At 34.2% G+C, this 54,413-nt stretch overlaps 2 protein-coding genes across 2 annotated transcripts; one reads left to right on the top strand and one right to left on the bottom strand.

Moving 5' to 3' along the window:
• Positions 1 to 8,024: 8,024 nt before the first annotated feature.
• LOC100240835 (probable ribose-5-phosphate isomerase 4, chloroplastic) lies at positions 8,025 to 30,753 on the top strand. The gene is made up of 9 exons (XM_002270798.5): positions 8,025 to 8,272; positions 20,981 to 21,108; positions 21,612 to 21,681; positions 22,097 to 22,201; positions 22,374 to 22,469; positions 22,565 to 22,621; positions 22,904 to 23,021; positions 23,114 to 23,180; positions 30,382 to 30,753. The coding sequence occupies exons 1-9, from the start codon at positions 8,102 to 8,104 to the stop codon at positions 30,452 to 30,454; spliced, it is 885 nt and encodes a 294-aa protein (XP_002270834.1). The 5' UTR covers positions 8,025 to 8,101; the 3' UTR covers positions 30,455 to 30,753.
• Positions 30,754 to 33,758: 3,005 nt separating this feature from the next.
• Positions 33,759 to 34,130, bottom strand: LOC104880578 (ATP-dependent RNA helicase DOB1-like). Its single transcript, XM_010657575.1, has one exon. It carries the CDS (start codon positions 34,128 to 34,130, stop codon positions 33,759 to 33,761), a length of 372 nt encoding a protein of 123 aa, XP_010655877.1.
• Positions 34,131 to 54,413: the final 20,283 nt, after the last annotated feature.

The following is a 54,413-nucleotide window of genomic DNA, read 5'->3' as shown; positions in this document are numbered from 1 at the left end:
TAGGAGGGTTTATATAGACTTCCTTGTGGGTGTAAATGACTTGGGCTCGAGTCACTTCATCTAGTCCATGATCAACTTCCATAATTGAGTCAATAATACAATATTGTTTTACACTTCTTCAATTAATAGCTCCACCACTTATAGTGAACATAAACCCAAAGGTAGACTTGTGAGAGTCTCGATCAAACTAAAAGTTTGAATCCATGAACCCAATGGGTATTACGAGGACTCACTCAAGTTGTGGTCATGCAAGTTCTTCCTAAGCTGCACAAGAGACATCTTCTTCTGCCGACCCGACCTCTCGAGAGTGGTAGGATTCCATGGCCCTCATCCATCAGAGATTGGATTCTTAAGACCTTCAACTTCGAGAGATTATGGGATAGCTCAACTACATCATCTCCTGGATCCACACTTAGGGCGCTTCAAGCTCTGCCCCTTCGCTACCACTTGACGCTTAGTTGTTTATGTTAGTTATCTTAATGTACTTTTATTTTTATTTGGATTCTTTTAATATTGCATATCTATGTATCCAAAATCATGGTTTTATATATATATATGATGCTCACATTTCTCCTTATTTTTTATGTGTTCCCTCATATTGATAATTCAATTGCTTTGCCATTTTTGTAACAAAAAGAGGGATATCATTGAATATTTAATTCACTTAAAAGGGGGATATATATATAGGGGGAGATTGGGTGAGCTTAGACATAAAGAAACTCCTTAATTAAAGGGGAGTTAATATTTTTGAATTCTTTATTCATACATTTATTAAGGGAATTTAAATTGAAATATTAGAGGAAATTAAACGGAAACATTAGAGAAAACCAAATCAATTGATGAAAACATTACATAGATAGTTTAGAGAGATACCTAACATGGATGTTTCCTATAAGATATTGATGTTTGAATTGAATATCTCTCTAAAACTATTATGAGTAATAGAAACTTCTTTTCATGGTTTTCATTGCCTATTTTCTGGTTGGAGATAGACATTTAGGCATTATTGTTGATCTATTGTGTCTTATCAAACTTCTATTATGTTTGGTTGATTTGCATATATATATATTCCTCTTAAACTTTGCTCTGTACCTTGGTGTCATTACAAAAAATCTATTCATTTTTCATGCTTTCATATATATCAAGCAAAGTCTCCAACTATCATGTTATGTTGCTTTGATCATATTTTATCCTACACATTGTTTTACTTTTGGTATAGTTTTTCTGTATGCATGTAGGTTATAGGGTTGGAAGATAGGTACTACAAAGTGAGGCAAAACATTCCTTTAGTTTATTTTTAATTGAGCATTAATATGTATTATGTAAACTACTTTATGAGAGTTTGAGTGGGTTTATGTAATGATGTTTTGTCACAAAATTGCCAAAGGGGGAGATTTCCAGGATAGTAAGTCTTGTATAGTTGTTGGCAATTTTGCTCTTTCTTATGTTTGGTCATAGAAGTCCTTTTTAGATAGTGACTTACTCTCTATTGAAGATTAAGGGTTATTGTTTGCCCAACTAAGAAGTCACAAGTACATCTAAAGAGGTTTGACTTATGGCAAATTAGGCTTTGTTGAGGTATTAAGAGAATCGGTTTTTGTTTTGAACTTAAAATAATTTAAAATTGGATTTTTAAATTGAGCAGGATTGCTCAAGCAGCTTGGAGTGCTCAAGCAAGCCTCACCGCTTAAGCGCTCAAGGCACTCAAGTGGTCCATGAGTTGGCTCAAGCGATCATGCAATTTTTGTTAAGATTTTCACACAATTTAAATTAAGAAACCTTCCAAAACCGAGACTTTTTTGGTTTTTGCCTATAAATGCCTTCTTATTAACCCTTAAAGGGTTAAGAGATCGTAGAGATTTTTTGAGATTGGTTAGAAATCTCATATTATTCTCTAATGAGGGTTTATTAGAGAGAAAGCCTAAAGTACTACACCATTCCTTATCTCTCATTCAAGGATTGATTCTTTGAATCTTGGGTTGAAAACTATCGCCCCTTCAGAGTGATTGAAGGATCTACTAGGAAGCAATAGGAGGTTGTTGCATCACGGACTTGAATTAAGTTGTAGGTATTGAAAAGTAAGTCCTTAGGGAAAAACAGTTAAGTAAATATGTGTAACTTGATTTCGAATAGTGGATTTAGATTAGTGGTCTTAGACTTCGTGGTTTTTTATCTCCACAGTTGTGGGGGTTTTCCACGTAAAAATCTTGTGTCTCATTGCATATCTTTATTTTCTTTCTTACATTCTGATTGTTGATATTTTCTTGATTGATTGGTTAGTTTGTTATTGAGATTGTTAAGGTGGTTAAGATTGTTATCCCTAACATCTCTCAAGTTGTCTTTTGGATATTAAAAATTATATTATTTTATCTATAACTAATCATAGAGTTTCAATTAAACATAAAAATCATATTTTTATAAGTAAAGAATTTGTGTATAACTTTTTTTGGATATCCAGGATATACCTACTATTTCAAAGGGTAAAAGAAAATTTTGGGTATAACATATAAATATTTATTGAATTTTTTTTAATAATCCATTCACCTCTATCCCCCTTAGGTGTTCTTTATTGGACTTTAGGTGGTTTTTTAGATTATAAGATAAACAATAAAGTAAAGAATGATATAGATTAGAGAACACTAGAAAATGGTCCCACAATGCACAAGATTTTATGGATCCAAAAGTATAGAGTTATGTCATTCCCATTACTTCTAGTACACCAGTACCTCATCATAATGGGAGGTTTGTATCCCACAAATTTTGATGAAGCAATAAGCAATGTTGGTGCTTAAACTTGGCAAGTTGCTATGAAAGAATAGTTAGAATCCTTGTGTTTTACCATAGTCTAGGATCTTGTATGAGCACCTTAAAGGATAAAACTCGTAGGTGTGAGTTGGTTTACAAGATGAGGAAAATAATAGATGGAAAGTTTGAGAATTGTATAGTTTGAAACCTTGTTTCGGCTATAGGAAAGTTTTTTACTAGTAGTCATACTTAAACCCATTGTAGTACTCTTATCCATTATGATATATCTCATTTATGAGACATGACAATAGGATATCAAGATAAAGTTCTTAAATGATTATCTTGAAGTTAGCATCTATATGATGCAATTAGACAATTTCATAGCAAAGGGTCGCCTTATGTGTATAAGAAGGTGAAGGGAAGTGTATTGGTGCTTTAAGATATTATAGGTAGATGACAATCTACTCATTATGAATGATGTAGAGCTATTTTCATTAATCAAGATCAATTTGTCTACTTAATTTTAGATATCAAGAATAGGAAAAGTGTGTTATGTTAAGCCTCCTACATAAAAGAACATTTGGTTGAGTGCATGATGTAAGAATCTAAGAAAGGTTTGCTACCCTTTAGCTTTGGAGTTTTCTTTTCTCAAGATAGGTGTCCTTGGACATCTAAGAAGAGAAATCACATCAAGGCAGTACCTTATGCTTTTACAATACATAACCTTATGCATGTGATGTTATGTGTTAGATAAGATATTTGCTTTATTGTAGGTATGGTGAGTAGAAATCAATCAAATCTAAATCCAAAACACTATAACTACCAAGCATATACATAAGTATTTGATTAGAATAAGGGATTATGGGCTTATGTTCTAAAGTGTTGAGATAGTTCAAAGAGGTGACATAATGATTAGAAATGTACTTTCTATAAGCAACCTAGCAGATCCCTTCACCAAGACATTGACAGAGAGAGTTTTTTATGGTCACAAGGATAACATAGGTGTCAGATGAGTATCTAGTATGCTTTGATAACATTATGCTTTGAGGGCTAGTGCAAGAATGTTAGGATAGAGCCTTTAAAAGCATGACATGATATAACAGATTTGAAATTCATTATTCATTTAATGATATTTCAGTTTTACTTTTATCTATCTTTATTTCATACATTATACTTTACGAGCATTTTGGCCTAGTATTTCTTGCATTGTATATGACTAGGGTGCATTAGGAATTGTATGAAAGATCTAAGTCATGGGTTCCTTGTAAGTAGATGAATTGTTCACCATCGGTTTGTGAACTTAAGCAATCCATTTGAGACTATAGTGCATCATCTCCCAATTAGAGTGATGATTAGTCTAAGCTATTAAGATGAAGTTATCATGGTGAGTGTATTAGTGTGTTTGGTTACACATTAGATAAGATATATGATGAATCATGATATAAGGTTATTAGGTAGTCATGACTTCACCAAATTACTATATTGCATTGTTTTTCAACCTTGAGAGAATATTGAGTTTGTGTCAAAGTTAATAGTGGTTTTGACCTGCGAGTGAGATCCTAAAGCAATCATATATTCCCTATAGATTAGGTTACTATTGATGGAAGTTGATAGCCTCCACCTTCTATGAGATCTCTACCATCTCTATGCTTAGACTTAAGGAGGAGTCCTCGGGTTGAAGATTGTTGTGTTTACGAGATTTTCTATGGTTTTTAGAGTTTTCTATACCGATGGGGATTGATCTGAGAACATCCAGATCATAGGTATGATACTATTCTTTGGATCTATGGTATTTAATTGGTTTTAAATGTCATCTATTTCTACTACCACAAATTTAGAGAAGCCTAGGATAGGATTACATGCATCTTAATGGTTCAAGGCCTAGGAACAAAGTAATTTGGGATTCCCAACAAAGGTCATTGTTGATAAAGGCTAGTGGTAATAGATGTTTTCAATAGAAATACCATGAAATCTCATTACATTGAGACAATGTGTTCCCTTGGGTAATCCAAAGGACATATGATCTAGAAAAATATGACCATAGTATTTCCTTCAATGAAAATTTGACATATGCTCCTTGGAGTTGGAGTATATCAATTGATCACATAATAAGTGGATTTATATCTTAAGGATTGGAGAGGTAATCTTGATAGGTGATAACATTACCCTGTTATAAACACCAGTTCATAGGAAGTTCTCTCAGCTTTGAAAGGGAAGAAAAATATAGAGAAATATTAGGAGATCTTCAAAAGTTTCAAGCAAGTGAAGGTGAATATCCCTTTACTTGATATAGTGAAGTAGGTCATTCTTTATGCCAAGTATCTCAAAGACCTTTACAAAGTGAAGAGAATAATTTCAGTAAATAAGAAAGCATTCCTTACAAGCAAATTAGTGTTGTCATCGAATGTAATACTCCTATAAAGTATAAAGATTTGAGTTGCCTCACTATCTCCATCGTGATTAGAGAATTTTTTTGTGGAAAAATCTCTGCTGGACTTAGAAGCAAGTGTCCATCTCCTACCCTAATTTGTGTTTAAGCAATTAGACTTGAGAGAGTTGAAGAAAACAAACATTACTCTATCATTAGTTGATTGCTCAATGAAAAAACAAAAAGGATTAGTTAAAGATGTACTCATTCAAGTAGATAAGTTTACTATCTAGTGGATTTTGTGCTATTTGACATGGAACCAACCCAAAAGCATCTTTCTATTCCAATTATCTTAGGAAAGCCATTCCTAGCCACAACCAACACCCTTATAAATGATATGAATGGTAATTTTAGATTCTAATAATCTTTTTTTCTCTTTTGTAGAAACCATCTATTTATATGTGAGATCATTTCACGTGGCTTATGAACATATGGCAACCTCTCATAGGATTTAGTTTTAGAATCACATGAAGTTCAAATGGGTTGTAATTAAATTCATCATGTCAACAACTATATAATTGAAAAGTTTCTTATCAAAGCTTCTAGAATCTCCTTTCGTTTTTTCTTTATTATTATTATTATTATTATTAATGAGTTAAGACATTTGGAACGATTTTGTTGAAGCTATACATGATTCCTCAAAATGCTCCTTTTTATGGGATTGATTATTCCATAGGAATGATTTGATTGTTGTCAAGAAATCTTTTGAAGTAAAAGATACAACCTAAAATATCCTTCCTAAGTGATTACAGTAGCCTGAGAATGTTTAATTACATTTAGTCTACTTCTTTAAATCATAATTTCAAACTTTAATTATTCCCAATACATTTGATTATTCTTAGCCCTTCCTTCACAAAAGATTAATATTTCTCAGCCTTTCTTTCATGAAAGATTAATCTTCCTTAACATTTTCTTTCTAGTATGATTGATTGTCCACTTGCACTTTGATTGCTCTTCTTATCAAATTGTTATATATTCTTCATTTTGATCTTCCAATTTATGATCCAAGCTTTCCAAAGCCTTCAACATACCTAGGATAACTCTATAATTTTAATATTAAGATCTTTATAACTCAAAAAGATTAAATAGAATAATTTTGAGTTTTGACTTCAAATATGCCAACATAAAACTAAGTAAAAAAAGGACACTTTAAATCTCCCAACTAGCAAAAGTCCTAGTGCATATTTACAATCTCCCCCTTTGATAATTTGAAGATAAAACACAATAGAAAGGATATGCAATGAATTATAAAAGATCTTTAAGGGAATAGTAATGAATTATTAATATTCCATCATGCATAGTTGCACAAAAACACCAAAGCACACTAAACAAGGCAACAAAGCAATGCATGAATTCCCCAAAAATTTAGAGCTTATTTGGTAATTGTATTCAAAAATAATTTTTAAAAATAGTTTAAAAAAATGTTCTCCAATTTTTGTAGAACAAAAGGCTATTTGGAAAACTAAAATATTTTTAACTTGTTTTTAATATTTTTAAATATGTTTTAAAAATAATTTTTATATTTAATGTTTTATTTTAAATCATTCTATATGTATGTATAATTATTTCTTAAAACGTCCATTAGAAAACAAGTGAAAAAAAAAAAAACTAAAAAATGTTTTCTTAAAACACCATATTTTCTATTTTTAAGAATATAAAACAATTTTTGATTATCAAAAGTATTTTTTTTTTGTGTTTTTTTGGTTATGAATAATAGAAAATTATTCTAAAAATAGTTCCCAAATAAACACTTAGTTCTCCCCTAATCAAAGTTTCTTCCCCAAGGTACGTACACTCCACTCCTTTGTCCTAACTACTTAACATTTTCCCTTATTTATCATAAAAAATTAATAGGGAGAAAAAAAACATAAAGGAAAGAAAATTCAGAATATGTAGTACCAAGATAAAAAGGCAAGGCCAATAGTCAACTTAAGGAAAAAAAAAAAATCAAATAGTATACTTCAACAATTCCCTCAAATAACACATTAGAAAAGATTTTATATAATATATATAGCTTCAACAATTCACACTATCAATGATCACTTTGAAGGATGTAGGTTATTTTAAGCAATTGAAATTGAAAGACATGTCAAATAGACATCAAAAGATTTGAGCCAACATATGAAGCATTAAAACATTCAATTCAAATATGTATATGCAAAGAAATGTTTTGCAATAGACACACTCAACATTCATCTATTCAAATCACTTCATCTAAAGAAAAGTCTCTCAAGAACATTAACTTTTAAATTTAATTGTACACTTTTTCCGATTCCATCTTTTTACATGAAAGAAAAGACTATATTTTTTTTTTTTTGTTAATTTTTCTCCTAGAGCAAATTTAAAGTTTGATTAATAGTGATTTTATAAAATGTTTATAATATTTTTAATATTTAAAATTTTTTATTATTCAAGTGTTTTAAAGTATAGAAACGTTTTCTAAAATTACTATCAAACGCACTTTTTGAATGTTTTTTATGATGATTTTAGAAAACGTTTTTAACTTTCTTAATCCTTGAAAGAAAAATAAAAAAAATTAGAAACACTTCTTAAAATCATTATCAAACGGACTCTCACTCAATAATTTGTATAAGTATTCAAGTGAATTAAGGGTGCATTTGAGAATGATTTTAGAAAACATTTTTAATATTTTTAAGACTTGAATGATAAAAAAATTTAAGTGTTAGAAATATTAAAAACGTTTCTTAAAATCAGTATCAAACGGGCTCTAATTATAAGTAATTAGTGTTGATTCCTTCCTACGTAATACTCTCAATTTAATATGTGAAAAATCAATAAATGAATTAAAATTGTGAAAACTGAGGTTGAGAGGATGAGGAAGAGTACTCAGGTGAGGTGGGACCAGGGAGGCCACACAAGGCCTCTTTTTAAGTTTCCTTATCCAATACAGGGCCGTAGAGACGCACCATGGCCTCATCGGCGATTCCCTTCTCCCACCTAAACCTGCATTTGCCGCTCTCTCGCGCTTCTTTGGCGCGCGCCGACTGTCTGGCCACCACGCGATGTCGCTTTCCCTCTGTTACTCGCTCATGTCTTGCTGATGCTTCGTCTGCTCTACTTCAAGCTGCCAAACACACCGTGAGATCTCTAATTCTGAAGTTTTCATTTTATCTTCTGTTTGGTTCCCCAGAAAATGTAGGAAAGGGGAAGAACTTGAAGTATGTATTTTAGTTTTTTTTTCAATTATTATTTTGGCTTGTGAGGACTAAAACCTCACGCTGCTCGGCTCGCTTTGAGTTTGTTTCCATTTCGTTTTTCATAATTTTTCTTTACGTTTTTTTCTAGCCAACAAGCTAATGTTGATATACATGTAAAACTCTGAAGACTCTCAGAATTTTGATGTAAAACTGCCCTGGATTGTGTTTAACAGAGAGCATGAAGATTAAAGAGTATCCTTCTTCACATTGAGGTTAAAGATGAAAGACTACAAGATAGCCTTCTTCTGGAAATCATCGTCTAAATCTTCGAAAGCCTTATTTTTTTCCTTATCTTCTTTTGTTTCTCTCTCTCTCTTATCTAATATTTCCATGGACTCCAAATCCGTCACTTCCATCTTCTCGTTTATATTTGAATTTTATTAAACCAAATCATGCCCTCAGCGTTACAATAAGGAAGAAGGTAAGGTTTTATTGATGGAGCACAAATTCACTTTCACTAGGTTCCTCTCCAACTGCCTTTAGATTATTTGCATCAGTTGATCTCCACATTGTTGTTGCTAACATAGTGAATATTTGCTTTTGCTTCACATTGAAGCTACTGTCTCAGTCACCCGCACCCTCTGTACAAATGCACGTGGCCTGACAGTTGTTGAATGGGATGCTTAATGATCTCTTCGGCTCAACTAGAGGGTGGGGAAAGCATGTGTTGCATTTTCCATGGTAATAGGGCCATCCCAATTGCTGATACTAATGATGACCTGAAGCCTTTGGCTTGTCGAAATGCCTAGGAGCCAAGTGGACAAGAAGTGACCACTTCTTGGAGAAAGCAAATGGATTAACACCCTAGGCAAGTTGAGGGCCCTACAGTGGAGAAAGATCAAAAGATCTGTTTATAGTGAGAAAGAAGAAGATGTGAGCTCCTCCACTCCATCAACATCATTCCCCAGCTCCTCCACTGCTGTGAGCTCAACATTATGATATGTCAAGCTTCCTTGTCTCCTCAAGGTGGCAGAAGAAGATGCTCATTGATTTGAACTATTAGAGAGAAGTCCTTCCCCTTACCATAAACTTGGTGAGCAGAACCAGGGCATTGAATGGTTGTAGATTCTCCTAGACCGACTTGAGGTCATTTGGATTAGCCCTGTAAGATATCATGATGTCTCCAAAGGTAGCTCCTATGCCCTCCCATCAATCATGGGGCATCACAAGAGAAAGTTCCTCTTAGTCATAGCCTAGACTCAAGAAATGGTCAAAGAAGCCTAGGGTGCCTTAGACCTTGAGTTGCTTGGCATGAGATGAAGAGTAATAGTGGGTTCCTTCGATGTACCTGTCTTTGCCTCCCCTGCAAATCCTTTGACTTCACAGCTCGGTCTATTGCTGTCAAACTTTTGTGTATATAAAGATCATAATGTAGGGCAGTAGGGATTAGCCACACCTGATCATATTAATTACCTTCAAACCTAATGTAGGCTGTAGGTCATGATTACCTGTGAAATTATCATTCTTGGGAGTCGGGAGACTGGAGCAGTATAAGGTGACAAATAGATGATATTACTTCTACATGTGTCATATCCACTTTTATAAAAATAAAAATAAAAATACATGTGCCATATCCACATTGATAAGGTTTTTGGGATAGAAAAATCAAGCCTTTAACTGGGGTTGGCAAGGTGGTCTGCGACTTCAAAATGAGCTCTTCTTTTTGGTCAAAGAAAGTGAAGAGTTTCTTGGTGGCTGACAACAGTGAATTGTCCCATGAGGAGCAACAACAAACCTTGGGACTAGCTGGCACACTATGATCTCATCACCAATCATCCTTGATGCAGTGCTGGGTAGAATCAAGAGTAGGAAGTATAATTGCATGAATAATCAAATAGGAATGTTTAAAGAAATGCCCTCAGGCATACATAAATCATGATCAGATGCTGACCCATAGGTGAATTCTTGTTGCTGGTCAGTGAATTATGCCAGATGTAAAAATGCTTAAAGAGAGTGAGTTAAGGGGAAATCTGAAGCCTTGAGCAATGCTGATGGTGAATGGGAGGACATGGCTCTTGGTATACTATTTGGATGTCATTTCCAGCATCCTCATAGACAAGAATAGGGGTATTGCCCCTGTCCTTACCTTATGCTTCTTGGCCAGTGTAACTTTTCCTTTTTATATGGGTTTATGTCCTTAAAAATCATATTGAGTCTAGCTCTTGAAGTGGACATCTTTTCCAGCCTGCTCATTGTTACCAGTGACACAATTTCAGTTTCTTAGACGTGGTAAAAGATGCATGGAGGAAGTCATCAACCCCCCTCTCTCTAATATAGCTGAATGGACAAGGGATCATCCAAGACAGCATTAAGCTTTAAGTAGAATGCTTAAGTCCTCCATTGCAGGGGTAAATTCTATTCATTGCAGTGACCAAAGTGTGTGGTGTAGTGGTTGATCTTCTAAGTTGTGTTAGAGTTCTACCCCATGTAAAGGGTATCAACCAGTAGCTTTATCCAGTGAGTCAGATCGTATTCATAGGCAATACTTGTAAAAACCTGGAACCATGGACAAAAGCTTTGGGAAAAATCAGTGAAAATATCACATGTCGGGGAGGTCCAAAATGAAGCAAGGGTTAGAAAGATCAAACTATAGAAAAATCAGAAACAATCAATAAAAGTCGTTGATATATAGGTGATATATCAACATTGTGGAAAAAATCACTGCTTTTGACTGGTTTAGGCCAAAATTACATGAAATACCGACTATATGTCTTTGATAACTTGAAGATTTTTTGGGTGCATATGTGGGTAGATATATGAAGGTGACGATAGTGTTATCCTTGCCACGTAGGCGATGGTGGTGTTATCCTTGCCATGGAGGTGATGATGGTGAGGTTACTTGTTTGTGATAAAGATGATGGAGGGAGGAGAAGGTGGGTTGACAGTATTTGTGTTGTACCTTGTAGGAAGAATGGGAAAATGGGTTTTGCATGGGTCCTTTGTTATGTATCTTGCTATGGTAGGAGGAGATGCATGGGCTTTTCAAGGGAGATTTAGCATGGGGTTTTGGGAGGAGATATATGGGTTTTTGTGTGGAGTTGTAGTGAGTTTGGAGAACTTGCCAAGTGGGTGGTTGTGGAGAAGACATGGGGATGTTTTTTTTTTTTTTTTTTGATAAGTAAACAAGATATGTATTAGAAAAGGCTAAACGCCACAAAGCATACAGGGAGTATACAAGACGGCTAAAGCCTCAAAAAAGAGAAGGGACCAGAAAGAAACTACCTCCCCTTAAGTGGAAGCTATCCACTCCAAAAAACCTATGAGGGAGAAAGACTCCTCACCTAGATACACTTTGGCCCAATTCCACAAGTTACAGACAAAAGAATACTTTAATTTTTGAATATTCAACTCACCCCCCCTAAAGGCTAACCTATTCCTCTCCTTCCAAACCGTCCAAAAAATACATAACGGAATGGATTTCCAAATCTTTTTCCTTTTCTTCCCTACAAATGAGCCCCTCCAGGAGATTAAAGTCTCCTTTACAGTTTCTGGGAGGACCCACTTAACATCTATCAACCCAAAAATAATATCCCAAAGGGCTCTAGTCACTATACAGTGTAAAAGAATATGATTTACATTCTCTTCTTCACAACCACACAGAAAGCAGCAATTCGGGAGATGCACCCCTCTTAACTGGAGTCTATCCAGAGTAAGCACCTTCCCCCACGTAGCCTCCCAAGCAAAAAAACAGACTTTAGTTGGCACCCTATCCACCCATATTCTCCTTGCGGGAAATACTGTGACATTAGGCTTGTCCAACAGCCTGTAAGCTTCTTTGATTTTGAAAATACCATTTCTTTCCTGCCTCCACACAACTGAATCATCCTCCAAGGAGGGCCTGTAACCCCTCAAAGTATGAAGCAGCTCTCCAACCATATCCATCTCCCAATCATTGAAGTCCCTCACAAAAACAAGCTTCCAATCCCCTTGGCCCGAATCCTGATCCCACATCTCCTCAATCGTAGCATCCCTATGCACGGCAAGGACAAAGAGATGATTGAAGCATTGGGACAACGGAATGTCAGTGCACCATCTATCTTTCCAAAATTTGATTTTGGAACCCTTCCCAACTATAAATGCCAAATTTTCCCAGCACCAATCAGATTCCTTCATGATCTCCTTCCAGACCCCTACTCCAGCCGCCCCACGGACCTTCTTTGGCCTCCAGCCATAATCCTCTTGCCCATATTTTGTAGTGATCACTTGGTTCCAGAAATTATTCTTTTCACAAGCGAACCTCCAAATCCACTTTCCTAGCAAGGCTCTATTCAGAGTGGCTATTCTCCTTAATCCTAGCCCTCCCTTGTGTTTCTCTGTACAGACCGCATCCCATTTAACTAGATGAACTTTTCCCTCCAAGTTTCCTCCCCCCCATAGGAAATCTCTTTGGGTTTTTTCCACTCTTTTAGCAACAGACTTAGGCATTCGGAAAATAGACAGTTGGTAAATTGGCAAGCTAGCCAAGGTGCTTTTTATGAGAGTGATCCTCCCCCCTTTGGATAGGTACTGTCTTTTCCAAAGCGCAAGTCTCCTCCTGATCCTCTCTTCCACCCCATCCCACATAGAAGTAGCCCTATTGGGGACCCCTAAGGGGAGGCCCAAATAATGAGAGGGCAAAGACCCCACCCTGCCACCTAACTCAGCTGCCAACTCAAGAATATCCTCCACGTCTCCAACTGGAATGATCTCACTTTTGGCTAGATTAATCCGAAGACCGGAAGCCGCTTCAAACCAAAAGAGAATCCAGCTTAGGTGAGAAACTTGCTCTTTGCTCGCCTCACAAAACACAATTGTGTCATCAGCAAAAAATAGGTGGGAAATATTCAAGGATGTTCTACTGCCACCCCGAATACTGCACCCTGAAAGATAACCCCCCTCCACCGCTCTCCTGATAAGGACGTCCAGAACCTCCATTCCCATAACAAAGAGATAAGGGGAAAGGGGGTCCCCTTGACGAAGCCCTCTAGTGCTAGGGAAGAACCCAGCTGGCACTCCATTAACAAGAATGGAGAATTTAGCAGAGGAAACGCAACTCCACATCCATCCCATCCACTTGGGCCCAAAGCCCATTTTTTGGAGGACCTTCATTAAGAAATTCCAATTGATGCTATCGTAAGCTTTTTCTATATCCAATTTGCAAATAAGACCCTTTTCTTTCCTCTTCTGCCACGAATCAATCACCTCATTAGCAATTAAAGACGCATCCAGAATTTGAGAAGACATGGGGATGTGAAGGAGGGTTGCAGTAGGTTTGAAAATGTGTGTTGTGTACTGTTTGCCTATCTCTCTATGAGAGCAGATGCATGGGTCTCCCTTCCTTGTGGCATTAGAATGGAGATGAAAAAAATAGATTTCTTACTTCTCATCATTTCTCTATTACTGCAATCTTATGCAATGAAGAATTATCGTTAGAATGCTCTTAAGCCATTTGGTGGCACATCACATTCACATTTAATGCTCGATTAAAAAATTTTTAAAAATAGAAATTACATAAAAATAATAATAATAATTTAAAAATTAAAAATTTAAATTAGAAAAAGAAAAATAAAGAATTAAAATTGGAAAAGTAAAGAATTGATAGCTTTAAAATTAAAATCAAAGATAAGATTTGAAAGGATGCGTATGTGCAAGGGAGCAATATATTGTAATTTGTATAAATTGTTGATATTTAATGAAATCAAATATGTACTTTAGATTAGTATTGAGTGCTTCCTTTAAAAATTCATATTTTTTATCAATGCACACAAGATTATTGATGAATGTTATAAATTATATCATACATGTATTGATTTTTTCAATGGAAGAACTTGAATATGTGTATTATTGCTTCTTCTAGAGTTTTTTTTTAATTTTTCCCTATATTTCTATAAGTTTTGATAAATTTCCGTTCCATCGATATTTTTTGTCAATATTTTCATTGATATTTCCTGATATTTCCGTAAAATCCAATCACCAATATTTTTGTGAGAACTGATATTTATATCTTTGCCTAGTATTTTAAAAGGCTATCGAGGCATATGCTTGGAGGCAAGGGTATGGAAATTGGCCTTTGAGTCTATAGCCTCAATAGAGAGTAATCGAGGCTTAAGCCTAACTTGATTGAGGCTTATAGCCTTGAGGGTGTAGCCTTGAGGGTATTGAGGCTTAAGCCTCAAATATTCAAAAGGTTTTAATGGGTTTAGGGCCTTTATTAACTTTTTGTATACATTTGTTAAGAAGTTTAAACCTCAATATTTATTGGTTGTAGTGACCTGTGCTTTTATGGGGTTTTGGTATTCCTTGTATTCAAGATTAGGGTTAAACCTTTTAAACAATAAGTGCTTATTTGACTACCAATTAATCCTTTCAATGGAAATGAAAAGAAAAGATTGGGAAGGAGAAATAAAAGAATTGTTGCTCACTGTAGTGACCGAGCTTATATATAATCATTATTTTATTATTAATGGATAAAGGAAAAAAGATCACTCTAATTAATGGATAAAGAAGAAAAATGGATTGACATTAACATTGATGAAGAGGATAATAGAGGAATTTGATATAATTATGATTCATTAGAGGATCTTACTAGTGATAGTGATGGTAGTTCTGAAGATTATTTGATAAATGCATGAGAGAGAGTTGGATTTTAGAAGAACAAAAATGTAAAAAATAAAAAACGAAATTAGAAGCTATAGACAATGACAAACAATTAATTTAATTATTATATATTGTATGGTTTTCTTATTATTTATTTTTCATGTGATTTTATCAGTATTTTTTTTTTAATTTTTAAGTTTGTTTTCTTTCTATTATTATTAAAGTTGAGGCTTACGCCTTGTTCCATCTCGAGGCTTATGCTTTGCCTTATTTGGGCAAAATGCCTCAAGATCGCCTTTAGTCCTTTAAAACATTGTCCTTACTTGGGACATAAAAAGTAAGAATGGATTATAGAGCAAAAAGTTGTTTTTGAAATGATCAATGATCTGTTGGGTTTTTTAGGAGAATAGCAAAACTCAATGAATAAAAGTTAACTTTTATCAATGATTAAAAGTACTATGGCTCAGGATTCCATTAATCTCCTCACACTTGGCATTGTTTATCCCTTAATATACATTTGGGTATAATGATTACCTTAGCCCGTATGGAAGATATATTCATTAAACTCATTTAGCTTTCAATTTTCCAAAGAATATCTTCTCCTTTTGATACCCAATTTTTCATTATTCAAGATCGATGTGTTGCTCACCCTAACATTCTAGCCTTGCTAAATCACACCAATAATCACTAATCTCAATATTGGTGCTAAGAATTAGGAATATGCACATGTATCTAGCAAACTAGATCCTTAGGCATAAGAAAAGTGTTACTTCTAAATTTTCCAAGCAACCAAATAGACCAGATCTGAGCATAATTAATTCTTTATGTCTAGGAGACTTCCAGCCTCATGTTTGGAGTCCCAAGATCATCCTTACCCCAACCAATAATTTAATTGAGCACTAAAAGCATTAAAAACATCATAAAATTGATAAAAACAACCACTAGGGACCTAGAAAATTTGAATTTTTAAAAACTACGCTAAACTGGACAATTCAAGATTGAGTTCTTGCAGATTCAAGGAAGCAAAATAAAGTCTACGAATCAAAACCTAAAGTCCTGGATCAAGGATAATCAAGTTCCTAACACTACACATGTAAAGAATAAAGGAAAACTCAAAGAAATCTTCATAGATGTGCTGAATGAGAAAACCCGTATGTTGCCACTCTTCTTCTCTTATTGTGCCTGGTTCCTCTTTTCAAATGTGTCCAAAATCCTCCTTTTCAGCCATAGAAAGATGTTTAAATGGGTTCTCTCCAAACCCTAGACCAGTAGGAAGAGGTTTTGGGCCTTTTTAAGGGTGTTTGGCCTTTCTAAGGTTATGCCTGAAATCCCTTCCTTCATCTTCAACAGATTTTCCGATTTCTGCTCTGAAGTGTGATTTTTTCAGTAGTATATATGACCTCAGAATTTGATAAAAATGGGCAGATTTGTACTTCAATGAGTCTAGAATTTTTCAAGCTTTATTTCACCCAATTTGGACACCTTTGTCCCACTGAAATAATTGTAAACTCTAAATTAGTTGACATTAGGTCTTCGGAGTATTTATTTGATTTTCCACTTATCTTGCTACTTTGTTCTCTCTTCCGAATCATTGTGCAACCTTCTTGACTTCTCTGAGATCATCTCGATACTCAAAATTATTTTCCTAAGTCATTTGGGGTTGAGATCTTGAAGGGAAATACCTACATAGCATTACATAAAGCTTGAAAATTGTGAGAACTGCCTGCTTTGAAGGATAAGACAAACTTGGATAATTAAGGGCTATGATGTCTACTAAATTGCTTCAAAATGTGTGGATATATTAATAATAGCAAACAATTATGTTGTTCATCATGTAACACACCATCAAGAGCAGAGGAGAAAGAGACTTGCTTTATCTAGATGATTGGAGAAGTTGACTGTTGTAGTATTAAGGGCTTGTATCTTTAGACATGAATTCCTTGTAGCCGTTACCTTTTATAATCTCATTAACAAAAAAGGTCCTAACTAGTTGATGATTTTTTAATGCTGCAAAAAAAAAAAAAAAAAAAAAAAAGGAATAGAGGGAGGGTGCCATCTCTATCCGTCAAGTATTATTTGAGAATGAGGTGCCTAATTCAATATTGGCATCATCACCATGGAGTAGAAGGTACCCATTAACAAACAAAAGGCCTTGGTTGAGTGTTTGTCTAACTTGGCCCCATTATTAGTCATTAAGGATTAGGGTATGCTTAGGGTTTGACATGGTTGGGATTGTGCCATCATTGTAGCAGGAAGTTAGGAGATGATGAGTTTTGGAAGAGGGATCACTATGATAGTGGGTTTAGCTAGATTTACTAGATAATGGGCTTGCACTCAACTTTATGGAGGGTAGATACCTTGGCTCTATAAGAGGTCAATTCATAAGAATCTAAAAGGCTAATTGTAACAACTTGCTCCCAATTGTGTAGATATTGTCAACTTTGGGCCTAATAAACCTTACGACTTTAAAACACGTCTACAAGGTTAAGAGGAGTCTATACATATATAGCTTCGGGAACTTTTTCCTTTATCCGATGTGGGATATCACAATCGCCCTCTATGTAGAGACAATGTCCTCATTGTGCTTCTTGGAATTATGGGGCCAAACAAACACACACCCCTTGTGAGGCCAAACAAACTCCCACATTGGGGTCAAGGATCGACTTTGATCTCATTTGTAATGACCTAGTTCCTACCATGTAGATATTATCCGCTCTAGTCCCGTTGAGCCTAACGACTTTAAAATACATTTACAAAGTTAAGAGAAGCTCATATACATATATATATATATATATATATATATATATATATATATATATATATATATATATATATATCTTTATGAACTTTTTCCTCCATCCGATGTGTGATATTACACTAATAATTGACTTTCTAAAGGATCATTACCTTAGCTCTCTAGATAATGGTGCCTTGACAATTAGACTAATTAAAAATATCTCTTAATGGCTGGCTTAGTAATTAGGAAAAGAAGATAAATCCTTATTCATATCCTAAGGCAAGATGAATTGCAAGCAATCTAAACCCTCATTGACGGTTGGTATTAGGGTAAATAACAAATGCTACAAGGAAGGATATAATGTTCAAGCTCCTTAAACTGAGGCCTTGGGCTATGAATGATCATGTGCAAGTGCCTGACATAATCATTAATTGTAAAGGGTAAATGCCTCAATTTTATTTCTCATCATCTCACCTAGCAACTACATACAAGCTAACATAAGATCACATCTTTAGACATATAGGTGCATTTGTCTGACTCATTTATGTGGATCAGATGTGTGTAGGGTTAAATGTTGGTTTCTAATTTTGTGCTCAATATATTGAGATATGGCTGTGGCATCTAAGCAAGATGGCATATGGGTGGATAAAATAAATGCCACGTGGAAAATGGTAAACTTCATCAGAGTAAAATGATTCAATGGCAACAACCCTTAGAACTCCTGTTTATGCTAGGAATTTGTCACCTTTTGATGGATGTCCTGGTTCTTGGGACACCTACTGTGGAGGATGACTTTCTGTGGTGGAAGCTGAGGGTTTCTTTAGCCTATCCTCTAGATTAGAAGCCTGGATATGCCTCATCTTAGTGATCGCTTAAGGTCAAGGGGGTCACACAACTTTTTAGCCAACCCCTCGAATTTGAAGTGAGAGAAGCCCCTTGCTGCACTCTCGATACCAGGAAGGGGTTTTAGTTTGGATGGGTTAATTCTCTCGCTCAAATCCCCTAGATAATGCCTCTTGGAATTCATCCTGGTGTTCATGTGATTGGCCGACTTAGAAGCAAGGCTTGGAGAATCCAAACTGGACTTGGTACACCTTGGGGTTGGGGCTCAACCTTCTCTTCTCTGGGTCTTGGAATAGTTTAGGATCCTGGCTTGATGGTTAGAGTTGGAAACTTGTTGAAATTCTAACTATTGTGCACAATTAACATATGTTGGGTCGTTTTAGCTAGATTCACTGGCAAGGGGATGCACTTTATCCTTGGGACAAACTTTGGTCTCAATGTGGCTCACTCCAATCTGGGGAATGATTGATTAACAATATAGCCAACCACTTCTACAGTTTTGGGCTCTTAGCTCATTCCTCTTGTAGTTTGGGCTTGCAATTCATTTGGGTGGGACTCTCTAAACCTCTCTGTAAAGGTTGAATAAGCCACAATGAAAGTGTGCAAAATCTTGGAATTGTAAGCTCACTTTGGAATCTGTTCTTATCCACTGAGATTCCAACAGTTGAGTCAACTGCCTTCCTCACTAATCCCTGGTTTTTTCTCTTAAGCTATTCTAGTCTTCCTTTGAGCTTTGATACTTCACCATTTGCTTTCTTCACCTTCTCTCCATAAAAACCATTCATAACCACTGTTTATGTTAATAATAAAGGATGAAGGGGGTCTTGACAGATTAACAAAGAAGTTCTTTGTTCTAGATTCTTGATTTATTTCAGATATTGCAAAAGCTAGTCCAACGTTTCATTGGTGGAACAAAATCCAAATTTATCATTTTTCATTCATGAATTATTCAGTATCTCTAACAATTCTTGAACTCCATTGGCTTTTATGAAAAATGAAGTTTTGAAATGGGAATTCCTAATGCTACTGAATGAGGAGTGGTTTAGCATGATGGTAGAGTTAAAAAATGTGATGTTTTTAAATTGCTTGCATTTGATAATGAATTAGAGGTCGAGAACTAGGCCTTTTCCCGGGAAATACACCTTGTAAAATAAAGTAAAAACTGTTGCCCTTAATTTTGGAGGATTTGTAAATATGATCACCCAATCCTTCATAATCTTACTCTGACCATGGCGCTTCTTGGCAAGTGGCGTTGGAGATTCATGACCGGGAGGGATTCTCTTTGGAAGTAGGTTATTATTCAAAAATTCTAGGAAGGAGGGTGGGGTTCAAGGGGAGTGAGAAATGGTCATGGGGTGGGGGTGTGGAAGGTGATTAGAAAGGTGTGGAACTCTGGAAAGGGCAGATTTTTTTTACCATTGGCAATGGGAGAAGGGTAAAATTTTAGAACTTGCTAGGGGAAAAGAATAGGAACTTTGGTGTGTTGTATTATTACACTGAAGGTTTGTATGATGTAATTACAATGGAGAAAGTCATTTTTCTAATATCATGATTTTCTGCTCGTCCTTCTAGGATGGGGGTTCTATTTTTGGAACTTTTGTTATTTGGTGTTAGAAGTTAAATTGTGGTCTAGGGAAGAAAAGGAAAAAAAAGCTAAAAAAAAGTAGTAAGTCTTTGCTTCAGTGAATTGCTAAGCGTCCTTTATTTATTTATTTTTTATGGTTGAATTCTCTCTGGTGGAATTGCTGTACATGAAAAAAAATTATCTTTTTTATAATATTTTGTGAAAATTTTAAAAGAAAAGAATTTGACGATGAGAGAAGAGGGGAAAGAAGAGCATAAATAAGAATGAAAATTGACGATATATGAATAAAATAGAAGAAGATAGATATAATAAAAAGAGAAAGCAAAGTACCTATCACCTGGCCAGATAGAGAACGAGAGCTCAACCGATCAAGACTTTGGACTGGGATTGATCGTTTCATACGGGAAGGACATAAGTAAAGAAAGAAAGTCATTTGATTCCTGGTGAGCGGATGAGCCTTGACCCTTTGCCACAGAGCAAAGAACTCAATCCCGATCCAGATTCACCTCAGCGATTAACCCTTGACCGTAGATCGTTACCAACAGAGGACCGGCCAGTTAATATTGAAATTCCATATTTTAAATTCCCGGCTTTCCTTCGCCAATCAAGCGCGGGATGTACTACTGATTGATTCCAGACCAGTTTGACCAGGGAATACATTATATATAAAATGGGGGAGAAAATTGGATGCAGTTAATTAATTGCAAGTTTTAGGCAAACTAATATAATTTGGATTTCAATCTCTCTGTTTTGAGTGCTATGACTTTAACTAGATCTTTTGTATAATTTCTATTATTTAGGCATCAGTGAAAGAAAAATTGATTTATAAACCTGGTCTCCTTTTTAAGGTGGATACTTACATCAAAAGTGGGATGGTGATTGGATTAGGATCTGGTCATGCTTCTGATATGGCCATACAATATTTGGGTCGGCAACTTCGTACTGGTGCTTTAAAAGATATAACAGGAATACCCATGTGAGTTCTTTTTCTTCCATCTCATGAACACTGGTAGTTTTTACCCCGCTCTCTCTCTCTCCAATGCTCTCGTTTTATTTGTTGTTTTAAAATTCAAATAATCCCTCACATTTTCTGGACAGTACGGATTAATAGCAGTCCACATCCAAGGAGCTTGTGTGGCATATATTCACCACTAGTAGCTAATTATTTTGCATCCAAGAATCTTCTGGTTATTTTGATTGACAAAATAGATCTAAATTGTATGTGCTACTTGTTGTCAGTGTCTAATTATACCATGTATTGCCCACTTATGCAACCAGAACAAAGACATTCTTTTCTACTCCTTTTCATTCTCCCTAAGTTTCTTTTGGTGCAACCACTAGTTAATGCACCATTCTTCCTTGGTCCATTGCCTTTTCTATATAGATTGTCCTCAGGTCCTTTTCTATTTTTCTGTAATGTAAAGCCTTTCTACAAGTCTTCATTTTTCCATTACAATGTTTTAAGTTAGTGTGATGCAGGTCTGTCGCAAGTGCAAGTGAAGCAGCAAAAGTAGGAATTCCACTGGGCCACTACCAAGATTGTTCTCAAGTATGCACAAATTCTTATTATCCAATAAGTTGGTTGCGTTTTGTTTAGGGTTGTGAGTACTGAATATTTAGATAGCTCTACTTGTATCTTTGTTTGAATGCTCTCAGAATAAATGCCTTGTGGATTTATTCTGGTAAATTGCCCAAAGAAAAAGAGATGGACTTGATGCAAATGCATCTCAAACATCTTTAGAATGGACAGGTTGACAAGTGCAAAGTGATATGAAAAATCAAATTCTTATCAGAAGCAAAAATGAAGAACAAATTCCTAGAAGAATTTGTTCATTTGTTTCCAAATATATTTTTTTAATATTCATTAGCTGGTGCTCCTTGCATGAAGCTAGTTCATGAGTCAGTATAATATTCTTTCGAAATTTAAACCTCATTATAATATCACTTCAAGTTATTCTTTGTAGATTGATTTTGCATTTGATGATGCTGACGTTATAGAAGAAGGAACACTTGTTGCCATCATTGGGCGTCGGAGATTGCAAGGCAATGAGTCCATAATCCAAGAGAAGGTGAGTCATAGTATTGTTGTCTGTCTCGTCTCCATGGGCTTTTAGGACTCAAGATACTGCTTGGGAAATTCTTCAAAACCATATAAATGATTTTGATATTCTAATATCATTTCTCTAAAAACCCTAGAGATACATTCATTGAAATGCTTGTTTCCCTTTTTTCCACTTGCAGTCTATTCTAAAAGCAGCAGACAAGCTCGTATTTATCATTCAGGAGAAGCAGTACAAATGTGATCTAGAAGGTTTAATTCCAGTTTTAGTTCAATCTGTAAGCTGTTGGACATATTTTCTCTAAAATATGCTAATCATAAATTTCTGGAATGAGACAAAGATGACTTATTTACAATCGAATTTCTGCTTCAGTTAAATTGGATGGAAACTGCTGAAGAGATTGATGACCTATTTCTAGGTGATGCAGAGGTATGCTCCTTAAATATTCATTGCATTGAGTGGAAAATGCAAAGGATGAGAAACCCTTTCAAGATGTTCAATTGCTGATCAGAAAGTAAAATCATATATTATACAAAAAACTAAAATTATCTGTACAAACAACAGGCAGGAAAGTAACATACACATAAGAAAAAAGCCTATAAAAAAAAAAACATACACATAAGAAAAAAGTCTCCAACAAAAGAAACTAAATGCTTTGCTCTTTGCTAGGCTAATTGATTTAACCAATCTCTTTTCCTTTTGCCATTGAAGGTATGGAGGAGACCATCCATAGGGCATGCAGGCCCACTAGGCGGTGACTTCCCATTAGTCACCAGTGAAGGACACAATATTCTGGATGTCATATTTACATCTCCCATACTAAAACTGGGTACTGTTTTACAATCATTATGTTTTCCTTTTACATTTTTGAATCCATGCTTCAAGATGATTGTTTATAAGAGTTTCAAATTTTAATTGCAGCTGAAGTGGCTGAAAGCCTTGATAAAATTGATGGAGTTGTTGAGCATGGAGTCATTTCCAAAATCCCGTTAGTTTTCTTGTTTCCTTTGAGATCTTGTTTTTCTTTCCATGGCTGGAATCCATATTGCTCACTATGAAGAGAGGATATTATCACTTTCTTCAAATGGCATGCCATTAGAAGATGAAGACCATGAAAAGCTGAATTTTGATAGGATTTACATAAATTTCTTTTGATAGATCTACATCATTGCATCATTATGAAATATTGAAAATTAGGGTTTTACCAAATGAATCAATACTATAAATAACTGTGATGATAGATGATTTTGGACCATCTAATATTAATCCTTTTTTTTTTTTTTTTTTCCAAGAATGAAGTGATGCTAGAGAAAGTTTTTGAATAAGATGGTCAAACAATCATTTAGCATATGACTGTTTTGGTATTGTCAATCTAAGGTCCTGAATTAGAAGTTTTGAGGATCAAGTAAAAAATACTCACTTTGGAAGTTACCTATGTACATATTGCAATGAATAGAATTATTTAGAACACTTGGAATAGTTACATATCTAATCAACTTATAGGATTTTATCCCAATGATGTAAAACAGTCTTCCAAATGAGAGAACTAGCAGCTATTCTGGTCATTTAAGGAAATAACAAAACTAAAGCATAGTAAGTGCAGAATTTAGGGTTTCCTGACGGTTTAAATTGTGTCAATTGAGCTTTTGTGATTTGAGTAAGGAGAAGGAGAAAGTTCCAAGCAGAAAATGGAGGAGAGAGAAAAGAACAACCTTTGAAAATCCACCAAAATCTTTGCCAAGTTTGAAAACACTATCAAATACAGGGGAATATTAATTCTCTCATGATTAGTCTTTTATATATGTTATACTTTTGTCCATATTATTGTTCTCCAAGGGAAATTTTTAGCGTCAAGTCATATTATTGTTCTCCAAGGGTGGAGAATAATTTAGTTTTTTTTGGTAAAGAGATTTGGGGATCCTGTGCTCCTCTTACAACTTGCTTTTTTGCTTGGGAAGCCTTTTAGGGGAAGATCTTAACCATAGATATTTTAATGAAGAGGGGATGACAAATGGTCAACATATGGAATCTTTGTAAAAACAGTGAAGAATCTGTCGATCACATTTTGATTCATTGTGACAAGACAAGAGAGCTATGAACCTTTTTGTTAGCCCTCTTTGGCTTGGTTTGGGTGTTTCCGTCCTTAGTGAGAAATCTCCTCCTATAGTGGAAAGTTAGGGGGCTTCAAAAGAAGAAAAGAGCAGTTTAGCACTTGGCTCCTATTTGCTTATTTTAGTGTATTTGGAAAGAGTGTAACCTAGGGACTTTCAATGAGGAAGAGCTTTTCGACCAAAGATTAAAGGATTTCTTCATTCGGATGTTTTTTGAGTGGTCTAAGGATTCTTTGGAGTTGGAGAAATGCTCTATGCTAAATTTCCTAGATGCTCTTTATTGTGGTTAGCTTTGCCTTGTTTGTATAGACCATCTTTGTTTATTGTTTGCTTTTGGTTGTTTCTATGTGTTGAGAATCTCAATCAAATCAAAGAAATTTTGATCTGGTTGTTACCTATTTTTTAGGGATAATTTGTTGTTGTTTGTTGTATATTTTAAATTTAGAGATTTTATTTTGTTCCTAGAAATCTAGGTGTACAGTTGTAGATTTAGTTTGATTTGTTGTAGCTTATCTATAAAAGGAAGCATTTTTCCTTTCCTTATTCAATTAATATACGACTTTTTTTTACCCTAATCTAGACTATGTATATCGCCTATATATGTAAGGCACACCCCCTCCTTTTAGGTGCTTCTTAATACATGATCTTGTTTTCTATCGAAAAAAATATTCACTTTTGTATAACTTGATACAAAATGGAAAGTCCTCAAAACTTCTAAAGAGTGTGAGATGCAAGATTCTTCATTTGTTCTCATCTCTTGTTGGTTTGTTGTGTGAAGGACAATAAGAAGCTAAGGGTTTTTTTGGGAATTGTTTTTGAAAACAGTTTTTTATTCTCCAGAACAAAAAAACACAGGAAGCATGTTTAACAACCCAAAATTGTTTTCTATTTTCTATTCTTAAGAATAGAAAATAGGATATTTTCAGAGAACATCTTTTAGTTGTTTTCTGTTATTATCACTTGTTTTAAGAAATAATTATACAAACATGTAGAATGATTAAAAATAAACACTACATAAAAAAATTATTTTTTAAACATATTTAAAAATATTAAAAACAAGTTAAAAATATTTCAAGTTTCCAAACAGACTTTGTCCTACAAAAATCAGAGAACAGTTTTCAAAAACTATTTTTCATAATTGTTTAAAAAATTTTTTACCAAATAGGCCCTAATATTCAGTGGCCAAGTGTTCTAGATACTTTATTCATTCATTACTAAACAATATATGGCAGTACAGATGAATAGTAAAGCCTATGGGTTTGTTTGATTCCTCAGAATATTAATTCAATGATTTTAATAATTTTCAGGGCTTCAGTACAGGAAGAAATAAATGCAAAATCTTCTGTCTTGTGTTTACCTTTCTCTGATTTAGATGGAAACTAACTCCAGAATTGTCTAAGTTTGCTATAGTCATTGGGGGAGAGTGCAAAAAGGGAGCCATTTCTTGCTCTTTGGGCATTGGGAGGTTTGAATTTAAAGACTTGCTACTTTTATGTATAACAAGAATTAGAAAATGACATTTGATTGTTAGGTCAAGATTTGATTAAACATAATTTTTTATGATAACAAAACAATACATTTGTATATCCAATCCTTGTCTTGAGATTGTGAACATATTTAATCAGATCACTCTTATAGATTATCAAGAAGGTTGATGGCAAGTAAAGAAATTAAAAGTGCAAGAGAAGACTTTTTCAAAATCTTTATAGATTGGATTTTCTTGAAAGACTAGATCTAGGTTCTAATCAACAAGGATAAGTATGCCTTAAAATTGATTGTTAAAATCTAAGGTAGTGTTTGTTTTTTTGGCTTTTTGCTGAAAGCAATTTAGTTTTAGAATTTAGGTTGTTTGTTTTTCTACTTTTTCATGACTTATTATAAACTTTTTACTAAATAGAAAAAGTCAAAATATGTAGCTTTTTCTAAATAGAAAAAATAACATATTGATTTTTTTTACTTTTTAATACTTGATAGAAATAAAATACTACAAAAACAAACAACCTAGTATTTAACACTATTAAGCATTAATGTTCTATTTAGAATTAAGTAAAAAAACAAACACCACCTAAGTGTTTTTTAATAAAAAAGAGTCAACTTTTTAAATGACTTTTGTTGGAATGCATGATATACATTATGGGCCCAAATCCTGAGCTTAAGCTTTTGGGAAAATTGGTAGTTCAACATAGGAAAATTGATCGTTTAACAACTTTTTTAAAAAATCTCATTTATGCAATATTGATGTTTTTTTTTATGAAAAATGAATTTGATTCAAATGAGGATAAAAGGCTATATTTTGACATGGATTTTTATCATTAAAAAGAGTTATTTAATATTAAGTTTTCAATTTAAACCAACCCTAGTCGTTAAGGAGTACTTGAGCAGAATTTTTGTGTTTTCAACTTAGGTGGCTAACGAGTTTAACCAAGCAGCTGACCAGCTGGCTCGCCCAAACTATTTGCTCAAATAGTGCATTTTTGGCAGTGTCTAGCAGATGATTAACTGGTTGAACAAGTGGTTGATCATGCAGTTGACCATGCGGTAAAACAATCAGTCAACACCAATCCATGAATAGTCAGTGCCATTATATCCATTCCCATTTCCTTGGAAGGAATCTCTGAGGATCAGTACTGCTTTACTAAAGCTTTCCCGAGTTCGTCCAATGCTATTGAATTAGCCTATTTTATGAGGGGAATGACATTTAGCCCAAAAAGACGGGTAAGATAGAGGAAATTAAAAAGTATACTTTGATAAGCATACAGAGATCAATTCGCTCCAACAGACAGGCATGGTTCTGTAGTCAAAGCAACTTCGTCACCTGCAAGTGTAATTAATATACATTAAGTAGTTGGCTGGTCAATCTGGCATTTAATTGGTTTATTAGGAAAATGTGTCTAACGACTATATTTTGCAAGAATCTCATGTAAAAGAATCTTGAACCTTTTTTATGGATACATTAGCACATATAAGTCATCTTAAGCTGCAACATCGACTCTTTAAAGTGCAATCACACCAAAACTTGTAAACCTCATTTATTATACTTTGAGACTATCTTTTCTAGTGTACTCATACTTGCTAAGCTAGTTCTTATATTCTCGTGATTCTAAGTTTATTATATTCTGCGAGAGAGTAATTCTAAGTATTAGAAGAACACTTGTGGAGTTGTAAAGATTCATTAGTACATAAAAACCTAGTATATATTGAAAGATTCCTTGGTTTGGAGAATCCTTCGTATAGTGGAGCATGTCAAAGTTTGGGTTGGAGCTTGAGGCCATGGACACAGGTGGGATTGTGTTGGACCATGTTATAATCTTTGTTTACCCTCTCTTTCCTTCTCTTTATTTTGTTGCTCTTTTTATTGATATTTGCTTTGTATCCCCATTCTTGCATATAATATTGTAATTTGTCAAAAGTTTTAAAAAGTGATCATTACACAATTCACCCTCCTCTTAGATGATTGCCTTAGGTTTGTTATCATGTGGACTTCACATTGATACCAATAGTTGTTGGTTGACTACCTCTCAAATTGTGTTATGTGGGGTTGGGGATTTGCCGCGAAAGGAGACTCAATGGAGGCATGTGATTGTTAGGAAGTTTAGGGAGGAAGGGGGAGGTTGGACTTCAGGGGTGCCTAGGGAAGGTTATGGAGTAGGTTTTTGGAAAGCCATCAGGAAAAATTGGGAGGTTTTTCAAAACAAGGTTGGCTTTATTGTTGGGAATGGGAATAGAATCAAGTTTTGATTGAACAAGTGGTGTGGTGACTCCTCGTTGAAAGAGTCTTTCCCCACCTTATTTGCCATCACCAATTCAAAGGATGCTTGGGTGGTAGATTTGTGGGAGGACGAAGGGGATCTAGTTCACCCTATTTCTCAAGACAATCCCATGATTGGGACTTAAAAATGGTAGAAGCTTTTTTTCTAAAGAATTCAAAGGCATTTGATTAAGCGTGAGATGGAGGATAGAATGACTTGGTTAGTCTCAAAGAATGGAAAGTTTTCTATTAAGGCTCCGAGGGATGTGAAGGCTTTTCCATTTCCAATGGTTTGGAACCTATGGACACCAACAAGATTTGGCTTTTTCGCATGGGAAGCATCATGAGGAAGAATAATGACTTTAGATTGTTTGAAAAGAAGGGGGATTTCTCTTGTAAATATATGTTTTTTGTGTAAAGAGGGGGGAGTCCATCGACCATTTGCTTCTTCATTGTGTCATAGCTAGTTATCTGTGGCAGTTGACTTTCTCATTATTTGGATTACAGTGGGTGATGCATTCTATAGTTAGATTGACATTGCTAAGTTGGAGTGGGACACAAGTTGGAAAAAACGGAAGAAAGCTTGGCTAGCTGCCCCTTTGTTTTTTTGGGGGGTCATTTGGCATGAAAGAAATCGGAAGGCTTTTGAAGATGTGGAAACTTCGGATCAAGCGCTCAAGTGTGCTTTGTTGTTTTCCTTATTGGCCCTTGTTAGAACTCATGTAGAAGGTTTTCCTTTGTCTTTGATCGATTTGGTAGATTAGTTAGGAGCCAAGTAGTTATGGGGCAGGTGGTTTTGTTCTTTGCTCTTCTTTTCCCTTTCTCTTTTGCTTGGCTTCCTTTGTATACTCACAGTGTACTTTGGCGAGTTCCAGCCTTTCTTTTTTCTGTAATATTATCAGTGTGCTTATCAAAAAAAATTGTGCTATGTTCTCCTTAGGATGTGTAAAGTCCATTTTGGTTGCTTTACTAGTTAGGAAATCTAACCTAAAGTTTGATGGGAGGCATTTTTCATTAATTATTTGGGAGTAGTGATTGTTGCTTTCTCTAGGCTTGGAGTTGTGAAAGGGAGGCTCTTACTTTTCTTGAAGGCCTTGAAGAAGCTAGGGACATGGGGAAATCAAATTGACTAGGAAGTGGATTCTTTGACAATTGTCTAGTTGCACCGGGGCATTATGAGAATCTTAGAGGATCATTCTGCCAAAAGCAATGCTTTATTTCTAGCTTAGAGGGTATTTTCACCCTTTTTGTGTCTCGAGCTTAAATCATATTTCTACCCTATTCGAATGCTTTGCTTCTTTTAGGGAAAGGTGTTTCTTGTTGTTTCTGTTGTTGATGTAGAGCTGTTTATGAATTATTCCTCTCATATTTTTCCTCTTTCTTCTTAATAACCTTTGGTTTTTCTGTCAGAAAAGAAAGGGAAAAATAAAAGCCCAAACCAAGTAGATATACTTTGCAAGTTATCACCCAAAGAGAGAGAGAGAGAGAGAGACAGAGGAAAATCCCTAACCAAATATATATACCTTGAAGGTCCTGAACACAACCAAACACTTACAGAAACCTTAACCCTGCTCTCAAATTCTAAAAAAATAATCGATAAAAATAAAATAAAGAAGATGGTCTCATAAATGGTATTGAAAACCGAAGTATTAACATTACAAATTCAGCACTCGACAGTTGCTAAAGTTTGTGGTCTCAGATGGAATTGATGGATGACTATCAAGTACCACCTGAATGACTATGTTTTACTAAAAAGCATGTACTTACCTGTTTTATGATGACAAAAGATAATAAATGAAGCAAGATTAAACTATCAGAAGACAATGAATCTTTAGACCAGAAAAAGAATTGATCTTTTGCAGGAACTGCCCTGCATTAGTGAACTACGTTTTCATGGGTTACACGAATCCTCGTCTATCATCCTTCTCTATCTAGGGCCTTATCTTCTGGTAACCATAGGTCATAATTTCCTTTTCATGAGTACCTCACCTTCTTTTCATCCATCTCTTTATCCTTGTGGTCCGTTGGACTAGAAGTGGTGCTGTTTGTGGCATTCATTACACATGACCATGCAATCATAGTTGTTTCATTTAATCTTCTCAATGAAAATTCTTTTACTGCTGAGACATGCATTCTTTCAAACTCTAGTCTTTATCATCTTGTTCCAGATGATGTTATTTCACCGACCTTGGTCATTTTACCACCCATTTTATAATATACAATATGCCTCAGCCCTCAGGTTTTAGAGGCCAATGCACTTCTACTCATGCTATTTTCTCCCCCAAAATATGTTGCATAATATGGTACTGTTTTCATTTTCCCTACTGCAGATGCATAGCAGTGATTACTTCAGATAGTGGAATGTATACTGTTGACAATCTGCAAGCAGTGAGAGAACGTTGATGGTGACGACCTGCAGAACAGATTGATATGGTTTTCTTCTATTGTTTCAGCACATAATTTTTCTGTTGAGCATTATTAGGAAAACTAAAATATTATTAAAACAAATGAAAGGGAAAAGCATAAAGAAAAAGAAACTTAGATAGAAATCCTACTTTTAACTAAGAGGGAACCTTGAGGTTCTGATTTGATGTTCCATTCTTTTCTTCTCTCTGTATTTTAGCCTGTTACTGAGTTGGATATTGAAGCTCTGAAGCTCTATTTTTTCATTTGTTATAATAAATTAAGGGAATTCTGAAAAATTTGTCACTCACAATGTAGTTTTGGTGCTTCTTCGATATATTACAGCAGTTGGATTAGAACTGGAAATTCAAGTATGTCATTCCAAGTTTGGAAGTGAACGTAACTCTGAATGTGAGACCTGTTTGTTGTTAAGGTACCTAACATTTTGAGTTTCAGACAACTTTCTTGATGAATGTGATCCACATGTTCATGTATTTTTCTTTTGTTTTCTACAATGTTTTCATTGTTGAACTTCATCCTATGCCAGCCCAAGATGGACACTGTCTTTTTGGATCTTTTAATGTAAGTGAGATGTTCTTCTTGATCGTCTAGTTCCTGTGTCTAGGAGAGGAAGATTCCGGGTTTTATTAGTTTTTTCTTTTTTAGTGGGTCTTTAATTTTGGACTATACTATTTGATGACATGTTTGCAGCCCTGCAAAACTGATGTGTTTGGTAATGAGCGCGCAGACCAAGAGAGAGTGTTCTTATGGCCCAAAGCGAGTGTGAAGAGTGTAATGGCCTAATTTGAATAGCCGGTGCAGTGGGAATGTATGATACAAACATAACACAGGAGTACAAAAATCAAACAATTATACAGAAAGTTACTGTAAAGTTTTAATGTGGTTTAGCTAATTGTGTTTACATTTATAGATGATAGAGAATATTGTATTATATTATAGAGAATACCTTAAATGATAAAAAATAGATACAAAATATATATTAGAAATTTCACTAAGTCAATTTTTTACCCTTTCCTTGTATGCCACAATTCCCCTTATGCATAGTCGTCTCATACTTCAGGATCCCTTGTGTCTGATATTGCATTTGTTCTCTTTGTTTTCCTACAAACCTTCAATCAAGATTTCGATCCCACTATTATGCCAATAGAAGCTTCAATCCAAATAAATTAATATAAGATCACAAAGGTCAAACAATCACACAAAGTTACATGAGGTTTTAAAATGGTTTGACAACTATACTTTTATCCATAGATGAAAAAATTTTCTAAAGGATAAAAAAGAGATATAACTATTAGGTCTTGAAATATCCCTAAGTTTTCTACTCTTGTATTTACATCATCAACCTTAAATTATCTATTACTCTTCCATTTAGTACTATAATCTTTCAAACCCTAGGTGATTCTCCTCTGAGATGTGGGAAGACATATATAGCAATTATGGAGCCCATGTAGTGTTCATGTGTATTAATTATTGGGGCTTGAGGCATCCCACCTCTAGAAACCCTAGAAGGATTTTTATTTTTATTTTTAAAATAATACCATATGGTCATGTTTGGAATGTGAAAATGAGAAATGAGAATGAATATTTTGTTTCCATTTCTATTTTTCCTATTCCTAAATTTGGTGATTCCAATATTTGTGTTGGGATATACCTAGAATTATAAATGATTATTTGTTTTCATTTCAATTTAGATAATAATGAGAATAAAAATAGAAAAAAAAAATTCAATCTAAACTATTTAAAATAATTTTTTATTTTCCTTTTAAAACGAAAACATATTTGAGAGTTTTTTTTAACTGAATAATAAAAGTTTGTTTCTTCATGCGATTTAAAAATAATGTTCTATTTTTAAAAATTTATATCACTATTTGGTTATTATTCCATAGAAACATTTTTTAAAAAGGAAAAGAGAATCATTTATAGGGAAGGAGTAAAAGTTGTTTTCATGAGCTTTTAAAAACAAAAGAAAAACATAGAGAAATAAGAAAAAAAAATAGGAATAATTAATTGAGACATAATTAATGCATTAAATTATTTAATGAATGTTCTAATATTTAAGAATAATTTGGAATTAAAAATTGATTAATTAATTACAAATTAAATGAAAAAAATTTAGAATATTGTATTTGTAATTGAGTACTAAATGTATACATGTAAACTTAATTTATTTATACTAAAAATATAAAATTTATTTATTTTTAAATTCATTTAAAATAAAATAACATTAGCAATTATGTGGACCCCGCCTTTTCGGCTCATGCATTTTCTATTCGATGGCGAGCTCGATTTTTATTTGAAAAATGATTTATTTTTATTTATTTTTTTTTTAGAAAAATGACTTGTAGTCGCCATTTATTTTTGTTTTATTTTTAAAAGGGTAAACAAAATAAGAAAGAAAACCCTAAGTATGACTCCTTATTTTTGGAAAAGGTGGTATGTGAAAAACCGGATCGGGCTTGGGGGTCAGGTTACTTATCGGGAAGGTACAGTAAAAACCGTAACACCCTTCTAAGTCCCTAAAGTCGGGGTCTCTATTAATAAAGTGAAACTGACATGACAATTGATAAAGAAATCAATGGATACTTGAAAAGATTGTGCACATATGAAAATCAAAACCAAAATACTCGAATGAATATGAGAGGCAAAGAGCGTACCTGAGTGATGAGTAGATTCATTTCACGGGAAGCAAAGGTTAGTGAATAAATACAGAATAATCGTGTGGATATCATAGAACATGATAAATCAATCATGCATAACAATCAAATCAACCAATCAATCATAAAATCACGTATGTAGGGCTCCCCACCAAAGGCCGATTTATTTTAACATGAGTTAATTCCATAAATTCCATTATTTAGGATTACAGAATTAAATTTATGCTTATTTTTAAAACATTTTAAAAAATTATGAAAGATGTGAAAGTGGCTTGGCGAAGAAAGAATGACAATCAATTTTATTTAAAAAAAAAACTTAAAATCAAGAAAAAAACAAAAATAAAAATAAAAATAAAAATAATTCAAAAAATGAAAATAAAATAAAAAAATAAAAAAATAAAATGAAATAAAAGATACATGCCTAGTGGAAAAATGATTGGAATGGATTTATTAAAATTGGATTTATTTAAAATCAAGAGAGAAAAATTTAAGAATTAAAATCATTTGGAAACAGGATTTTTTAAAATGGAGTTTTGGAGGCATGCATAAAAATAAGTAAATAAAAGTGGGCTTTAAAAAAAAAAGAACATAGGGGGGGGCGGCGATGCAAACCACACCACAGTAGAGTCCTAGGCCTGGGACGTCACGAGCACTGGTTGCATGCTATTCCTGGAACCCAATAGAGCAGATGCCAATGGTACCAAAGCTGGAGATGGGCAAGAACTGGTCGCGTGCACACTAAGGTGGCCATGCAACTTGCATGGAATTCTTTGGGTAAGCTTCTTCGCGAGCGGGTGAATAATTATTGCTCTAGACTTATCAGCTGGTATTACTGTTGATAAGTGATCTTCTTCACGGTCCTTCATATAATGAATTTCATAAAAAATGACCCAGGTAACTTCCTTCAAAACCTCAAGAACCCTATATGGCATTCCTCCCAAAATCTTCGTGGTCATGACCAAGCAACTAGCCTCAGGCAAGAGCGTGACATCACCAGTCATTAACCTCGCACCAGAGAATTCCTAAGACCACCTTTCTCTCCATGAACCTGATGAGAGAACATAACGAGGTCTATAGTTTCTTCTGAGGTAGCGCTCCAATGGGAGTCACCGTGGTTTTCCATTTCCTCTTAATCCTCTTCCATTGGCAATATTTTATCAATGAATTCTTCCCTTCCTACTTCCTGTTTGCCCATAGGTGAATATGCGGACATCATATCCATTTAACACCGAAATCATCATCGATGAAGCGTCCGTAAACGCATTGACCCAATCGTCTTTTGGTGTAAAAACACAGTCAAATTTGAAGTGCTTTCTGGTGGGTCCAACTGCCAGAATCCTAAGATCCCTATCTTTGGCACCACCTGAATCCACAACTGCCACAAACCCATTTGATAACTCTTCTTTTCTTAATGGGCCGTACTGACGAAAAATATCTCGGTAAGGCAGCACGCACCCTTTTCCCATTAAATCTTTCAAACACCCAGGAACTTCTATGATAATACCAACGTCAGACTTTAAGGAATTTATTTGGGGCCCTTTAAAAGTCCTTCTGATCCTTCTTGCTGCCATACCGAAAGCTTATCTTGCAGCATATACACCCAGAAGTGGCCACCATTATCCATCACTAGACACGGGGGTACCAAGTGTTGGAGATGCCGGGATGGAGAATAAACTTGCATGCGGGCTGCATGCATATGAAAGAGAGTGGGAGAAAGTTTGAATGGAAGAAGCGATAAGGAAAAATGATTGGGTATTTGGCATGAGTGGAGGTCATGGATATGTGATTCTTACTACATGTGGATAGGAAGTGAGTAATGGGGTAACCGGTTGGGTATGTGAATGAGGTTCAGGATTTGGGTAGGTAGGAAAGATGAGAGATGGGTATGGTGACGTGTATGGGTGGGTATGAAGGGTGATGGGAAATGGGTTAGTGGTGAGGTGATGGGTACGTAGATTTGGAAAATGAGAAAGGTGATAAGTAAGGGAGATGGGTATAGATGAGGACCATGTGTGCATGAGGATTGATGAATGGGTATGGAGGTTGGAATGGATGTGGCTAACAAATTCGGCTGGGTATGAGGCGTGAGAAAATGGACGTGATGATGGAAATGAGGAGACTTGCAGTATGGACAAATAAGAAGAGTAGGTTATGGAAATGGCGATGTGAGCATAATGGTGATGGATGTTAATGGGTATGAGTGTTGATTAGGATGGGCAGGTGATGATGTACGTAGGTTCATGCACGATGGTCTTCATACACTTGGGGAATGATCGAAACGAGCTGGATGGTGGGCAAGTTAAAAGGCATGGAGGATATAAGCATGGAGTTAATGGAATGGGTAGTGGGGGGCTTGGTAGAATAGGTACTGGAAATGCAATGAGAGAGGTGAGTTGTATGGATATTGAGAGGCGGGGCTATGAGTATGATGGCGGAATAAACAGCTGGTGATGAGTGCAGGGAGTATGAAGGGTGGTAAGAGGGATATGAAAGGTGGAAGAGTGAGGAGATAAAGCGGGATCGACAGTGGAGATAATGGGTATGGAAAAAAAATGGAGTTATAAAAGGGGATGGATGCCTTGGTTCTGGGTAAAAACCCTTGTGGCCAGTCCGTAATAGTGTTTACCTTTCTTGTCACCTCATCACGGTCTCTTGAATCTCAGGATAGACTGAACGAGTTCAAATATAACGTGTCGTTTTATCAACATGTAGTCTTGAACTTTGAGAAAAATATAGGCTTAACAGAGAAGCCTTCATTGCTAAATCTCTCACATCCAGTTTCAAATTTTACCTTCTGAGCAGATATAACCAGCATACCCATATCAGCTTGAGAAGCACTACTGATCATGTTTGGGACATGGTTTTTGTGACCCGATGCATCCAAAATTGTAAATCTGGTCATTTCTGGCTCAAAATGTGCTCTGCCAACTTCAACTGTTTTCCCCTTACCCTTTTCCTCTTCATTGGTTGAACCAAGGCTCTCTGATGCAGCAGAATTGCTGTTTTCACTTAGTTTTTCTTTGCTCGACCACTATTTTGAAAATATCTTCTTTGATATGAGCAAACCTTTCACTTACTGACAACAACATTTTCAGCATAGCCCTTAGGACCATTATTCAATTCTTTGCCATTTCTATCACTGTTATACTCTTCACCTTGGGGGGTATGAATGGCCACCGAGAATAGAGGGTAAACAACAAGGAGCAAGCATAAAAGCAGAGCATCAAATAAACCAAGGAAAACATTGAACCGAGCCCTTTCTCATATGGGAGTCGACGGGCTTATGCATGGGTGGAAAAAAGAAACCATATGGAAACAAGATTCAAGGATATCACTCAAACACACAAAGGAGAGCAAAAGAAGAATTAGTTCATTCTATATCAAATTTCACATGAAGAACAAGGAGCGGATATATTATAGCATAATAACCTCAACCCAAAAGATTTCAATGGCAATAAAAAATGTGGCTTAGCAGACGTACCTTAGAACGCTCCTCTTCTTTTTTTCTGTTTCCGCTTTCAATGGCCTTTCATCTCAAGCAAACTTCTATCCTCCGGGCTGCTCACTCTCTCTCTCTAGTTATCTTCAAATAGCTCTCAAGATCTCCCTCTACCCGACTGAAAGTATCCCTCTCTGATCTCCGAAACTCCTCTCAAGCTCAAAGAAACCTCTTCTGTTTCTCTTTCTCTAAAAAATGAATACCCCCCTCCGTCTCCTGCTTGTTGCCCCAGAAAAGCCCCATGTACTCCCCTCTCTCCAGCCCAGCAACGAAAGTCACCCCCTCCTCAAAGTGTCCTCTGGATGCTAAAAAGAATACCCTCAGAAAACCGGTCTGCTCTGCTCCCCCCCAGCCAAACTTGCCTCTCCAGCCCAAAGAAACCTCCCCCAAGCTAACCTCTCCTGCAAGCCATTACCCACTCCTACTGTGCATCACTCAGCAAGTGTGTCATCTTCACCCACCACCATGGGCGAGCTACTGACGGCCGCCACATGTCCATGCATGGAGCCTCCCGGGAAACGTCCCCACCCTCACTGAAAATGCTCCCGGACTCCTTAATGAAAGCAAGCAAAACAATAATAATAATAAAAAACTAAAAAGCTTTGGTTTGTAAAAAAATGGGGTCTACAAATTATTAATCTTAACTTATTGTAATTTGTTTTTAACAAAATAAATCAATTATGTTTTTGTGAGGACATTAATATCCATATTTTTATAATATTTATCAAAATATAATTTTATGATTTTATTATAATATTACTCTATATATTTTATTAAAAACAATTTATTTTTTAATTCATTTGTAATTATAAAATTCTTTTTATTTTTAATAAAACTTGAATTAAATCTAATTTATATTATATAAATTGAATTTATGATTTTTTTACAAAATCAAAATAAAACTATTTTTGAGATAATTTATCTAAACACGTTTTTGGTTTTTTAATTTTTGAAAAATGATTTAAAAAACAACCTATATTTAAAAAAACTATTTTCTTATTAAGTATCTTCTTATCAAAAACAAAAATATAGTAGGTGTGTGGACACTTGTGTAGACCCCCTCTTTTCAGGCCAAGTGTTAATGGTTTGTTGCTATGGTTTATTATTACCATTTTTTCAAAAAAACAAATGGCACTTCATGACCACCCAGGAGGAGTTGGAGAGCATTTTCATTGGAAGTAGGGGACGCCTCCCATGAGGCTCCATCGAATTTTAATTCTAAAGAACGAGGCTTCTTCCATCGAATTTTGCTCATTAAACAGAAGAAGATGTTGTCAACCTCTACACTCCAAACAGAACTCCTTTGCTTCAACAACATATGGTTTAGCAAATGAAATACTTGGGGTGGTATCGGAATGCTTAGCCGATGGAAGTATATCAAATCATGATATTATATCAATGGGATATTCCTCATCAAATCAGTGTGTGTTGGGGACCGATCCTTTATGTAGCCATGGCTTGCACAAGGCATCCGATGTCGCTTTCATTTCTTGGCCAACAATGCATTTGAATGAACAAGCACTCCACGCGGAGGTTGAAAGTATGAACAGTCAATGATGAGGGTAATGCTCTGAGAAATTATTTTATCCTACACTAGTCTACCGAGGCTATTAAGGAAGCTTTAGAAAAAGACAATGTCATCAGAACATCATTTCGTGTGAACACATACCACAGACTCAATGCCCATTGCGCTATAGATGGAGTGAAAATAGATGCTCTCGTTAATGGACTTGCTTCTCACACCACCCATTTCATCCTTGAGAACCAACACTCTTCATGCCATTTCTCTCACTACCCAACCTTCATTCTTCCCATACCTGTTCTGCCCACCATCCTCTATACCCATTTCTCATTTCCTATGTGCATGAAACCCATGCATGTTCCACTACTCACCACCCCCCATCTAACCATGTCACTACCATCCTTTCTCTCTATATCTCCCTTACCCACTATCATAGTCACCCCACCTCATCATGTTTCAAAGTTGCGGTATCGGTCACTAATTCGGAGGGTCCCGAGGCGTATTGGTCTCAGTGTATCGGTTTGGTATCTGGTGATACGTAAAATAAGCTAATTAGAAAATTCAAAAAAATATAAAAATATTATGTAAATCATCAGAAAAATATATACAATCAAATAAGCTGAAAAAATTAATAAAATAAAATTGTCTCACATTTAACATTATTTAAATAGTTATAAAAGTATCTACTCAAAGTTATTTATGATAATGCTAATAAAAGAAAGTTATTTTATTTCAAATATAATAACATTTTTACTTACAACACATACAATACAATAATCAATTCCATGTTGAATGACGAGGGGGTTCAAAATCATCATCATCAGTCCTACGACGAGCATATAAATTGGGGTGGCAATTCCCGTAGTGAGGATATGGTTGAAAGAGTTTTTCATAACTCGAATATGTTGGGTGAGATGATTGGCTTGATGATTCATAATCAGGAAAATATGGTTTCGAAGGCTGTTTGGGATCAACACCAGATTGATAGTATCCAAAACCTCGATAAGCAATGCTACTGCTACTAGAAGATTAATCATATCCATATGAGTCACTAGCTCATGTTCCAGTATTTGAATATCCCTCTGGATGCATCATTGGAAATCGATTAAAATCATTTTTACTAAAAGTACTGGAAAAGCTATCACGGTCTCTAAAGTTGTGATATGATCTATCATCTACCCCTCTAAAATACGACTTCATCCTATACCCAAATTTTGTAAGTGCTCATCAATACGATGATGATTTGATCTATGATAATCATGCCCACTAGAATAATCATCATCGTTGGGAAATGTAGTTAGTCTTTCCAAATGTTTTCATTGTTTCCATATCCCTGGTCGATATCCATGATCTGTATCTTGTGTGGCATAGTAATTTTTACCTCCTTGTGCCCATGACATGTCGGGACCTACTTGACTAACATAACTGCCCCCAATGCTACCATCTCCTCCAGTACCCTCACTAGTGCCACCAACTCCTCTATTGCCCCCGCTAGTGCCACCACCCTGCCTACTGCCCCTATTGTCACCATCATCACTGCTAGAACTTGAAGAAATTGTTCTAGAAGCCTTACCTTTATGACGGGAATCAACATCTCTTTCTCTACCTTCTTCATTAGTGGGAAGACCTTTATCCAACCAATCCAAATTATCAGATGATAAAATAAGCTCATCTCCTTCTTGTATCCACTCATCTAATATATCATCATCATTAAAGATATGATTCAAATCAATTGGATTGTATAAATTTTCATTGCTTTGCTCTTGCATCAAATTCTTAACTCGAAGTCGCATATTGTAGTCCACATAAACTAACTTATGCAACTTTTTCATTGCCAAATGGTTGCGCAACTTTGTGTGAATCAATGACCATGTGCTCCAATTTCTTTCACAACCTGATGAAGAACAATTTTGGCTTAAAATTTTAACAACAATCTTTTGTAGATGTGGACCTTCGTCACCATAGTTGTTCCACCATTAAGCTATAATAAAGAAAATGCATACTTATTAATCACTATGATATATTTATCAAAAAATGATGATACTTATTTGAAATAGACATAAATGTATTGAGTACCTGGAAGAGATTGATTTATTGCTTTCTTTGTAAGTGCACTTCCAAATTCTCCTTGGCCGTCAACAAATAATTTCACCTACACCATTAACATTTTTTTTTGTTAATGCACATTACATATACAAAATGCATTATATAAAGGTCACAAACTATTATTATACCTCATTAATAGCTTTTGCTTGTCTATCCAAATCTGGCTCTAATCTCTTGATAACCTCCTTTAATCCAACTTTAATTTTTGAATGGTTGGAGAATTGCTTTGAATATTGGAACATTGGATTTAAAAAATATGCTGCCATAAGTTAAATAATGATCAGTTTATAATAATTTGTACTTGAAAAAAAATAATAAAAAATATATAAAGAATTTTTTTTATTACCTGCAACATGCAAATGTCTGTGCAATTGACCTTCCCACCTTCTATCAATGACTTCCCAATACTTTTCCCATTACTTGACCGATGCCTTGATAGCCAATTTAGCTTTATCCATTGCTTCATAAATGATTGATAGTGTGGGCTTTTTATTTTTGATCAACCAATTTCAATACTTTGACAAGAGGTTCTATGATGATTTGAACTTCTCCTGCCTTCTTCCAAAATCGATCAGTTAAGATAAGGTTGGATACCTTATTGTGAACCCGCATTTTTCACGTGCGTCCCCACTCGATCGGCGAGACTCTCTTTTTATTTGTGAAAAATTATTTAGTTTTGGATAAGTTGGAGCCGCCACTTATTTTATTTTTATTTAAAAGGGAAAATAAAACAAGAAAGAAAAACCCTAAAATGTGACTCCATAATTTTTGGAAAAAACATGTCTTTGAAAAACCTAAGTCTAGGTCCGGGGATCAGGTTACTTATTGGGAAGGTACCTCTAGGAGGTAGCACCCTTCTAAGTCCTAAAAAGGTCTTTACTGACTAAATTGGGGAAATGGGGCAATTAATTGATTAATTGTAGATACCTAAGTAAGTTAGGTGATTTTCAGAAAGTAGCATGCTAAACAAGGAGATCAATCACAATAAAGGAGAGTTATGGTGCATACTTGAACCACTTCTTAAGCGCTATTATAAAACATCAATGGTTAATTCAGAAATATGACACATAACATGCATTTTACCAAAGATGATCAAACAAACATTGAGGCAATCAAGTATGACATCAAACAAGGGCAATGACATGCATATTCATGAAATTTTGGGAATGTACCTGGATAGCATATATAACTCCTAATGTGCTTCCTCAAGACATGGGGGTTAGATAATAAATAATAAATAATAAATCCTAGCATGCTTATCTAATTAATTAGCAAAAATTATCAGAATTCGGAATAATTAATTATCATACATATCTTGTATACAATTCCTAAAAAGAAAAATGTAAATATGATTACGATAAATAGCAGGGTGGTAGCAAAAGTAAATTTTGAAAATTTTTTCTTATGTAGGGGTTTCACCAATTCCTCAAATTAATATACATGAATTTAGCCTAAAATTGTCCCATTTATTTGGGACCACAAGCTTTGATTCGCGTTTTGTTTAAAACCAAAATTTTTGTTGAAAATTGAGAAGGATGCAAACCGATTAAGATATGGTTGCATATTATTTTTTAAAAAGAAAATAGATTTTGATTCTAAAGGCTTTAAATGAATAATAATAATAATAAAAAATTTTAAAACGATTTTTTTGAGAAAAAGAGTTTTGTTTTAAAATAAAAGAATTTAATTTTTAAAATAACAAAAATAGAAAACAAAATATCAATCAAAACAAAAGGAAACAAAGATCACGAAATAAAGATTTTAGAAAATCTTGTCAATTAAAGTGGTAAGAGTAAAGGCCAACCTTCATGGGTTTCCAGTGGCCCTCAAAAAAAAAATTGACCAACAATCACTAAGGCAACAAATTTATGACTTCCTAATCAAACAAACTAACAAAATTATCATCCAAAAAACTAACATTTAAATTTCAAGAAACACATGAATAACTAGAATTAGACTAATTGGAATTAAAAATGTAAACTTTACCTCACAAGATCGATTAAACTAAAGAATTAAGATCGATAACACATTCAAATTAAAAATAAACTAGAATTTAAACTAATTGGAATTAAAAATATAAACTTTACCTTACAAAACCAATTAAACTAATAGATTAAGATCAATGACTCATTCGAATTAAAAATAAACTAAAAATAAACTAATTAGAATTAAAAATATAAATTTTATCTCACAAGATCAATTAAACTAAAGAATCAAGATCGATAACACTATTCAAATTAAAAATAAACTAGAATTAAACTAATTGGAATTAAAAATATAAATTTTACCTTACAAGACCAATTAAACTAAAGAATTAAGATCAATAACATATTCAAATTAAAAATAAACTAGGATTAAACTAATTGAAATTAAAAATATAAATTTTACCTCACAAGATCAATTAAACTAATAGATTTAAGATCAATAACTCATTCAAATTAAAAAAAAAAAACTAGAATTTAAACTAATCGGAATTAAAAAATATAAACTTTACCTTACATGTCCAATTAAACTAATAGATTTAAGATCAATAACTCATTCAAATTAAAAATAAACTAGAATTTAAACTAATCGGAATTAAAAATATAAACTTTACCTTACAAGTCCAATTAAGCTAATAAATTTATGATCAATAACTCATTCAGATTAAAAATTAAACTAGAATTTAAACTAATTGGAATTAAAAATATAAACTTGACCTTGCAAGTCCAATTAAACTAATAGATTTAAGATCAATAACTCATTCAAAATTAAAAATTAAAGATCAATAATTCATTCAAATTAAAAATAAACTAGAATTTAAACTAATCGGAATTAAAAATATAAACTTTACCTTACAAGTCCAATTAAACTAATAGATTTAAGATCAATAACTCATTCAAATTAAAAATAAACTAGAATTTTAACTAATCGGAATTAAAAATAAAAACTTTACCTTACAAGTCCAATTAAACTAATAGATTTAAGATCAATAACTCATTCAAATTAAAAATATACTAAAATTAAACTAATTGGCATTAAAAATATAAATTTTATCTCACAAGGTCAATTAAACTAAAGAATTAAAATCGATAACTCATTCAAATTTAAAAATAAACTAATTGGAATTAAAAATATAAACTTTATTTGAACTTTCATGTAAATTAAAAATAAACTAGCATAGAACTAATGAATTGCAATCATAAAAGAGAGACATTTAATCTAAGAAAAATAAAAGATTGTTTGAAATCGAGATTTAAAAGAATTTATCACAAACAATTAATTAAACCAAACCACTAAAACCCAAACTAAAAAAAAGGAAATACGGTATCAAAAATCGAAAACTAACCTGTATTGTATCGGAAAAAAAATACTCTCTTGATGTTTCAAAATGGCAGCCCAATTAGTCTTTCAGGTCTTCTACCGCTCCCCCAAAAAATTGCGTGTGTTTATCTCCTCTAAAAAAGATTGCCTTTTGTATGTGAATTTCTGCTCCCCCCCTAAAGAAAAAAAAAAAATCTCCCTGCCAAAGAAAAAAGTCCCATGTGTCTTAGATCTCCCTGCTAAAGAAAAAATCCCTCTCCAAAAATAAAACTTCTCTGATCCAAAAAAAGGAAATTCACTTTCCTTTCTTATTTTCTACCCTTTTATAACCGATTCTCCCATGGAAATAATATATGTGCTATCCTTCTAAAAACAAAATCTCCTCTTTTTCAAAATTCTGTTGATTCTCCTTCCAAATAGATGGCGGCCCGTTTCCTCATGCCCAAAAAGCCAAGAAATATGATTTAGAAAACTTGTAATAAGATAAAATAAAATAGAATAAAAATAATAAAGAAATCCATATAAGCCACACAAGTCATGTAGGTCATGCAATCATGCAAGTCATATAAAAAGTGGGTTTAAAAATGCTTAAATGGGCCTAAGGCGTTCAGGAAAGTGCCTAAGCCTAAATTAGGGCTGCCAAGGTCATAATAAGGGGTTAGGCAATCCTTCAACTAGAGTCTCCGAGGTGGTTCAAGAAAGGTAAGTAGTGTGAGTAGATATGGGCCACCAAGGAGCTAATTGTAAAGTATCGAACAAGTATCTAATAATACATGTGCTAGGACGACAAAATTGAGGGTCTACACTTATCTCTTACATTTTTTCTGCTCCTATCTTTATTGAATTCACGCCACTCATTTGTTGTGCACATTCTCTTCAAATCAGCCTCATAACGTATAAGACTCTCAAGTGAAATGAATTCAGTGGCAAAACGGGTTATTCCTGGCCTTAACAAATCTCTATCCTTGGTGAACACTTTCATCAAATTCACTACTTTCAAGCTATTATAAATAAATCCTGTGATCATCTTAGCTTGATCTAATGTCTCCTTAATTTGCTTCATGCTTCCAATATCTTCAAGCATTAAATCAATATAGTGGGTTGCACAAGGAGACCAAAAAAAATGCTTCCACTTCTCCATCAACAACATACCGACAACTTTTAAACTTGCCTCATTATCAGTGACTACTTGAACAACATTTTCCTCCCCAACCTCCTCTACAACTTTATCCATAAGGGAAAAGATGTAGTTTGTTGTCTTAGGTATGTTGGTAGTGTCAACTAAAGAATGGTATATCATACTTCTATCACAATAAATCATAAAATTGATGATAGGCTTTCTAGTCCTAAAACTCCAACCATCACACATGATTGCGCACCCATATATAGGCCATTTAGCCTTCAATGTTGTTGTGTATACCTCAAGATCTTGCACATTCTCTTCCAAATATGTATTTCCAATTTGGTATCCTATGGGACCCTTGATGCCTAGACCTGCTTCTGCTATGGTATCAATCATTGATTGATAGTAAGGCCCACTTTCAGCTGTATTAAAGGGTATTGCATTAAAGAGAAAGAATTTAGAACTAGCTTTACCCACTTTCTTCATGTTTTTAGTAGAAAACAAGCTTTCTATTGATTTCTGTTTTGATGGGAACATGTAGGGATCAATTCCTTTTGGAGGTATGCTAGCTCATTCTCTTATACTGAAGCTACGTGTCAATCCGCGTTTAATCCTAGCATTAGAAGGTTTTGAGGAACTACCACCCTTCTGATGCTCTAGTCCACATTCTTAAAAAATTCGACGACTTTCTTTCATTGCTTGTTTCATTTGTCTTCTTTCAAAATCAGCCATAGCAACTTCCTCAATTTCATCATCAGAATCACCCTCATCAATTTCATAGAAATTTTCTCTATTTAAGGAATTCAAAAGTTGTTCTTTTTTTTTCTTTAACTGTGCTTTTTCTTTTGAAGTATTAGACATATGTTGTCTAACACTATGTGACACTTCTACCAGTACACGTGGACATCCTTCTACTTGTCTAGATATATGTGCGATGTGTTGCTTTAATCTTGTTATACCACCATGTATAACTTTCCCACAATATTTACACTTTGTGGTTCTTCTACTACCACTAACAGGTTCTGCATGCTCCCAACCAATATCATGTTTTAAAGCCATTTTGAAATTTTAACCTAATCATGTATAAAAGGAAAACAATTTACTTTTCAAATTAAATATTTATAAACACATTTATATAAGAATTATAATATTCAATTTTCCACTCACTTATATGTTTCATATTGTTACCATATAAAAATAAATTGTACTAAAAAAAAATAAACACGATCTCACCTAAGTTCATCATTTTTTTTCCACTTATTTATATGTTTTTTTAATTAAAATAAATGTAATTGACCATGTAAAAGCATACCCTTCATTCCGTATTATTAAATCATTTATGATTATTTGAAAAAAAAAATTCAATAATTATTAATTTTCTATAGTAATTTATTTTTGTAATATAGTATTAATGTAATTGAGTAATAGGGAAATTTTTTTGTCACTAATATAATGTAAATTATTTTTACTAATAGAAAATTGAGTGATATTTTTAAAGTATTCAAGACAATTTCTTGTACATTATATTTTGTACCATTATACAAAATTTTATATAATCCTTATACTTGAAGAGTAATTCAATTTATTAAAACCTAATTAGTTAAAAATGATGAAAATAATCCTTATATTTGAAGAGTAACTCATTTTTTTTATATATAAATACCCTTGATTATTTTAAGTATTTACATGAATGCTTTAAAAGAAATAATTATTTTTATAAGGAAAAAGTGAGAGTGTTTTTTTAAAATGATGCTAAAAAAATAATGAAGGGTTAGATTTACAAAATTGGGTTTTCAATAACCTTTTTAATTAAATAAGTCATTTACTAATGCTATATTTGGTTTATGAATATTAGAGGAAAAAAAAGAAAACTAAACAAAGTTAAGGTTAATAAATTATTTTTTTATGGCTCTTTTAATTCATTTTATTTATTTATTTTTCTATATAAAGATTATATAATTTAAATATATATAAATGTTTAGCTAATTTTTAATTGCAGTTGATTCTCTTTTATATTTTTTATGATAAAAATAGTGAAAAAAAATAAATTAATTTTCTTAATAATTTTTTGGGAATCAAATATAACATAAACGAAGGTTTAATATCTATTATAAAAGAGTACTTATAATTTTTTACTTATATATGATATTATAATAAAATCATAGGTTAATTTTATTTTATTTTTATAAAAAAAAATACTATTTTAGTATATGTTAGAAACATAAAAATATTAACATCTTCATCATTTTTTGGGTTAAAAATTAATAATAAATATTTAAAGTAATAATTTTTCATAATATTTTATTTAAATTGAATAATTAATAAAGTTTAACTTTTTAAAAATGAGTCAAAATTTTCATTCCATGTACTCATTTAGAATTGAATTATGAACATAATATTATAAATTTTTTGATTTTATATGTAATTAATTAGATTGGTTTTTTGAATTCAAAATTATTTTTAAAAATTAAAAAATTCATGAAATAATTTAAAATTATTATTTATGTCTTATTTAGTTTATAAGACATATAGCAACAATATTTGAAAATGAATAACAGATTATATATAGCAACAATATTAAACCATATACAGAGAGTATATATATTAATTTGAAAAGGAATAACAGATTATATATATGATATTATAATAAAATCATAGGTTAATTTTATTTTATTTTTATAAAAAAATTAATATTTTAATATATGTTAGAAACATAAAAATATTAACATCTTCATCATTTTTTGGGTTAAAAATTAATAATAAATATTTAAAGTAATAGTTTTTCATAATATTTTATTTAAATTGAATAATTAATAAAGTTTAACTTTTTAAAAATGAGTCAAAATTTTCATTCCATGTACTAATTTAGAATTGAATTATGAACATAATATTATAAATTTTTTGATTTTATATGTAATTAATTAGATTGGTTTTTTGAATTCAAAATTATTTTTAAAAATTAAAAAATTCATGAAATAATTTAAAATTATTAATTATGTCTTATTTAGGTTATAAGACATATAGCAACAATATTTGAAAATGAATAACAGAATATATATAGCAACAATATTAAACCATATACAAATATTACATATATTAAATTGAAAATGAATAACATATTATATATAGCAACAATATAGCAACAATATTAAACAATATTTGAAAAGGAATTCCTTTATTAATTTATTACATGTCGGTTACTTTCAAACCCCTTGCCCTCTGTCTTCTTCTTCTTCCCTAACACAGCAACACCATGAAGACATTTTGCCCTCTGTCTTCTTCTTCTTTTCCAATACAGCAACACCCCCAACACAGCAACACCATGAAGATGCAGCCCTCTGTCTTCTTCCCCAACACCACGAAGACACAACCTCTCGCTCTCAGACTATCGGACCACAATATACTACCTTCCCACCAGGCACCACACCAAAGATGAAGATTCTAGACTCCGGCAATGGTGGATTTAGGGTTAGGTAAGTTATTCTTCAACCGAGGCTCTTTTTAAAGGCTTTTGAAAGGGTCATGGGTTTGTTTCAAATTTTCACGGGTTTGTTTCAAATTTTCATAGGTTTTCTTTTGCAGAGGAATCTATGATTTCTTTGAAAAATCAAGACTTGTTGTGATGAGGCTTTTTTGTAAAGAATCTGTTGAATTTTTTTTCCCCGAGTTGACCGAGTTAACTCGGAATATCGATCGACTCATCCAAGTCCAACCAGTTTAGGCCGAGTTTAGGTATTTGGTATCGGACTCGTTGCAGTCAGCTTTGAGGCCGATACGACTCGACCGATTTTTTGAACACTGCACCTCATTCCATTTCTATTATCATACCCATAATCCCCCCACATAATCGTATCCTTCATACCCATTTTCTCCCACTACCCATTTCCTACCTACATGCATGGGAATCATGCATGCATGGCCACCCTCATGGACACCTTCACTCACATCCACCGAACCTCCCATGCCCAAGCACCACTTCTCTCTCTACACCACATACTCTTCATGCATACCATTTTCTTACCAACCTACACCACCCAACCATCCCTCATACCCATTTCTATCTCTAAACTCTCATCCATGCAAGCCCATTTTCATTCCCATGCAAACCCATTCTCATTCCCATGCACATATTCACACCCAACCATCCCTCCTACCCGTTTCTCTCTCTAAACTCTCATCCATGCAAACCCATTCACGTCCATGCAAGCCCATTCTCATTCTCATGCAAGCCCATTCTCATTCTCATGCAAGCCCATTCTCATTCTCATGCAAACCCATTCTCATTCCCATGCACATATTCACACTCAACCATCCCTCATACCTCTTTCTCTCTCTAAACTCTCATCCATGCAAACCCGTTCTCATCCATGCAAGCCCATTCTCATTCCCATGCACATATTCACACCCAACCATCCCTCATACCCGTTTCTCTCTCTAAACTCTCATCCATGCAAACCCGTTCTCATCCATGCAAGCCCATTCTCATTCCCATGCAAACCCATCCTCATTCTCATGCACATATTCACACCCAACCATCCTTCATACCCATTTCTCTCTCTAAACTCTCATCCATGCAAACCCATTCACGTTCATGCAAGCCCATTCTCATTCCCATGCAAACCCATTCTCATTCCCATGCACATATTCACACCCAACCATCCTTCATACATGTTTCTCTCTCTAAACTCTCATCCATGCAAACCCATTCCCGTCCATGCAAGCCCATTCTCATTCCCATGCAAACCCATTCTCATTCCCATGCACATATTAACACCCAACCATCCCTCATATCCATTTCTTTCTCTAAACTCTCCCCCATGCATGGCCATCCTCCTTGGCCCATCTTCAAAGCCCACAAACTTTAAAAATTGATTATTGAAAATCCGGCTTCTAAATAATTCAAGCTCACAATTTTTTTTCACCTTTAAATTTTTTTAGGCTCTAAATTCCATTTCTCAATTTCCAAAATCCTAATTTTCCACATTTATTTATTTAATCGTCGCTATTGTCATTATAATAATAATTATTTTATTTATTTATTTTTAAAATTCCATCTCTAAATAATCCTTCGAATTTTCAATCTCTAAATTCAATTTCCAATTTCCGAAATTCCCATATTCGTAATTATTTGTCCAATCATTATTATTTTTATTATTTCATTCATTTATTTATTCACTTATTCATTTATTTAAAATTCCTCATTTAAATAATTCTTTAAAATTCCGATTCCCAAATTTAGTTATCTGAAATTCCAATTTTTCAATTTCCGAGCTTAATTTTTAGTTTGCAATATTCCAATTCTCGCATCTATTCCGTTACTTATTTATTATTATCATCACTATTATCATTTTATTCATGTATTTCTAAAAATTCTGTCTTCGAATGATTTCCAATTTTTTTATAATTCAATTTTCATAGTTTCTACATCTCGAATAATTTTCAATTCTAATTTATTTCAAAATTTAATTTCCAAAGTCCCAACTTTCGTAATTTAATTTTTTTAAAATCCCAAACTCTCAAATAATTTTCAAAATTCCAATTTCTTTCAAAATTTAATTTCTAAAATTCTCATTCTTATATTTAATTTCTAAAAACCGAATTTTCGAATAATTTTTAAGACTCCAATTTTTCAAATAAATTTCAAAAATCTCGTTTTCCCTTAAATAGTTTTAATTTCTGTTTGGTGATGCATGTGATATGTTTTATGCTCTTTATTGTACACTGACCCTATTTTTATGATAGTGCATTGCTCATTCGTGGCCCAAGTATGCATCCATTCCCATTCCAGTCATTCTTTATGCATGTTTTGATTCCCATATGTGAATGATCGATTTGAGTATCCATTGATTTTCTTATTGATTGTCATGTCAGCTTCATTTTATTAGTAGATAGGGACTTAAAGGGGTGCTACGGTCTTTACCGTACCTTCCCAATAAGTAACCTGACTTCCGAGTCCGATCCGGTTTTTCACAGACCACATTTTTCGAAATAAGGAGTCACACTTAGGGTTTTCTTTCTTATTTTATTTACCCTTTTAAAAATAAAACAAAAATAAGTGGCAACTCCAAGTCATTTTCTAATAAATAAAATCATTTTCAAAATAAAAATCGAGCTTGCCAGTGAGTGGAAACGCATAAGTCGAAATGTAAGGTCCACAAATTGGCGATTCCACTAGGGTTCATGATAGAGGGTCAAGCTTGAACTTAAGATGAAGAAAATGTGGCATTTGATGAGTCGATTAGTGGGCACCTATCTCTTGATTGCACATTGAGAGTTCCCGATACCATTGGATGCATGCTTGGTTGTTTGCTTTTACTTGGAACATTGACATGTTGATCGTGTTGGTTGATTATCTTGGTTGAGGACTTTGATATAGTGATTTTCTTTATGCTTCATTGATATATTTGTTTGATATATTTGACATACTGATTGTGATGATTGATTTGTCTTGATTGACGATTCCGAGATAGCTATTTCTTCAGTACTTCATTGCTATATTTGTTTGAGATATTGACATGCTAATTACATTGATTGCTTATCTTGCTTTGCTTAACATAGTGATTCTGATTTTTGACATGATTGTTTTGATCGCCTTGCATGTATGGATTCATTGTTATATATTGCTTGATTTTGACACATTGATTCACTTGTTTGTATATTTTCTTGATTGTCTTTGAGCATGATGTCTATATCACTTCTCACCTGATTGTCATAGCTTGTATGTGTACATGAGTGACATATTTTGTATTCTGCTTGACTGTATGTTGCATGATTGCCTTTCTTCTATATGACTACATGTCGTATGTCCATGTGGGCCGCACATCTATCCCCCTACCTCCAACTCTCTTGGTTTCGGTCATTCACTTTATTCTAGTTCTCACTTTTGCAAGTGTGAGGCATTGTTTGTGTTTGTTACTCCGACTAAGCCAGAGATTAGGAGTAGGGTCTAGCGACGAGCTATACCGATGTTTGGGAGCAATCTGGAGGAGAACGACACTTTGATGTCGATTGGAGTCCGATCATTGAAGAGCTGTATAGTCCAGAGCTAGATTTGAGGATATTTGTGTGACCAGTGTGTTTTCTCTCTGCTTAGTTTGATAGGATTTTCGGATGCACCTATACCACTCACTGTGCACTTTAGTCGACTACTAAGTGCTAAGAGTTGTGAGAGCTTTCACCATAGAAAATCCCCTGGGATGTCGAGGTAGTGCATGTGTGGAGGTGATGACCACCTTGCATGGAAGTGCCCCGTCTCTTCAGAGGCGTGCAGAGGGTTGCGTACCACCGGAGGGTACGATCGCTTCTACTAGGGATCCTTTAAAGTCCACCAATTTTCTTTTTAGAGCCACCTTGACCTTGTAGGTTGAGCCTTAGATCCTTCGATCAAGACTTTCTTCCTTACACGTGGGTGCATTTGAGGGCCTTTAGAGCCTCTTTAGTTATAGTTTGGATCACATGTTCCATCTTTTGGTCTCCAGTTGAGAGTGCTTAGATAATGATGCGAGTTTGAGTATCAGTTAGACCACCCCTTATTGTATGATTTCGATTTCTTCCTGTCACTCATTGAGTTTGCCACACTTTCTTCTTAGGGGTTTTAGATAGATTTCCTTTCTTAAGTTAGCATTATTTCGGTTTGTTGTCACTTTCTACTTGACGTTTTAAGATATGCTCATTGATTATGCTCACTTTTTCACATTCTTCACATGTCATGGGCTTAATACTTCATTCTTTGGTCGATTTGCCTATTTCAATTTTCAACCCAATATTTTCATTATAGAGAGGTGAAAGGCATGTTTTCACATTCACACCAGTTTTGAGAGGTTCGCCTTTGTCACCTTATCATTTTTCTTTATGGAGCTCGGGTTAAAAGTGAATCAAGGATATTTTGTTATAGATGGAGTATGGATCTCATGACAGTGTTGTTTTTCACACCTCATTCATTTTCTGGATTACTGATAAAGATTCTTTAGTCATATTTGTAGCCATCTCACGATGGACACATCTATGACTTTAGAGTTTTTGTCACTTATCCAGTTTTAGATTGCTACCACAGGACCATATATCATATGATGTGTTGTACTTTTGATTTGAGACATCTCTTCACTTGCACCTTGAGTTCTTGAGGCCTGGCCTATCATGGAGGATATTGAGCCTATTAGCCTAGGATAGGAGATTTGACCTAGGGAGTTTGAGACTGTGACCCATCTTCTTATGATCAGAGCGGTGCCTTACCTACTCTCACACATTGACTTTGCTTTGACCTACATCCACCCATTGTGAGCGTTACACAACGTCACCCTTGAGACCATTACATGACATTTCCATCCCTAGCTGTTCTAGCTTTGTATGTCATTTCTTTGATCCAACCAGGTACAATGTGAGGAGTTTGAGCCCAGGGTTGATCTCGCGTGGTGAGGGATGATTTACGATTTTTGGGTGGCTTACGACATGAGGATTGGTCGATTACTTGATGGATTGTCACTTATTCTGCCATGAGTATAGAGATTGATCTTGTATGATGAGAGTTAGCTTGTGATGAGCAATTGTGCCTGATGAGATTGTCATTTACTTTGCTTTGAGGGGATTACCTTTGAGATTATTGTGGAGCATTTGCAGTATGGTTCGACGCACGATTCCAGAGGGTTGACGTGGTTATATCAGATGGACATTGATCTTTAGTATCGACCATTTAAGGGTTTAAGAGCATGATGTTTGAGACTATGGTTGTAGGATGGGTGGCCTTCATTTCGGTTAGCCATGTACCATTTCACCATTTTGATATATATAGTCCGTTGCTAGCCCATTGAGCCTCGCATGCGCATTATAGTCTTTCTTTCTTATCGCATTGTTTACATTTTTTCATGCCGGGATAGGGACCCTTTAGTATATGCATTCATTGTTTGGGAGTTTCATGAGCCTTGGACCTAAGGGCACACTCTTCTCATTATATTTTCCTATCACTGCACCACTACATTTTCATCACACTTCATCGGTTGTGTTATTCATCTCATCTTCTCTATTCTACCTACTGCTTGTTTTGCGCCATCTTCTTTTGTCCTAAGTGGTGATCCTCCTCAGTTCATTACACGAAGGGTAGTCATATCCTTTCCACTATCTATCCCACAGACACTAATCCAGGGATCCTTAGTTTGAGAAAGTCACTTCGTTAGAGAGAGTTTATGCTATATTAGCATTTGAGAGTATGTTTATCCATTTTTGACCTCACCTTGGGAGCTTTTTTGTTTGCGTTTAGAGCATGTACATTTTGTATGTATGTTAAAAAAAAATGAAATGAAAAAAAAAGACGCATGTGTTTATTATTTTCCATCATTGAGTGTGTATATCGATGTTCGAGGGTCACTTGATTGAGTATGTTTGTTAATGGGAGTTCGTATGTGAGCTTTTCGAGACCCTCCATGCTTTGTATTCATCTTATTGTATATTTTGAGAGCGAGATGAGTGACCTTCTCTTAGGAGCTCTAGGTCATTGTCTCTTCCATCATTACGTTCATTGTTGATGTGACATCACTCCATGTCTGATTTGAGTTGATCATTACTCCTCTTTGTGTTATTTGTTTCATCATTATCCTCGTTTTCGCTTCTGATTCATCACTTCACGTCTTATTCTTTTCTTACAACAACCCATCTCAGGTTTGATACTCTCTTCACGTCATCATTACACATATCACTATCAGTTCATTTTGCTTCATTCGTCTCCTCATCGACATCAT

Source organism: Vitis vinifera, chromosome 10 (assembly GCF_030704535.1).
Source record: "Vitis vinifera cultivar Pinot Noir 40024 chromosome 10, ASM3070453v1".
Lineage (NCBI taxonomy): Eukaryota > Viridiplantae > Streptophyta > Magnoliopsida > Vitales > Vitaceae > Vitis > Vitis vinifera.
Note: the sequence above shows the minus strand (reverse complement) of the source record. Positions and strands in the feature narration are given on the sequence as shown.

What these genes read in the sequence shown, in the direction of transcription:
- LOC100240835 (XM_002270798.5), top strand. Translation starts at nt 8,102, where the DNA reads ATGGCCTCATCGGCGATTCCCTTCTCCCACCTAAACCTGCATTTGCCG. An exon ending in ACTACCAAGATTGTTCTCAA is followed by an intron (nt 21,682 to 22,096) that starts GTATGCACAAAT and finishes TATTCTTTGTAG; the next exon opens with ATTGATTTTGCATTTGATGA. An exon ending in AGTCCATAATCCAAGAGAAG is followed by an intron (nt 22,202 to 22,373) that starts GTGAGTCATAGT and finishes TTCCACTTGCAG; the next exon opens with TCTATTCTAAAAGCAGCAGA.
- LOC104880578 (XM_010657575.1), bottom strand. Translation starts at nt 34,130, where the DNA reads ATGACTGGTGATGTCACGCTCTTGCCTGAGGCTAGTTGCTTGGTCATG.